This window comes from Lygodium microphyllum, chromosome 6, assembly GCF_053477565.2.
Source record: "Lygodium microphyllum isolate KBCC chromosome 6, Lygodium_microphyllum_v1.1.10, whole genome shotgun sequence".
NCBI lineage: Eukaryota > Viridiplantae > Streptophyta > Polypodiopsida > Schizaeales > Lygodiaceae > Lygodium > Lygodium microphyllum.
The window spans coordinates 113,772,022-113,844,110 of NC_141140.1; positions in this window are offsets into that span (position 1 = coordinate 113,772,022).

Consider the following 72,089-nt stretch of genomic DNA (forward strand, 5'->3'; position numbering starts at 1 on the left):
CCTAGTCTAACAACTGAGTTATTCCTTTTATTTGATGGCTTTGAGAATTGACATTTGATAAGGTTGCTTTACCATAGGTCCATCTTCTCGAACAAGGTTAATATCATGGCCAACTTCCCTTTTAGGAGGAAGCTCTATCGATTCAACTAGGAAGGCATTTGAATATTCCTTCATCCAAGAAGGTTTTTGCTCCACTTCTTTATTCTAATTAATCTTGTTAAGCTTGATCAAGTATACTAGTAAATATTTTCTTAATCCTTGGACAATGTGCAAGGCTATTGCTAATTGGATTTTAGGTATTCCAACTTTGCCTTATGAACACTTTGAAGAAATGAAAGAATGAGTACTTCCACAATCTATCTAGACTTAGCAAGGTTTACCTTGGTAGCTCACCAATATCTGAGTCACCACGAAGTGATGATTGTGTGCCTTCTTGTCAATAGTGGCATGAATCATCCCTCTTTCCATTTTGGTTTCCATTGATGGCTCTTCCTCTTCCTCTCATACGATAGTTACCATGGTATTTATTTCTCTTCCTCTTGCCCCTTTTTTTTGCCATGAAGTTGCCCTTTTTGAGGTGGCTAGTTTAGTTTAGGGCACTCTCTTTTGTAGTGGACCACTTTGTTTCAATGGAAATACATTTGGATACCATTGTTTTCATTTATGGGAACAAAACTTTGAGTTGTATTGACTTCTTATTTACATCAAACAATTGTTTCCCTTGTTCTCTCTGAATGCATGAGGTCCTCTCTATTGGGTGATCCTCGACCCCAATATATGGTGTTCCTTGATTGCGCTTGAAGACTAAGCGACTTTTCTCTCTTATCATGGCATCTTGTAGATATATGGATTCATGGTTTTGATTTAAGTATCAAAAGAGGTTCTGTGGTGGGGCAGTTTGAGTTGAGTATCCAAAGGAGGATTGAGGCCTAGTCAAAATACACTTTTGAAGGGTTAAAAATCAAGCTCCAACCATAGCTAGCAAAGCGTGAAGAACCCATTCATATTTGAGGTGTGATGATAGGAAGGCCAAAGATACCTTCCGTTCACATTTTTTGTTATGATTTCCCATGTGATAGTAGCTTTCGAGACTCTAGTGTCCTTGCACCACTACTTTTTCTAAATATATACTTTCCTTGTAAGTTTTAGCTTGGCCAACATGGACTAATTAGGAGTACTCACCCCTACAACTCAAAAATAGTATTACGTGGACTCTATCTAAACTTCCACATCAGCTTCCACATCTTTTCCTTTCTATGTTAAAATGCTAGGCTAACTTAAACCTCTTTATATCCCTCAAATTAAGTGAAAATTCATTATTATGGATTTTGTAGTAAGTAGGGTTGCCTTCAATTCAAGGAGGATACAACTTTATCATGGTGATTATATATATGCTTTAAAGGTTACTCATCTTATTTTAGTCAAGACAAACTATAAGGGTTCTTGCAAGGTTGTTTAGTAAGGAAATGTTTAGACCTCATGGTTTACTAAAAAGAATCTTCAGTAATGGAGATTCTCTCTTTACTTCTTGATTTTGGAAGAGCTTATTTGCAACTATTGGCATATATCTATGCTTCAATACCCATATCACCCACAATTTGATGGCCAAATAGAGTGAGTCAATCATATAATAGAAGATATCCCAATGGCATATTGTTGTAGAAAAGCTAAGTGTTGGATGCAATATCTACCATTAGTGGAATTTGACTACAATGCCACTTACCACCAAAGCATTAAGATGACTCTATTCCAGACCTCTTACTCTTCTCAACTTCTTGGATTTGACATTTTGGATAAAAGCCTCCAAGAAGATGATGGAGGAAATGGATGAGCAAGTTAAAGCCATAAGATAATAAATCCAATTTACCAAGGATTGTCAAAAAGCCTATGCTAACCTTGGAAGACAAGAACACATCTTCAAAGAAGGAGACATGGTGTTTCTTCATGTCTGAGCTCACGATCATTAGGAAAAATCAAGAAGCTAAGCCTAAAATATTGTGGATCCTACGAGATCCTCATGTGCCTAGGTATCAATGCCTGCAAGTTACAACTTTTTGAGTACTTAAAGATCCACAATGTTTTCCATGTTAGTTTGCTAAAAGCTTATTTACCCAATCATCATATACTAGATGATCAAAAAATTGTAATGCCAAGCTAAGGAGTCCTTGAGCTTCAACCTTGAATATCGACATGCAAAGCCAACATGCTGATCAAGTCTAAGTCGCAAAACATGAACACAATCTTGAAAATCATAATCCGATTGCATCTCATAGCTTGTACCATACATCTCACCATTGCTTCCCTCTTAGATATATCAAAGTGATGTTCCAAGGAGCTCATGCTTGGAGCAAGAATCATGACAAATGAAGCTTCATTATAAAGATCAAGGATTCAAATTTCTTTTGTGACATTTTTGCCTACTACTGATATCTTGATAGAGATACTATTCTCATTAACTAAGCTCTACAACTCAGACAAGCAAGTACTTTAGATTGAGGAGTCATTGAGGCTCATTTTGGGGGCTAGAATAGCCTAATTTGGTTGCATCTAGACTATCATTAGTGGCTCAAATTGAAAAATAATAGGTTATTTTTGGATGCTTTGAAAGAGAGGATTTCAAATATTAATCTTAGAAAGAGAGGATTTCATATAAGCTTTTGATGAATGCAAGCACACGGTTTCCTGATTAAGTAGGAGGAGAGTAAGAGGTAGCTTACCATTTGGGACAAGGAGTCCTAATTGCCACAAGCATAGGGTTTAAGTAGGGGGTTTATTTAGGGCCTTTAAGTAGGGTGCCTACTATAATTTGTATAACAAAGAAAGGAGAGAGAGAGAGAGAGAGAGAGAGAGAGAGAGATTGTTTACTAAGATAGTGATATCTATGGACTGTGCTACTTATTCAGATACTTCAAGGGGATATTTATGGTGAGAGTGACCTATTTTGATGGATTTTGAAATGCTAGGCTATTCTCCCATTCATGTCATGTTTTTTGAATAGGAGCTACATGACATCTATTTTATCAAAAAATCCATCTCTATAGCCTTTTGAATGAAGGTTAATTGAGCTAAAATTGATTTCACACTACATTTCTCAATCGGACTTCATTAGACAACCCATTTAAAGAGACACAACTTTAGTGTTATAAAACATATAGCTAGTCTAGAAGCCAAAAATAGTGTCAAAGAGGCCAAGTTAGTAAAAATGATGCCAGGAGTGTGGTTGTGCTTTCAGATCTCAAGTACGAGTTTGTTTGGGCATCCAATTTTAGTGAGCCACTTTTTAGCAGTGTGAATGCATGAGGGTTGAACCATTTATTTGTTTAATAAGCTTAAGGTGCTTAAACGCAAAATTCATTACGATTTGGGGGGCAAGGGGATGCATTGTTTGGTGCACCCCTTCATTTCTTAAAAGAATGCCATTTTGGAACTATCTGATTCATTTGGAATGCTCTTCACCATGAGATCTTGCAATTCTTTACTCTTCATCACCACAAAATTTGCTAAAAAATGATGCATTCTATCAAAATATAATTTTTATTGTTTCTCTCTCCTATTTCTCTCTTGCTATAATGGCTATTCATACGGGCTGAGAGAGGAGAAATGGGTGCTAGAATGTGATATGATGTGAACAATGTAGCAAAGAAGCATGAAGATTACTATTAGTAACTATGTGGAGCATCAACGCGCTACCTAAGTGATCCCAAATACTCAAAAATAAAGTGTTTTTATAGAATATTTTACAATAAGTCTCATTTTATTTAAAAATGATAAGAAATTGATAGTGTATGTGCATATAAAAATTTGTTTTTAGTAAAAATAAAAAACATGTCTTTAAACACCTAATCAACATGCTTTTTATAATAATCATTGCATTTTAGAAGGCATTCATATGCATAAATTGAGTAAAACTATGAAAAATGGGGTTTTGAAGGAAATTAAATTATTAAAAGGATCCCAATGTTATGGAATAATAATTATATATTTGTGCAATATTCATATGGGTTCCATGATATGGACTTTGCTTTAGCATGGCATCATATTATGTGTCAAGGTGTATTCCTATGCGGTTTTTCCCATTTTACCATATATCTAAAAATGTGACAATGCTTGCAAAATCTATCGATATAGGGGGTGGTGGTGAGAAGAGGTAAATGCTATTAAATGTATTGGTTTTCTTATCCTTCTCATATGCATATAGGCCAACTTTTTAGTATAAGGAAGATAGTAGCACAGGTTTTCTATATGTTATTTTCTACATTGCCACAATACATATGGTGAAAAGCATGAAAATATATTCAAGAAGTCAAACACAATTCTAAATACTTATTATGTTTCTCTTTTGACTTATAAACATAAGAATATCATTAAAAAATATAATGGCAAGACCTTCATAATTCAAGACCATTTTATTTGTCATGTGTGCAAATGTAGCTAGTGAATTATATGACAAACGGCATGATTGTAAATTCATATTGACTATTGTGTCCTATATGTTGCCTTAAACACATCTATTGAATCCATAAAAATTTGATAATATCCCAATTTAAAATCTATTTCACTAAAACTTTTGGTCCCCTTAAGTCTATCTAATAGACCATCTAATCTTAAAATAGGGTACCAGTTCTTGAAAATTGCTTTATTTAGTGCCCTACACTCAATGTACATCCTATAAGTTTTTTCTCATCCAAAAGGCCAGATGCACCAAATGGAAAAAAACTAGAATGGATCAAACCTCTATTAAGTAAGTCAATTACTTACCTTGAAATTTCTTTCTAATACAAAGGACTGTGCCTATAGAGAGTATTGTAAGGTGGAGTAATCCTAGTAAAAAGTTCTATTTTTTTATGCATGTCTCCATGGGATAGTGATAACTCAAGTGGATGGTCATCAACAAAGTAGTGTTTATATGACAAAGAAATTTTTGTGTGAATTGGTCAATGCAAAAGATTCAAGGAATTGAACTTTAACCATAAAAATGATGCATACTTTTTGATATTTTTTGAGTACTCAATTTAGCTTGGGTGTGCATGATGAGTAGAAACAATTCAATTTCGGGGTCACTAATCAATGAGATGGATTAGTTGTGGTGTGCCCACTTTGGGACATTTTCAGTGGTATGATTTAGTGGTCCATCGAGATGATTTTCTAGGAGGCACCACTCATGATCAATACTCCTTTGAATAACACAAGGTTTATTGCCTAGACTCTCTCAAGTCCACTCCACAAGGGAAGGTCTTGGCCATTCCCACCACGGGAATCAACCTAAATTTTGAGTTTTAAATCAAATAAGGTCACCTATTCCATATTGCACTTGGTTTAAGGAGAGTGACAAATGAGGGGAAGTATGGGCATGTTGACCTCTCTTCCTATAAGGCAAAGTCTCATTGTGTTCCCTTAAAACAATACAGAGTCCAGGTGCTAAGTTATTCTATATGGTCAATGTTCCCTATACTATATGCATCAAAATATAAAGAAGCTCCCCACTTACTGAGGCCACCCTACATTAGGATAGATTCCTCAAGAATCTTGCCCTCTTGCTTTCCTCAATGCTGCAATTGTCTTTCTCTCGATTCATAGTGGTGCCAAAACTATTGACATTTCAAAATAGTCTAAAAAAGTCAAAATTTTCAATGTATGTAGAATTCTATGGATTTTAGAAATTCTAACCAACATGATACTAGCACTTCTAGATTTTAGAAATATTATTTTTTTGGTGTTATGCACTCTTCACATTCATACTAACATTTTTTACTTCTATGCACATTCTTTATGGACCAAAAGTATCGATGAGAATGCAACTTTTAGGCCCATAAAATATGGCTAGAATAATCTATGCAATTGGAATCTCAAAGATATGTAAACATAGATCAATACCTCACTAATACAATAAAGAACAATCTTTTTTTCCCTTCATATTTCAAATTGAAAATGTGTTGAACTTGGGCTATCATGCATGAACTTAACCATACTTGATTCTACAAACTTGGGCTATGTCACAAACTTGCTCAAATTCTATAAGAGTAGCTATCAGCTTATATGTATTAAGCCACAAAAATTTTAAAAAATTTGAATGTACTTCAATGGCATCATTTCAATTGTGTATATTGAAGACTCAATCAATAGTGCCACAACACCAACTTTGACTTGTCAAAAGTATAGTGTAATTCACCTTCAAAGGCTCAAATTGCAACCTCATCCATATCTGTACTAACAAATCATTGAGAGATAAATTGATGCAATAAAGAAAGATTTAGTGTTTTCTCACATAAATTGTACTCTCAAATAAACCATTGCAAAATAATCATAGCTAGCAAATATGCATTTTTATTCTCATACTAAGCTCAAGATGTCAACTTGTGACCATAAAGTGCCTTTCTCAACATGCATACACTTGCCTCATGTCTGTTAAGCAAGTGACTATGAATCATATACCTCCTCATGTAAGTCACTATTCAAATATGCAACTAACATTTTTCTTTGAAAGGGTATCATACTCATTGTCCGAGGGCAATCCAGTCATGCCACAAATAAAAGGGCAATTGCATCATGCCACGAGTTTGCAAAGGACACAAAAAGAAGCAAGACAAAGGAAGGCTTGCAATGCTAAGCTTCCAATGGAAATCCTTAGGAATTTAAAAGCAAAGTAGAACTTTAAGCATTAGTCACATAAGCCAATGTTTGACCAAACAAGCACCATGAGAAAACAAACCCACTTGCTTGTAGCCTTGCCCTCTCTCTAATCTTGATTTGATATCTCATTAGAAAGGGTTTTTCCTTCCCTTTTTTTCTGAGATTGATTGGAGCCCCAAGAGGAACACCAAGGAAAAGGGAATTCTCTTGCAAGAAAATCTATCTTGTAACATCAACAAGCTTGTTTATCATGTTTCATATGATCACAATGAAGAAAAGAACACCAGGCACAACAAATCTTCATGCAGCATTATGTAGACCTCCCACGGTTTTTAATAGAATCAACCATATTCTTCAATATCTTCATAAAATCCATCAATAGAACAAATAAAGCAAAGGAATACACCATCTTTGAATGGAAATACATCACATAGTATTCATCTTCAATATCTTCATAGTCTTCTCTCTCAATCTCTCATATACAATCACTCTGTTTGAGTAGAATTGGCTATCTCAGACTCTCTCTCTCTCTCTCTCAATAATACATCATATCCTCACTACAATCTCCCAAAATCACTCTTCATAATCCTTCTTAGGTCGTGGATATCCCTCCCAAGAGGTATGTCTGATATGAAGAGTCACCAGAGCCACTACAGTGTCCTTTCATAGCTCACTACTGTCACTTCACTCTAGTCTTCACTTGAGTCTTCAGCAGCTACTTCTTCCACTTCCTCCAGCTCTTTTGCACTTGTATTCACCTCTTTCCAAGGCTAGAAAACTTTCTCAAAGTCACACATACATTCCACAGAACACTTACAGAAGCATACAGAACAGTCTACAGAACAGTACCAGAACAGCTACAGTACAGAACAGAACAGAAGCAGAAGCTCTACAAAAGACCTACAGAAGGTTACAGAAGGTCATCAAAACCTCATAACTCATTCTCAAATCATTCCAAACTCTCACAAACCATTCAATAAACTTTCACAAGATCTCAATCTTCATTAATCAATACTCCATCCCTCCTTACAGAAGACAATCAAAACAAAACAGACCAAAACAGAACAAAACAGAAGGTATACAGAACCAATCAGAACCTATCAGAACATCACAGAACCACCAACAAACATCATGAACTTCCAAAACACAATCATTATCATCCAAAACACTCTCAAACCACTTCCAAATCAATCAATCATCTCATAAAATCAATCATTCAGCTCTCAAAAACAACAAAAATCAGCCAAAAAACAAGTCATTTCAACACTCAACATATCCCCACACTTAATAAGGAAGCGTCCTCGCGACCCAGGAAAAAGGGAATACAAGTTCATTGAAAAGCTCAACTTTGATCTTCAATATCTCCTCAAAAAGAATCCATCCACCACGACCCCAACTTATAACATGTTTCTGATATAAAAATACAAAGAAAGGAAAACCGTTTATTCATTAACACCTCTTATCAAACTAAAAATCACAACAAATTTGTAAAGGATATAAAAGTTTTCTTCTTCTTCATCTGCATCAGCTTCAACTCTGCATCCACGACCCCAACACCACAATTCTCCAAAACGTAGCTCGTACACGAAATCCAATAGGAAACCACCACGTTCGTTTGACATAAATGAACTCACAACACAAACACTAATACACAACACAACCATCTGAATGACTCCTTCAAAAAGAAAGATTTTCATTAGAAAGCTTCCACCATACATTGGAAAGGTATCAATGAAGATGATCCCTCTTAAAAGATTGATGTTGTCAGAAACGATCCATAGATAAGGATTCATCTACGAAGTTTTTAGGAGGATTTTGAAAAAATTGGAGACAGCACATCCTTTCCAACATGACCAAGTATCTACTAGGCAAACAGAGGGCATGAAAATACAATATATCCAGCTGCTGGGAATCAATGCTTACATTGACATTCATGCACAACTTTGGAATAGGCTTGGAATCATTATGAGAGTGCCTATGCATATACGCCAGGTACCAAGCAAAGTGAGCAGTTAATCTCACTGAGGGATCTGCAGACTGTGAATACTGCTGAGCAAAATGAACATAGTTCTGATAAGCTTGACTGGAAGCTGTCCATTCTCCTGGAATTACTGGCCAGTTGATCTAAGGTCCTGTAAGGCAATCATCCGAACTCCATCCCCTTCTTCTGGAAATTTGATTATCAAACCCGTCACAGTCACTAACCAACTGAGGTGGATGAGATATGGAAGTGTTGGGAGAGGGTAGTGGAGTAAGGGAAAGTGGATGAAGGGAAGGATAGGAAAAATCATAAAAGGAAGAAAAGGTTAAAGAAGGAGTGGCAAAAATTTGAAGGGAATCACTAAGGAACGGTGTTAACTGATAAATAGGAAATGTGGAGGGTACATTAATGGATGGAGAAGGACAGGGTGGAGAAGGGGAAAATACCCTATCCTCAATAAAGGAGCAGTATGTAAAAATGGAAATTTGAGGGAAAGATGAAGGTTGGAAAAGAAGGGGTAAAATAGTTGTGGAATTAGATTGACAAAGGGAAAGATATATAGCATAGCGGTGAGCCAATTGTTGGTAATAGAGGAGGGTAGGAACAGAAGGTCCTAAGAGAGATCGTCGATGATAGGCATCAAACAAGGGAGCATCAAATGGATTATGTTTTGAAAGATAGGCTAAGAGATCCATCCTCAGTTGATTAGTACTCTGGGCAAAGGTAGGAGCTGTGTTTTGTCTTTGATTTAGGACCACCGAATCAATCATGGGATGCCACGAATTATCATGACAATCAGCCACTTTGGAGGAATAACTCTGGAACATGTCAGCGATGCGCAACTCCAAATGATTGACATACAAAACAGCCTGTAAGACCACATCTCCCACATACCATGCCATATCCACCTCATCTGGAATTAACAAATCTCCTCGTAGATACATGTATGACATCAACATGGTGTCTGGCGTGACAGAATCTTCAAACACCATTCTGACTACCTCTGTCAACAACTCAGCAGACCAAGCCCCACTCCAGCCATCCTCTGGAAAAGGTAAATTCATCGTGGAAAGCTTCATGTAAAAGACCAACTTCTGTAAGTGGTAGTGGACAAAGAAAGAATGGTCTGGTAAGACATATTCCTGAAACTGCTCAAAGGTAGACCATAATAAGTCCATTCTGGACTGCAATCTTTCCACTTTATCTTGGAATAGAGGGCACAAAGTAGCCTGTCTCTGAAGAGCAGCCAAGTCCTGCTGGGAAAGAGAAGGAATCAATGGAATATTAGGGCTTGGAGGAATAGAGCGGGACTTGGCAAGTTGATCTTGCAACTGCTGGAGTTGGGAGGCTTGGGATGCCACTGTGTCATTAGCAGTCTGTAAAGCTGAAAGCTTGTAATCTAAGATAGCTTGGAATTCCTTCGCTTCTCTGGACATCCTCTCCTTCTCGTTTGAAAGGCTAGTAACTTGTGATTGAGCCTCTAATAACTGGGTCTTCAATGAAGAAATCTCATCGCTTTGGGTGGCAACCAGTTGGGTTTGTTGTTCCATTTGCTTAAATAAATCTGCTAGGGTATCCTTAGCAGAAGCTAACTCAGATGTTGCCTTATGCAACTGGTCCTTAGACTGCATGAGCTCTTCATAAAAGGACGCGTACAGCTGTTGAACACAGACTGTCACTGACAACTCAATGGAACTTTGAATATCCTTGCAGAGGAAAGGAATGGCATCTCCGGAGACTAGATTGTTCAGGGAGGGAACTGAGATGTCCAATGATCCTTCACGATGTGCTCTGAACAGGTTAGTACAAGTGAGATACCCAGGGAGTTCACTGCCAGAAGTAGCAGGGATAGGTACTGAAGGAAGTACGCAAGGAGCTTTATCCGCTACCCTCTTCAAGCGTTTGCGCTGTATGACCAGGGGAGGCGGAGAATCATCATCCTCTATGTCAATGGGTTCTGACTCTTCTGAAGGTGGAGGAGGAGGTACTGGATCTGATGGAGGAGGTGGAGGCACAGGCTTCTGTAAACCTGAATAGGTCAAGAAGGCAGAAAAATATGAGCCGTATGTAACATTGGTAACATTACCCCTGGTGACTTTAACAAAATGCTGATCCATTTTAGTGAGGAGGTAAGTGCTCCAATCAATAGCAACTCCTTTCAACACCATCCTGGAAGCTGTGAAAAGCTCTTTGGACAAATAGTGGGATGGCTTTTTGGCAGGCATAAACCTGTCCTAAAGGAACTGACAGATCGTCTTCCATACGGGATCAGTGATCATAGAAAAGGAAACTCCGGAAGAGTTTATCACCTTCTTAACATCGAGGATGTCCCTTATCTGCTTTTGCAACAGCTTTAGAATCTCTTCATTAGAGAAAAGCTGACGAGTGGTAACAAAAGGTTCACCTTTGAAGGGAAGAGACAGAGCCTTCCCTAAGCCGCGAGGTGTCAAAGTCATAGAAATGCCCTGGACTACGCCTGTTTTCTTGCTGTAAGAGGCCAGAAACTCATCACGTAACGACGGATCCTCTGGAAGCAGTGGAAAAGGAGTAGCCACAAAAGCAGCGAGTCCCGCCTTCGTGAGGGGCTCAAAAGTAAGTAGGGAAGAGTAATCCCTACTAACTAGTGGGACGTACTGGATAGGGGGAGGAGCATGAGAAGGCGCCATTCAGATGGTTACACACACACCACAAACACAGACAATCAAGAAGAATGCCTGCAAAGCAACGGACAAAAAAACCAAGGATAAGAGAACAACCAATAAAACGTGACTCGACCAACTAACCCCAAGCAAACCACATCCTAGAAAAAATTTGACATAACCTTGAGACAAATGCGACCGAAAGCTTCATGCGATGCATCAGACAAATACCCAGAACCCCTTATCAGGCAATCAAAGAAAAAAAACTGCATACCGTACCCTTAACCGTAACAAAGACAGTAAACCAAAATAATACCATATCCGATACATATCAATACGACATCGATGATAAACCAAGACTGGACCATGGAAAATAACGCTAATGACTGCGCATACCCATCCCACGAAACCGATTCATTAAAAAAGGGGAAATAAGTGCAGTGAGGGGGAATTAATTTAATGAAGGGTTGATTCTAATAAATTATTAAGAATGGGTGAATTTTTATTAGGTGATAAACCTTAGCAAGAAAACGGCGGTTCCTTATTATAAATTAAATTACCAATTATTAGGTTAAAACGGTGCTTTTATTCGAATCCCGGACGTCGATACCCGACTGGGTCTCTAAATGCAAGTTCATTAATTACAATTTAAGGTGATGTGGAGCGCTTTTTTGCCAGCGCGTGCTCTTGTGACGGCTGGTTCATTTTAATTAAAAATTAAAGTGCCTCTGTAGCGCACGTAACGCGTGCTAAGTGAACGGCGGGTTTATTTTAATTAAAAAGTATGTGTGTGTTTAGCGCGAATGCGCGTGGAAACTGTGAGTGAATAAAGAGTTCATTTTAACAATTAATTTGTGATTTAAGGGGGAAATGAAAATAAATAAAACACATAAAATAAATACTTGGAAGGGGTGTGTATGTAATGCAGAAATGCGCACGGAAGAGTCTCCCAAAAGAAGTGAATCCAGTAAAGGAAAAGTAAAGATCACTGATGAAACAACAACGACAACACCTTAGTAGATGTGTGGATTTGGTTTGTGTTGGTTTTTTAGTTTTATTTATTTATTTTATTTTTTTGGGTGTTAAGTTGTGATTATTTATGGTTGAATAAATGGAAAATGAGCAAGGGAGGTGAGGGGAATTTTAAAAAAAAATTTAAGAATTTTTTTACTATTTTTAAATGACTTTTCTACATTTATTGGCAATTTGGGGGATTAATTAGGAAATATTTAATTTTCAGAAATTGTAGGGTAGGTAATTTCCAGCGGACAAACTCCCAAAAATTGGCAAAAAGCAAAGGGAATTTTTAGAAATTTTGCTGAATTTTTTTATGGAAAAATTAATTTTGAAATTAAGTAAATCATATAAATCATGTTAATCAGATAAGTCAGTTAGAAAGAAGTCAGTTAAGTCTGGTTAGTCTGGGTAAGTCATGTTAGTCACAGTAAGTCAAGTCAGGTTAGGTTAGTCAGGTTAGGGTTAGGGGTAGTGAGAACTAACCTAACTAAGGTTAAACCAACTAACCTAACTAAGGTTAAACCAACTAACCTAACTAAGGTTAATAAGAACTAACTAGGGTTAGGGTTAGTAGGTTAGGTTAGTCAGGTTAGGGTTAGTTGACACTAATTAGGTTAGTTAACACTAACCTGATGGAGGAGGTGGAAGAGGAAGAGGAGCAGGAAGGTGGGAGGAGGAAGGTGGCGGCGTCCGGCGGCAGGGCGGCGCGTTCGGCGGCTACATCGGCGAACGGCGACTGGACGGCGACGGCGACTCTGGGCAAGCGGCAGCGGGCGCTTCCGGCGGCGTGTCCAGGCAGCAGCGGGCGCTCCAGCGGGCGGCAGCGACGGCTCTAGACGACTCCGTGGAGGGCGAGGCGGCGGAGGCAACTACTGTCCACACGGCGGCAGGCGCGGGCGGCGACGGCTGCTGGAGGGGAGGACAGTGGCGGCGTCAGCGGTCCAGAGGCGGCGACAGGGGAGGAAGAGGAAGAAGGAGGAGGCGTGGCAGGTGGAAGAAGGGGAAGAAAGGGAAAAAGGGGTCGGAGGCGTAGGAGGAGGGGAGGAGGAGGAGGGAGGAGGAAGGGAGGGAGAAATGGAGAGGAGGAGGAGGGGAAAGGGGAAATGGAGAAGGAGGGGAGATGGAGGAGGAGAAATGGAGGAAGAAGAGGGAAGGGAGGGTACGCAGAGGGATGGGAGATGGGGAGGGAGGTGGTTGGAGGGAAGGGTCGGGTGGTTGGGGGGAAGGGGTGGGCAGGGTAGGTGGGCAGGGGAATAGGGGAGGGCCCAAGGGGGGATGGGGGTGGGCAGGGGCAAGGGCGCGTACCCCCGTCCCGCGCTCATGCGCGGGGCGGGGTAAAAAAATTTACCGGGACGGGATTGAAATGACGCTGGGATGACGGTACGGGTTATGCGGACACGATCGGGACACGTGGAGACGCGTAAAATCGAAAAAGGGTGCGTTCACGCGCAAAACGGGCACGCGAATACACGTAAAAATAAAGAAAATTTAATAACACCAAATCCTGACATCAAAACGAAATAGCGTAAAAACAAAAAGTGGGCAGAACGACAGGGAGAAAACAAGAAAAATATATGACGGAGATTCCGGGAGGGGGAAAGGGCAGTCACGTGCAAAAAACACAAAAAACGAACCAAAAACGCAATTACAAATTAATATCAAAAAATCCCTGCATCGGAATGAGGTGCAGAAAAAAGGAAAACTGTGCAAAAAGCTGTGCCCGGAAATCCTATCTCATCAAAACATAATTCCGACAGAGATAAGACGTGTTCACATGGGAAAAACCCAAAAAAAAACCCGAAAATGGGATCGGAAAATAATATCGGACAAACCGTTCACCGGAATGTCATGCAGTAGAAGGAAAAATGTCCGCAGGAAGGAGTGGCACAGGGTTATCATGTTAAAGCGCAGTTCCGGTGGAAGTAGGAAGGGTTCACATGCGAAAAACACCAAAAATACTCCCGAAAACACATTTAAAAATTAATAATAATGAATCCAGAAGTTGAAAGAGGGGGGAGGAAAAAGGAAAAAGGTAGGGAAAGACACAGGGGACACGACTGGCAGATCAAATTGGAATTCCGATGCAAACAGGGCATGTTCACATGGAAAAATGTCAAAAATACACACGAAAAAGGTCGTAAAAAACCCAGAAACTTAATAACGGACAAACCATGTATCGGAATGATGCGGAATAAAAAGGAAAAATGTCAGGGGAAAAGTGGTGGTCAGGGCTATGACGTCAGAGCATGGTTCCGAAGCAAGAAAAGCGCGTTCACATGGGAAACCGGCTAATTTGCGCAAAATGCTTCAAAAATTAATAACTCGAAAACCGTGCACCGGAACAAAGGTATGTAAAAAGGAAAAATGGTCAATTCAAAGGAAGGAACAGGGCTATTAGGTGGGATTGGGACTTTGGTGAACGTAGGGTGCATTCACATGGAAGGACCTCAAAATCAGGGAATGAAGGAAAACTGCAAGGGAACAGCCCCAAGGGTGGGTGGAACATAACCGGGTGGGTGGGAAGGAACCCCATGAGGGTAAAAGCAAGTCATGGCATACATGCATGAGCAGGTTGAGGCATATGCAGAGGGATATGCAATATAGACGCGCAGGGACGCGTCCCCACACTTAAGACCTTAACGGATAGGGTTAACCGAGCAACAAGGACCTAGGACCACGCCATAGACCATCCACTAACTTCCCCACACTTAAAACATGAACATCACTAAGAAACAGAAGTTGTAGGGTTAGAAAAACTTGGCCCGTTTCGTCAAAAAGCAAGGTTGAGTGTCGATGGCATGTCCAGTGTGGTTGTCGGCGCTGGAGGGACCAAGGCATCTTCTCGGCACACGTTCGTCATGGCAGGGGCCACGCAGCAGCACCCAGGGAGGTAGCTGATTGAAGGAATCACAGGAAATTCGTCGATGATGATGAGGGATACTACACTCAACTCGCAGTCACGCAAATGAAATAAAAGAACAGTCACTCGCCCCATGACTAATATCACTCGAGGAATAATGATGGAAACCCATATCTCATACCCGGTTGAGGAATCAACAAGGGGGAAATGTTGCAGAAAGAGTATGCCAGGGTGCACAGTTGATGGTGCATTAGTGCGTCCAACCCGTCTGGCATAAGTGCAAGGAGGAAGGCAAGGGAGCCTTATGGTGCAGTGTACAGAACAGGGTGGCGTGTCTTATGATGATGGCAAAGACCCATCCCGTGGGTGCATAGGGAAACAGGAACATACCTGACTCCAAGTGTCGTAACGTCCCTCAATCTCACCTCTCGGTAATTGATTGAAGAAACTCCAGTCACACTCATCCCACCCTTTGTCTCACGCTCGGTTGATAGATACAAGAGGGCAGTCTTTTCCTGAAACCCGTTGATGTAATCCTCACGGTCACTTGTGCAAAGATTGTATGCCTTGTGCACATTTGAAGGTGCAACTGTACATCCTGCCCTGTGCCGGCATACGGTGCAAGAAGGAAGGCCAGGGAGCCTTATAGTGCAGTGCACATAAACAAATTGGTCTCTTGACCCACCCTCTGTCTCACTCTTTGTTGATAATTACAGAGGGCAACCCATACTCACTTCCCCATCCGGTTAGGATGAAAGCTCACATCACTCGATTGTTTGGCGATGAAGATCGTGTCATCAGTTGTTGAAGAGGCGTACCCAGGGAGGTAGCCATCAAATTGAACGTTGTGTTGGACAGGAACATGTCATCTCCTAGAGGACAGGTAGTCACTTTGCAGAGAGACCCAGGACACAGCGTACCAAGGGAGGCAGCTTCGGAATTGGATCCTGGGAATATCAATTAATGAATCCCCTTTCTGGACTGCTGGGTGTTACCACCTTTTCCACAGCCAGCTTCTCGCCCAAGGGTGTTTACCACCTTTTCTTGGAACGAGGCCTGCTATGACAGGGAATTGCTTCCTTTTCTCTCATAACAGATTTGTATTTTTTTTTTCTCTTTTTTTTTCTCTTTTTCCTTGTTTTCCCCTATTCCCGAGGGTGTTTCCACCTTTTCTTGAAGAATAGGTCGGCATGACAGGGACCTAAGTCCTTTTCTCCCATGACTGATATGTATATTTTTTTTCTTTTTTTTTTCGAATTGAGCAAGGGAATGGTAGAACTACCATTTGTCAGAACCCACCTCGCCACTGTCGCTGGTGGAAAATAGAGGATAAGAGATCAAGGCTGGAAGGGGGGTTTGAGGGGACAGAGGGTTGCGTCCACTTCATCAGGAGTGACTGAAGAACGGCTATCAGAAGTAGCATCATAACAAGTACAGTGCCGCGCCAATGAGGGAAAGGATCAAGTGTCCGTAATTGTCAAGATCCCCAAGGAGGGAAGTACTTCTTCAGGCGATACCCATTGATCAGAAAGGGATCATCAGAGGCATCAACGGTCTGTACTTGGACAGAGCCATTAGGGTTGACTGCAAGTACCTTATAGGGGCCCATCCACCGCTTTTGGAGCTTGCCAGGAAACTTACCAAAGCGTGAATCATAAGCTAGGACCAAATCACTTTCTTTGAACTCCTTGTGCTTGATGAAGCTGTCATGATAAGCCTTACGTCGAGCTTGCATGGCTTCCATGCACTGTAGAGCCATCCTACGAATTTCGTCCAAACATTCCAGGTGCAGGAGACGGTGTTGCAGTGAATCATCGTCCCCCAAACGCTCTTTGATAGCCACTCTCAAAGAGGGTAGTTCCAGTTCAACAGGAAAAACAGCTTCTGTACCATACACCAGCTGGAAGGGTGTCTGTCCTGTTGCTGCTTTATGGGAGGTTCTGTATGCCCAGAGGGCCTCTGTAAGTCGATCATCCCAATCACGACGATGTGCGGCAATTATTCTTGTCAGAATCGAGCAGAGGATGCGATTCGTGACTTCGACTTGGCCGTTGGCTCTAGGGTAATAGGGAGTGGACTTTCGATGGCGGATCTTATACAACTCTGTCAACTCCTCCATGACTTTGTTAAGGAAATGAGTGCCTCTGTCACTTACCAGCTCTAAGGGACTGCCAAAACGGGTGATGATGTTCTCGTACATGAACAGGGCCACGCTGTTACCATCGTCCCGCTTTAGGGCTTTAGCTTCACACCACTTTGTGACATAATCCGTACATACAAGGATGTATCGGTTCTGTTTCCTTCTGGTGGGAGGATCGATCGGACCTACGAAGTCAATGCCCCACTTCTCCAATGGCTTCAAAGGAAGGATAGGTTGCAGTGGCATGGCACTTGTCTTAGTGGGTTTCCCCATTCTTTGACAAGCATCACATCTTTTACAGTAATCATAGGCATCCTTGTGAATGGTAGGCCACCAATATCTTGCTAGCAGAGCCTTCCTGGCTGTAGCTTCTCCTACAAAGTGACCTCCACATGGCTCGTCATGGCAAGCCTTCAGAACAATCCCAATCTCATCTCCTGCAACACATCTTCGGAGCACTTCATCTTTGCCTTTCTTGTACAATGCACCGCCTAACAAGGTATAGGGGGCTGATTCTAGCATGAGCTTCTTCCTTTCCCGACTAGAGATACCAGGAGGGTATTGTTGAGTTGCCAGCAGATTGGCAATGTCTGCATACCAGGGAGTTACAGTTTCTACCAAGAATAGGGAAGCATCAGGGAGGTCTGGATCATCCTGCTCCTCGTCTGCAGTTTGTGGGATACGCGACAGATGATCAGCCAGAACATGGGAATGACCAGGCTTAGTAATCACCTCAAAGTCGAACTCCTGGAATAAAAGGAGCCATCTCATCATTCGTCCTTTCACATCTGCTTTGTTCATCAAGAAGGACAGGGCCTCATGATCCACATAAAATTTAAAGTGGGTGGATAGGAGGTAATGGCGAACTTCTCCAGGGCAAACACCATTGCCAAGCACTCCAGCTCTGTCACTGTGTAGTTCCGTTCCCTATCAGTGACTTTTCGGCTTGCATAATAGATTGGTTGATCCAACTTCGAGGAGCCCTTTTGGCAGAGGACAGCACCTAAACCTTCAATTGATGCATCAGTGTGTACATGGAACTCTTTCGTCCAATCAGGAGGTTGCAGAATGGGTGCCTCAATCAGACACTGCTTCAGAGTGTGGAAGGCTTTGTCACATTCTTCCGTCCAAGTAAACTCTGCATCTTTCCTCAGGAGCTTATGCAAGGAAGTTGCCTTTGTCGCAAAATGGGCTATAAACCTTCTGTAGTAACCCACATGGCCTAGGAATCCCCTCAACTGTTTGAGGTTGGTGGGTGCTGTCAGAGCTGCGATCTTTTCAATCTTTGCAGGGTCTGTTGATATCCCTTGTGCAGAGACAATGTGGCCCAACAGAACTCCAGAAGAGACCCCAAAGATGCATTTGTCGGGGTTGAGGGAAATACCATACTCCTGGCATCGGTCAAAATATTGCTCCAGGTGTTCCCAGTGTTCACGGATCAAACTATAGACACAGAAGTCATCTAAATATACCTCAATAAAGTCCTGTAGATGATTTTGAAATGCGGCCATCATGACTCGCTGGAAAGTAATAGGGGCATTGCATAGTCCAAATGGCATCACTCGGTAAGCGTAGGTCCCCCATTTTGTGGTGAAGGTTGTTTTGGATTGGTCTTCTTCTGCGATTTGGACTTGGTTGTATCCACTGAATCCATCCAGAAGGGAATAAAGCTCATGTCCTGCCACTGTGTCCAACAGTTGGTCTATGAAAGGGATAGGAAAGTGATTCTTCTTCGTCTTGGAATTAAGCTTTCGGAAATCCACACATATTCGCAATTTGCCATTCTTCTTGGGTACAACCACGATGGGTGAAACCCATTCACTATTTGCCACTGGATAGATGAACTCGGCTTCCAGAAGCTTCAGCAGCTCCGCTTTCACCAGTGTGGAATAATTCGGGTTCATTCGCCTCTGTCGTTGCCGTACTGGCTTGGCATCAGGCTCCAAGTCAATATGATGTTGACATATTGTGGGATCAATCCCCTTTAGGTCTTTGTAAGACCATGCAAACACGTCCAAATTTCCTTTCAACAAGTTGTACAAGGTTGACAACTCCTCTTCTGGGAGACTGCTACCCACCTTCAAGTGGCGTTCAGTGCCTTCTGCATCTACAAAGGTTAACTGCCTTTCACCTTCCACTTCACGGATGAAGGTCCCACGAACTGCTTCTGGGTACAGATCCGACTCCTTCAAGGGAGTGGTATCCTCTTCTGATGTCCCACTAGAACTCACTTCTTCTTTTGGTGGAGACTTAGGTTGCTCCTTAAGATGTTGAAATGGGATTAGAGCCGTTTCGGGTTTGGTTTCAAGATTAATTACCTCTTGGCTTGAAGACTCATCTTCTGAAGACACATCTAGGAACGTCACATAACAGGGACCCTCTGATGCTTGTTGGGTTTGTAGGACTGGTGCTTGTTGGCATGGTGCATCATCATCATCTTTCTTTGGCAAAGATGAGTTAAGGCGGCATGAGCCACTGCTGAAAGATGGCTTGTTCTTCTTAATCCATTTCTTATAAAGGTTTTGCATATGAGAAGATCCATTTACCAGACCAAATGGTACCATCACCATTCTGTCCCATAGCATGAGCTCGTCTGCTTCTGAAGCTTCTGGAACTTCTTCTTCATATATATCCTCTTCAGGTGGGATAGATTCTTCTAGCTCACTTTCATCACCTTCTTCGTCCATATCATATCCATCCTCTTCTGTCTCTGTCTCTGTCTCTGCTTCTGCTTCTGTTTCTGTCTCTGCTTCTGCTTCTGCTTCTGTAGGAGCTCTGTAACAGAAGAACAGATTCTCTGTTTCCTCTCCTGCCTCTGTCTCTGGCTCTGCTATGGCCATGTAACAGGGAGAGCAATACATCCATGCTTCTATCTCACTGTCAGAAGTGATTTCAGAAGTCATTCCTGGTTTAGGCAGGAAGTATTCACCCATTGATAATGGCTTTGCATCTTTTGGAAGTCGGCTTACAGTATCCACTGTTAAGGAATGTGCCACTATTTTCTTAGGAAGGATCTGTTTGACAGCATCTTCGTCTGCTGATGTTCCATCTGTAGCCTCATTAGGGGAGTCAGAAGATAATTCCAAGGAGGTGGATCCATGTCCTTTTTGAGAACCATACAGTTTCAGCACCACTTTGTTGGGTCCTCTACCCAAAGTCAAGGTTCCTTTGAACCAATCCGTCCTTGCTCGAGCTTCAAAAAGCCATGGTCTGCCAAGTAACAGAGGATAGGATGTACCATAAGAGTTTGGCTTCACCACCAGATAGGTTAGCCAATAATCTTTTCCAGCCACTGTAGTCTTCACATATGGAAGAATGCCCAAAGGCTTGATTCTACTCTGATCCGCCAGTCTGATGAGCCATTGGGTGGGTTGCACACCTTGTAGGCCTAGATCCTTCATTGTAACATCCGTCATAATGTTTACTGATGAACCACCATCAATCAGTGCATTTGAAATAAAGCAACCTTCTATCCATACGCCAGTCTCTGGAGTACCCGGATCTAGGAAAGCATTAGCCACATCCACTTCTTTTACAGGCTCTGGAGCCTTGTTGGACTTTGTTGCTATTGAGGGAGCAATCCTTAAACCACGTCTTCTTGTCAGTATACTTTTGAACCTTTTCCGGAAACTGGGAGACAACATCAATAATTGTCGGAATGTAAGATTTGGTCTAAAGGTATCTAGATCTCTAACTAGATCGTATTCCTTAATAGGATCCACTGGCTTCTCTAACCGAGTAGGGAATGGGGCAACACCCATTTTCATTTTCCCTCTTTCTTCCAACAGAGGAATTACAGGGACTTCTTCTGCCACTTGTGGCACTTCCTCCTCTTCTGTATCCTGGACCTCTGGTCCTGTCTCTGTAACTGTCTCTGTAACTCTCTGTGGCACTGTAGGGCTCTGTACGGCACTGTTAGGCTCTGTTCTGTTCTGTTCTTCTGGTGGAAGATTGAACTTCACTGTTCTGACAGGAGGGTTATTTTCTTTCTGGATAGGTGGTTCCTTCTTCTTTGCACGCGTGATAGCAGCAACTTCCAATTCCACCAAATTGGAGGTAGGCTCTTGGGCCTTGGACAGACTATCAGTAGCACTGTTTTTCACTGGGGCTGGGCTTGGACAGTCTTTTGCAGTGTGGCCTTCTCCTTTGCATCGACTGCATAAGGGCTTATAATCCACTGACCTTCTAGGATTTGGACAATTTGGTGAGATGTGTCCCTTTTCTCCACATCTATAACACTCCACTTCTGATCTCTGACCACCGCCAGACTGTCTTCCTCTGTAACTTTGAGAGGGAAATCTTCTGGGTCCAAAATTAGGACCAAACTCTCTAGGCTTGGGTCCAATATCCTGTGTTGTCATTTTGGATTCCAGCAAGTTGAATCTTGCGTCTTCTTCCTTCCTTCTCCTATCATGCATCTCCTTCAGAGAGCAAATGTCCTCTGTATGGTTCTTCCTCAAACAGTAGGAACAGAAGGTTCCAGGGATGGTTGGTTTTCGTGTACATTCAGTGGCTAAATGGCCTGCTTGATGACACTTACCACACCAAGTATTTGACCGCATCACATCTCTTCCTGCTCCTGCAACGTTGGATATGCTCGCTGTGTTCACTTTCAACGTCTGTAGCTGCTCTGTAATCACATCCATCAACTCCTTTTTTATGTTGGCAACTGAGTTGGATAAGTAGTCCTTCAAGCTTTCTCCTCCGGACGTACTGGCAGGAGGGTTTTGAGGAGTCTCTGTAATCACTGCATAAACGGGTTGGGCTGGTACAGAGGGATCTCTGTTCTAGTTCTGATTCAGTGCTTCTGTTTGAACTGTTGGCTATTGGCTCCAGTTGGTAGGATTCCACTGTTGCTGCTGATTTGGTAGTGAGGAAATTGGTCGGGACCATTGTTGTTGTGGCTGAACCATCATTTGAGGCATGGATTGTGGCCACTATGGATTTGGTGCACTGTACTGTGATACCGAGGGCATCTGTTGGTAGGGATAGGGAACAGTTCCCTGGAACTGCATTTGGTGGATACATCATTCCTGGCATCAGAGGAGGTAGGACTCCTCTTACTGTATTCATCGCTAATCTAGCTTCCACTTCATCGTACAGTCTTGCACCTTCTGTTGCAGCTTGCAGGGTGGCTGGTCTTTGTAGCTCCACAAACTTACGGACTTCTGGTTGTAATCCCCTGAGAAACACTCCTTTTTGAATGCCATCATCTAGATTATGGTTAGTCCATCTCTTCAGGATGGATTCCATTCGTGAGACATAAGCTTCCACTCTTTCGCCAGAGGACTGACTTAGGTTCATAAATTCCTCTCGCATCCGCTCTTCAAAACCTTCACGCCTGAATTTAGTGAGGAAGGCCAACTTCAGGTCGTCCCATGTGCCAAAAGTTCCTGCTGCTTGTCTCTCATACCACTGAAACGCCGCGCCCTTGAAAGTGGCGGGGAATATTGCTAACCAATGCTCAGGGGTTCTGGCATTGTTAGCCACACATGCTACCATAAACTCTGCTACATGAAGATCGGGGTCTTCATTGTACTCTCCCTTAAAAAACTGGCAATGGGACTACATTCGCTGGCCTGTCATCAATATTTCCAGGACGGATCTGGCTTAGAAGTGGACCTCCAGCAGGAGGAAGGGCTTGATGTGCCATTGGGACTTCTGTAAAGAGTTCCGCAAGGGCGTCAAAGGCGGCTTCTGCTGCGAGCTCGTTCTCAGCCTTGATTTTTGCTTTCTCTCTTCTCACGTACCTCTGGACCCGTTCTAACGCTTGCCTTTTTATTGAGTCATTCATCAAGGGTGTGGCTCCACTATGTTGTTAGTGCTCCACAGAGGGTTAACAGAAGACTTCAGTCTCTGGAGGACTCTCTTGCCAACATTTCTTCTACTTCTTTCCTTTCAACGTCCCTGAATTCTGCTTTCATGCCACTGCACAAGGGAAGGTATTCGGTTCTGAAGGTGTCAAAATGCATACGTCTGAGCATTGTGGCAGTGCCATCATCATAGTAATGCCAGCTTCTGATGGTTTCAACAGTGTATGTTGTGAAAAACACTCTGTCTACCAACTTCCAATGGGTTGCTAATTGAACAAACAAAAGATTATCAGTACACCAAGCATCCCATGTATCTTGCTGTTGAGCGTCCACGAACAAATTCCAAGTCTTTTCCTTCTTGTCCCTGTGAACCTCTACAGACCAAGACTCCTGAAGCCTCTTCACAATCTCCCACTTGATGTTGTCTGGAAACTTTTCAATAAATGCCAAATCTTCCATGGATGGTCATTCTCTCTGTTTCTACTCTTCAGTTTGTTCCCAAACAGTTTGCCACCAAGATGCAAGTTTCTGCTACTTCAATAGGAAGAGGAAACTGTCCACCACATAGAGCATGCATCATGATGGTGGTGTGTTTCCGCCATTGTGGGATGAACTTCTTGTGGAAAGTGGCTTTGATTATGAGAAATTCCAACTCTTCAGTGGAAGAAGGAACTTTACAAACATCCATTGAATTCTTCTCTTCTTGGCAATGCCATTTCCTTCATTTTCAGCCTCTTCTGGTGCTTGTTGATGGCAAGTTTCCCCGGCTGCGCACCAAAAACCTGGAGCCCCAAGAGGAACACCAAGGAAAAGGGAATTCTCTTACAAGAAAATCTATCTTGTAACATCAACAAGCTTGTTTATCATGTTTCATATGATCACAATGAAGAAAAGAACACCAGGCACAACAAATCTTCATGCAGCATTATGTAGACCTCCCACGGTTTTTAATAGAATCAACCATATTCTTCAATATCTTCATAAAATCCATCAATAGAACAAATAAAGCAAAGGAATACACCATCTTTGAATGGAAATACATCACATAGTATTCATCTTCAATATCTTCATAGTCTTCTCTCTCAATCTCTCATATACAATCACTCTGTTTGAGTAGAATTGGCTATCTCAGACTCTCTCTCTCTCTCTCTCTCAATAATACATCATATCCTCACTACAATTTCCCAAAATCACTCTTCATAATCCTTCTTAGGTCGTGGATACCCCTCCCAAGAGGTATGTCTGATATGAAGAGTCACCAGAGCCACTACAGTGTCCTTTCATAGCTCACTACTGTCACTTCACTCTAGTCTTCACTTGAGTCTTCAGTAGCTACTTCTTCCACTTCCTCCAGCTCTTTTGCACTTGTATTCACCTCTTTCCAAGGCTATAAAACTTTCCCAAAGTCACACATACATTCCACAGAACACTTACAGAAGCATACAGAACAGTCTACAGAACAGTACCAGAACAGCTACAGTACAGAACAGAACAGAAGCATAAGCTCTACAGAAGACCTACAGAAGGTCATCAAAACCTCATAACTCATTCTCAAATCATTCCAAACTCTCACAAACCATTCAATAAACTTTCACAAGATCTCAATCTTCATTAATCAATACTCCATCCCTCCTTACAGAAGACAATCAGAACAAAACAGACCAAAACAGAACAAAACAGAAGGTATACAGAACTAATCAGAACCTATCAGAACATCACAGAACCACCAACAAACATCATGAACTTCCAAAACACAATCATTATCATCCAAAACACTCTCAAACAACTTCCAAATCAATCAATCATCTCATAAAATCAATCATTCAGCTCTCAAAAACAACAAAAATCAGCCAAAAAACAAGTCATTTCAACACTCAACATTGATAGTGTCATAGGATTGGGGAAAGGAAGACAAGAAAAAATTCATGTTCAAGAAAGACAATAAAGTGAGGAAAAGAGAAAAGACTTCATGCTTGTTTGTACACCAATGAGAGGGAAGGAGTTTTGCAAGTCTTAGGAGTAAGGATTCATGGATTCAATTTTGAGATAACAAAAGGAGAGAAATATGAGGAGATATTTTCATCATCTTATCATGGCTTCAATTTCTCATGTGTCCTATTAAACTTCTTCTCCTTTTGAACAACAATGTTAGTGTGAACACTTGCATGAGAGTTGCTAATACAATTATACTACACCAACTCGATAATTGTTTTTTTGTTGTTGGCATTCATGCGTTCAATATGTAACATTCACGAATCTAAACCACGCATTCTGCATGCGAATCTCCTCTTAGGAGGCTAAAAGGTTAGGATAATGACAAATTTTTTTATTGATTATCCCTCTCTCCTCCAGCTGACTATTGTGCTGGAGGAGAAGGGAATAGTAATGGCCACCAAGCTGCTTGCTGGATGCCATGAGACGAATGAAGCATGCCCGATGCCACATGGGGGAGGGAGCTACCTCTCCCTCTCCCTATAAAAATCATGGCTATGGGAGCTTTGGAAGGGGGGAAAAAAGGAAAGAGTCGAGAACTCTGACGCTGCCGTTGGTCGCTGTCGTGGAGTATGAGGGTTGATGCTGGCCATCGAGAGGGAGGGGACAAGGTGCTTGAGCTGCCGTGAGTTGGGGAAGGCCCACATCGACACCAGCTGAGAAGGGGAGTGTTGAAGAGGAGAGAGGAGAGCGGTCAGACTGCTGAGGTTGGCCGTGGAGCAAGAGAAGACGCTGCTGCTACCGTGAGAGGGAGAGGATGAGTGGAGACGCTAGGCAATCGTGAAGGAGGAAGCAGAGAGCTCCCAGCTGCGTGGAGTGAGAAAGGAGGAAGCAGTTGACGTTGTGCTAAGGGCGTGGAGAGAGAGAGAAAAGGCTGCGAGGCAGAGAGGCTGCTATGCCATTGCCAAAGGGGGAGGCTGCTGCGAGTCGGAGGATCACCACTACTGCCTACGAATCCGCCGCCACTTCACGGGTTGAAGCCACCATCGTTGTCATCAGATTGCCCCCCCCCAATCATTTCGCTGATCCGCGTTCTCCTGGGGAAGTAGAAGCTTCCTAAAGCTTGGGAAGCTTATAAAAAAAAACAAAAAACAAAAACAAAGGCCTAAGACCTTGTGCACACGGGGTCTATTCCGGGGGTTAAAAGGCCTCCCTTAAAGCCCATTTTCCATAGGCTTATTTCTCGCAGCTTCATTCGCAACAGCCCTTTTCCGCAAATCCCCTTGCAAAGCTCCAAATCCCATACACCCAAATCCCATAGGCCCAAGTCTCACAAGCCCGGCCTTTTAAAGATCCGAAGTTCCGTGGAGGTATCTCCTGCGTACGAGGGAGAAGGGCAAGATCTTGAGGCTGCGTACCAAGGCGAGCAAATTCACCAATCGCGTAAGGGCAAAGGCAACCCGGAAGTCCATAATTATGTCATGATGGCCCCCAAGAAGTTGCAATGTAATGTAGGAATTTTAAGGCTTGCTAGGGTTAGATTAGGGTTACCTATAAATAGGGGAGCATCCACTAAATTTGGCATCATGCTATTTTGGAACAAGAAGTTTGATTTGTTTCTTCCCTTGTAACCATTTCATTTCATAGATAATGACAGTTCTAGCTATGGTTTCTTGCCAATTTCTTGTCCATTTCTTTTCAATTTCATGTTCATAGGCTACAATTAGGCTAAATCAGTTTAGGTTAAGAATCCTTCAATACAATGGTATCAGAGCCTTGCTTTGATCCAAGGAAGGCTTTAATTCCATCATTTTCATGATTATGATCTTGCTGGGGAGGTCATTTTCATGGAAGATCTAGTTACAGGCATCATTTTTGTGTAACTGGACTTGAAGACATAGTTACATGGTTTGGTTTCTCCTTGACAGTGACTAGACTGGTTGTACTACTTCAAACTGTGGTTATTTTAGTGTTTCTTCACAGAGATATGGGGGCAAGATGGAGGTTCATAACTACTTTGACAGGTCGTCATCAAATTTTACCTCATTTTGAAAACATATGGATCAAAAGAGGGTCAGACATGGCTGAAGGACACTTAAACCAAGGTTACTTTTGAGAGGGAAGGGTTTGCTTCTAGACTCAGTCTTTCTCTCTCCTCTTCTCAAGCTTTTCTCCATGGCTTCTACTGCTTCTGTCTTCTCTCAATGGTTTCTACTACCTAATGAGACACCACAGCTTGATTCTTCATGTATTAAGCTTCCTAAAGAGTAGACATATGCCTTGATCAAGGAAACTTTCGTCTTGAGGAAGCATTTGCGGACGGAAGCCATGGAACCAACATCATTCGTCGCCGTCGTCGTCTTCTTCGTTGCTAACCTTCTGGTTCGCTCTCAGGATCGGCCACCGGCTTGCTCCACAGCAAGCTGCAAACAATGACAGAGCACGCACCAGCAGATTCTCAAAGGATTCTGAAACATCTGTTGGAGAAAATGCAGTATTACCAGAATTCCAAACAGTTTACCCATATGAAGGGACCTCATGATAAAATCACATCTGTTGTCATTTCTTTAGCTCTTGCAGGAACAGCTATAGTCATGATGGCACGTGGATTCTGGAACATGGCTTATGGAATTGGGAAGAAAGAATAAGTTGGATTCCATGTGCATCTGATTAACCATTCTCATGAATTTTCATCAGAAAGACCAGCGCAATCGGCCCAGGCCAGACAGTTTCTGGCATTTGAGCAAGCAATCCCTCTTCTGAGAACTCACACCATCGCTGTCAAAGAAAGAAGAACAGCGAGAAGAAAAGGTAAGTTGCAGCAATAGTTTTTGAGCTCGGGAAAACCAGAAAATACCTTCCATTCATTGTAGTGCCTAATTCCTCGCATCTCATTTACCTATGTTGAAAGAGAAGGCAAGCAGGAAACATATGTGTTGAAAGAGCAAGCCAAAGAATGGAAGCCTCAGATTGCATTGATGGAAGCACAATGGGAGGAGAAATCTGGCAGCTATGGCGATTGGACTCCCTGATCGTGCTGATGCAGGACGGAAGCCTTCTCACTAGTATGTAAAAGTGATCATGGCCTTCGTCATCGTCCTAGTCAGAACTTAACGGCCCCGCCGAGATCTCAATCTTGTGCACACCTGCAGGCGCTTCTTTTCCTCGTCCTGATCCTGCTGGCGCAGCGACGGCTACTGCTTCTTTTTCTTGTTTTGCAGCTGCGGTCTTCTTCGACAGGTTGTAGCACATTTGATCCTTCTTGGTGGAAGGCTGTATCTCCTGTCCAGTAATATCCTGCGGCTGAGATGTTCCTCCCCTTGGTCTTGTATCTCCTGTCTAGTAAGGAGCCGCGGGATGAGGATTCTTGGAGGAAGCCTTGGCGCTCATCTTGAGCATTGCTGAATTCAAACACAACATTGAGAGTGCATTTATGCCAGGGCCTGAAACCCCAACAATGGCAAAGCCATGCTGTGCTATTTCTGCGAGATCACAGTATCATCGAACTCAGGGTGCTTCTTGATGAGACGTTTGAATTTGCGTAGTGGAACAGTCTGCTTTCTATGTGACTGAGCTACCTTGTACAGGTCTTTATATGTTGGTTCTTCTGTCCCACTACTGCTACTTTCATCCATACCCTTAACATCAATAACAGAGCTAGGCGAAGTAGCATTGGAAACTTACGAACAAGAATTGTGCTGTGGTTGCATAACTCCAGGAGCACTTGTATTACCACTATGCATAGATATCGCACAGTGTACAGCCCCTCAGCTACAACATAACAACGGAGACTTTCTACAGGAGGAAGCACAATAGCCTGGTTTGGATCACATATATGCAAATTTTATGGGCCGCATACAAGAAGATAGAGGACTCAGGTCTTCTTGGCCTCTCTAGCTTCTTGGATATTGCAGCTATTGCAGGCCTCTGCTTGTTGTGATTGATGTATGAGACCATCGCAACTACACTTGCTTATGGAATCTATTTCATCTACCTTTCAAAAGCATCAATCTCCTACCAGTGCCTTTGCTCCAACTTGGATGCATACCAAGCCTTCTCCATCTCCATCCAATCTCACAACCGTGGATTCTTAGATGTGCTTCTGGGATTGAGCTTCATGTATATGACTACCTTGAAAATCATTCTGGTCTTATGTCCCATAGTCGAAACATTCATCTCCTTCAGATTCCTCTGGATGACACTCCCAACCTTCAAGTTTATGACTTAAAGAAATAACCTTCTTCTCCAGTTTTTCCTCTGGCGTGTTACTAGTCTTTGGATGGTCTGACTATTATTGCTGGTACTGTAGCTGACAAATGAACAAATGCAGTTATTGCTGGTGCTATAACTGACAAATGAACAAATGCAGCACCACCCCCAATTTTGGATCGTAGATTCGACATTATGTAGTTGTGAAATATGTCTACCTGTGGATACAATTGTGTGATCCGATACAGCAAAGATGTATTTCTTATACTTTGTGCACCTGGAGCAGTTGATGTTATAAGGACAGTTATACTGAGTTTTTCAAGCATTACAAATCATTTACCCCAGATGTTGGAAGCAACTTGGATATTTCAGAAAAGCTAAGTGGACTCACTGATATCTACTTTCAAATTTGAAAAAAACATTGAGTCTTGGCTGTTGCTACAGCTGTTGCAGGGACAATGGCTCCTGAGATCCAGTAACTTCGTCAGTTACATACACTACACATGCTACCCTTGCATTGTGAGTCCAAACCTCAGCAACAACAACATTGCACTTGAGGCTTGTGAGATCAGCAGAGATATCTGACAACAGTCCTGGTCGATCAGTGCCAGTCAACTTTATGGATGTGTGTTCAGCAATTGATTGAACGCCCACAGTATGCCAGAAGTACTCAAAACACTTGGAACAGGGCCAAAAGAGGGTGCAGTCCAAACAGGGACAGATTTGGAAAAGTTGCTACAGAAATTAGTAGCATCATTCTAACAACAAAGAGACAAGTGGAAGTGATACTAGTTATCATAAGCTTCGAGTGGAGCCATTAAACACCTCATTTGGATCAGTATTCTTCAAGATATGGCCAAAATAGTGCATAGGGATAATCACAACAACATGGTTACAGTGAACAGTTTGGTCAGAGATGTAAGGGAAATGAAGTTGAAAGTTAAAGAGCTCGTATCCATCATTGATAGGAGCATTGCAGAAGTGTCAAATGTTCAACATGATGCTTATACATATGGTATATCTCATGAAAGAGAGAATGGCACTAATGCTTATGGATGTGTTTCCCATGATGCTCCAGTTCATGGATATAGTGACTATGGATCTTATGTTTTTTTTTCTTCAAATGGGCAAAGTCTTAGAAGTTCTTTTGGGCAATATGGATGCCATACCTCATGCCAAGATGATCAAGGTGATCCTTATCCAAATGGTTTTGGCCAACAACAAGGTGGTTTTGTCTATGGCAGATTTGATCATGAGAGTAATCATACAAATGCTCATGGGCAGCAGCTTGATGCATTTGGGTAGCAGCAAGGATATTTTGGAGGGACGTATGCATATGAAGATCATTCTTCATCTTTGGAACCTACTCCAAAATACTTTGGACAGCATGCTGATGATCATACCTATGGGGATGCCTATGTTTATGGGCAGCATTGCAGTGTTAAATGTAGTTGTCCTGAATGCTTCCAAGAGCAATCTTATAGGAATGAATATCATGTATCTTGTTTCCAACAACATCTAGTTGATGATGGGCAGCATGAACCATGTAATGCAGGAATTCATTATGGTCAGCCTATGGATACTAATGCAAGAATGTATACAATGCAAACCGAAGAGGTTAACATCATAGAGAAAAATGAAGAAGCTGATGAAGAAGACAACACTCAAGATGATGATGACAATGAAGAAGATATACAAGAGAATGATCAAATAGAAGACCAAGAGCAGGAATTTCAGAATGAAGATAGTGAAGAAGATGAAGATCAAAATGAAGAAGAGAGTTTAATCGATAATGAAGAACATGAGGATGCAAAGATATGTGATGATGGTTCACAAGGAGAGTTAGTTGTAGAAATGGATGAGAATGCATATCCATATGATGATGAGCTACCTTGGGATAATCATGTTGATGAGATACATAAACCCATCCTTGGTCATGATTCTTATGATTCCATGGTTGATCTACATCAGCCCATAGTTGATCAAGGACTGCAACTACCTAATGGCGTTTCTTCGGATTTTCATGTATATGATTTTGAATATGGTGCTGATATGTCATATGATTTGAATGCATCATTTCCCTATGATCCAGGCATTCATGATGGCAATCATGAGTTCTTGGGTGGTTTCCCATTTGACCCGGGAGGTATAGATGATATGCATAATTCTTGGACAGGTACCCATGATTATGACTATTATTTTGAGGGATTTCCTTTTGATCCCAGGGGTACTTGATATCTTTATTTGGAGTATTGCCTACAAGGTAGTAACTCATAAATGCATGCTACAATTTTAATGATTTTCCTATGGTTACTACATATGGAAAAGTGCATTCCAAAGACAAGGTGGCTTACAGTCCAAAATTTCTGTCATAAAATAAATTGACTTATCTCAGTCAATTTGCAAGATTTATGACTGGGGAAGGTACTATATGATGTCTACTTCATTATGACATCTCATATGCTAAAAACCGACATGTACTTCAAAAGTTATGGCCATTCTCCTACAACAGCCCTGTTTGGATAGTTTTTAGTAGTTTACAGCCATCACCTTCATTGTAATTCTTTCTATATTCCCAAGCTTTGAGGACAAAGTTTTTTTTCGAGAAGGGATGGTTTGTAATGTAGGAATTTTAAGGCTTGCTAGGGTTAGATTAGGGTTACCTATACATAGGGGAGCATCCACTAAATTTGGCATCATGCTATTTTGGAACAAGAAGTTTGATTTGTTTCTTCCCTTGTAACCATTTCATTTCATAGATAATGACAGTTCTAGCTATGGTTTCTTGCCAATTTCTTGTCCATTTCTTTTCAATTTCATGTTCATAGGCTACAATTAGGCTAAATCAGTTTAGGTTAAGAATCCTTCAATACAAGCAAGCCGCGCCTGCGGGAGGTTCTTCTCCTAATATTCACGTGGATATCTCCCCAAGCCCACAAGTCCAGGTTTTTACTAATTTTTATTCCATGCAAAAGCATTGCATTAATCACGATAACTTCATGGATTAGGAAGCACCTATGCATGCTCAAAATCACCTAGTCAAGTTAAATGCAACTGGAAATAAATCGACTATTCGAACAATGATTAGAATTAGTTCATGACATGAAATTGGGTCATTGGTATTTTCCATATAAAGAAATTGTCTATCCATTTAACGTCCTTAATAGTATGTTGCCTTGTCATGCATGTCAAAGTGACGGCCTAGAACACCTATTGCCTATCATTATAAGGTTGAGATTATTAAAGTGCACCTTTGACTAGGCATGGAAAGATTAATTGCACGTCGCATTTTTAGACAAATCTTCATTGAATGATTCATTAGGGAAAGTCCTTAACCCTGTAGGAAATAGAAGAGCGCGGAAATGATTCTAGGAATTTGCGTGTGGCATGTGATTGTAAATTGGAATAGGTCAACTCTAGTTTTTTTGGCATGAATTTCACTACGTTTTAGTCAGGAAAGGAGTGCATGTTGCACATTTGTCATATGAAAAATTTCATTCATCAAGAGTTGTATTTAGGGAAAGGCTGCATGGTTTATTGAAGCATGAAATCTTAAAAGCTTAGGAAAAGAATTGTGGGCATGACTCTTGAATGCAAGTCCTAGTAGGATCAATGGAAGTTATGCCACAATTTAACATGCGTTTTGATCTTAACAAGAAAAGTTAGGGTTATTGCAAATTTAGGGGTACGTAGAAGCAATGAATCACGCGTTTAGGTGAATTGTGAGATGTTACAACTAGCTTTCTCCTTTAAGATCAAGTTAACATCTCTAGGGATGGTTCGTCCTTGTCGCAAGACAAGTAGATCGAATTATCTAAATCGCCTAACTCACAAGGGATTCGCATAGGATGGCTCAACCGATACGATAAATAACCCAAGTGCTAACTAGGGTTTAGCATGTTAAGGACTTGACCTAGTTTCACCAAGACGAACCCTTGAACCAAAGGTCCTACCCACATTCACGGAATGTAGGGACAATTGGATGCTCATGCATAAAACAATCTAAGGTTTCTACCCTACGAATCACTCGTTCAAATGTTGAAACTCGGATTGAGTTGGAATTCCTAGGACCGAACGTTGTCGGCCTAGTGTAATTAGGAATGGGTTGGGTAAGAAGACACCCTAAACCCTGCTTCTCGTGTGGAGATAATTTTGTGACCAGAAAACGCCGTTCAATGGATGAAATGATCCCATGGAATATATGCGACACTTATGCAATAAGTTGCAACGTCGCATAGACTTGAGGTTTGCTCACAAGAGAGTTTTGCCATTTCTTAGAATGAGGTTGGCAAGTTCTTGCGCAAGTTTAACTTGCAAGAGGATGAGTAGTCATCCTGTTACATCACCTTTCTTGGGGAAAATTTGCCAAGTAAAGGGAAGTTAGGTATTTGCTTGGAAGCAAATGATCAATCAATAAATTGAAGCGACATGGTCGCCAGGATTTACTGTTAATAAAACCTAAGGTATTGGTTAAGTTGGGTTAACAGGGTATGGCCCTAACCCAAGGACAAAAGGGTGAACAAACAAACCCTTGGGGATCTTGCCAAGTCGCAATTGATCCCGGATCGAATGGTGGATGCATTCGGAGAGAAGGATTCACTCCTTAACAGTTGGCCAAATAAACGACCACTGGAATTGATTGTGCTTGTAACAGTTTAGAAAGCACTGTTTGCATTGTTTGCTCAAAGAACTAAAGGATGAAATGATATCTAATGCTTCAAGTTGAAGGCCTGAAGGGAGAGGCAGCTTCAGTTACCCCCGACTGCCTGCCTGACCCTAACCAAGGGGGTTGTTGACCGCGCCAGGAACGTGGACCGAACCCACCGCGAGAGGTCTTTCCGTTGAGCTCTACTTGGAGCAGGAGGATGCTTGGGTGCCAGGGGGCTCTGGCCGTAAATCCCTCGCCTTCGGGGTCCTGCACAAGAGGCTAACGTGACTCGAGATTGGATCTCGAAGCCCGCATACTAGTTTAGGGCGGAAGCTTGGTATAGTTATCCCTGGGAATCACTGGATAGCCTTCGGGCAGATTATGGACAAGCCTATGGGCGGAACTCCTTGTATTTCAAAGATAAAATGATGAAATGTTAAAAGAACTTGCTTGATATTGTTTTTCTATGTCACGTGATAAGATTACGTGAAGGAACCAGTGCTTAACAGGGTTAATTAATGAAGCTGATTGTTATATGTCAAATTAATGTGTTAGATAATTACATAACTAAAACAAACTGAGGAAAGTGCGGAGGATGGGCCATGGGTCCGTCCTACGGTTGGGTGGTCCCGGTTAGCCGGGAACGTTTCTCAAAAATCTCGAAGAACAGCGGGATGATCGTCATCATCAAAATGAATAACAAGAGCGATGACCTAGAGTTACGTCTTATCCGATTTACGCTGTTTTAGGGGAACGGAATGGGACTATGCCTTATGGTAGAGAGGTTTAGCCTTGCATCCCTCTCGTTTCCCATTCTCCTTGAACCAAGTGCAGCGTGAATCCGCTTCAGACCTCGCGTTCTGCGTAAAGTAGTTCGCTCGGGTCTGACGCTAGTTGCTGTTAGCTAATGACCAAATCAGGAAAACCCTAATTCAGGTCGATCCTAAGTGGGAACGGCCAGGATACTTCCGCTACGTGGCAGATGCGGGAAGACCTAGATCGCAAATCCCGTAACATTCCATGGGAATGCCGGGCGGAGCTTTCTAGACATCCTTTCCGATGGACTGCTAAGACGTGTCCTGGATGATTCTAGTGGACATGTTACACAATATTTCATGTAGGAGTAAGATCATTTAGACTATAGGAAATCATGTTGATTGCTTGGCCTAATAACAACATCTTGTGCAATCATGTAACGTGTCCACTAGGATCATCCAGGACACGTCTTAGCAGTCCATCGGAAAGGATGTCTAGAAAACTCCGCCCGGCACTCCCATGGAATGTTACGGGTTTTGCAATCTAGGTCTTCCCGTGTCTGCCCCGTAGCGGAAGTATCCTGGCCGTTCCCACTTAGGATCGACCTGAATTTGGGTTTTCTTGTTTGGTCATTAGCTAGCAGCAACTAGCGTCAGACCCGAGCGAATTACTTTACGCAGAAACGCCAAGTCCGAAGCGGATTCACGCTACACTTGGTTCAAGGAGAATGGGAAACGAGAGGGATGCAAGGCTCAACCTCTCTGCCATAAGGCATAGTCCCATTCCGTTCCCCTAAAACAGCGTAAATCGGGTAAGACGTAACTCTAGGTTATTGCTCTCATTATTCGCTTTGGTAATGATGATCATCCCGCTGTTCTTCGAGATTTTTGAGAAAAGTTCCCGGCTAACCGGGACCACCCATCCGTGGGACGGACCCATGGTCCATCCTCCGCACTTTCCTCGGTTTGTTTTAGTTATGTAATTATCTAACACATTAATTTGACATATAACAATCAGCTTCTTTAATTAACCCTGTTAGGCACTGGTTCCTTCACGTAATTTTATCACGTGACATAGAAAAACAATATCAAACAACTTCTTTATTAGCATTTCATCATTTTATCTTTGAAATACAAGGAGTTCCGCCCGTAGGCTTGTCCATAAACTGCCCGAAGGCTATCCAGTAATCCGCTAGGGATCACTATTCCAAGCTTCTGCCCGTAGACTAGTATGCGGGCCTCGAGATCCAATCCCGAGTCACGCTAGCCTCTTGTGCAGGACCCGGAAGGCGAGGGATTTACGGCCAGAGCCCCCCCTGGCACCCAAGCGTCCTCCTGCTCCAAGTAGAGCTCAACGGAGAGACCTCTCGCGGCGGGTTCGGTCCACGTTCCCGGCGCGGTCAACAACCCCCTTGGTTAGGATCAGGCAGGCAGTCAGGGGTAACTGAAGCTGCCTCTCCCTTCAGGCCCTCAACCTGAAGCATTTAGATATCTTTTCATCCTTTAGTTCCTTGAGCAAACAATGCAAACAGTGCTTTCTAAACTATTACAAGCACAATCAATTTCAGTGGTCGTTTATTTGGCCAACTGTTAAAAAGCGAATCTTTCTCTCCGAATGCATCCAGCATTCGATCTGGGATCAAATTGCGACTTGGCAAGATCCCCAAGGGTTTGTTTGTTCACCCTTTTATCCTTGGGTTAGGGCCATACCCTGTTAACCCAACTTAACCAATACCTTAGGTAATAGTAAATCCTGGCGACCATGTCGCTTCAATTTATTGATTGGTCATTTGCTTCCAGGCAAATACCTAACTCTCCTTTTTCTTGGCAATTATTCCCCAAGAAAGGTGATGTAACAGGATGATTACTCATCCTCTTGTAAGTTAAATTTGCGCAATAACTTGCCAACCTCATTTCAAGAAATGACAAAACTCTCTTGTGGACAAATCGCAAGTCTATGCGATGTTGCAACTTTTTGCACATGTGTTGCATCTATTCCACGGGATCATTTCACCCATTGAATGGCGTTTTCTGGTCACGGAATTACCTTCAGCCGAGTAGCAGGGTTTAGGGTGTCTTCTTACCCAACCCATTCCTAATTATATTGGGCCACGGTCCTAGGAATTTCCAACTCAGTCGGAGTTTCATCATTTGAACGAGTGATCCTTAGGATAGAAACCTTAGATCATTTTACCCAACCCATTCCTAATTATATTGGGCCACGGTCCTAGGAATTTCCAACTCAGTCGGAGTTTCATCATTTGAACGAGTGATCCCTAGGATAGAAACCTTAGATCATTTTACCCAACCCATTCCTAATTATATTGGGCCACGGTCCTAGGAATTTCCAACTCAGTCGGAGTTTCATCATTTGAACGAGTGATCCTTAGGATAGAAACCTTAGATCATTTTATGCATGAGCATCCAATTGACTCAACATTTCGTGAATGTGGGTATGATCTTTGGGTTTGAGGGTTTTGACTTGGCAACAAGTGTAAAACTAGGTCGAATCCTTATCGCGCTAAACCCTAGTTAGCACTTGGGATATTTGTCATATCGACTGATCAACCATGCCCATATGAATCCCTTGTGGGTTAGGTGATTTAGACAACTCAATATACTTGTCTTGCGACAAGGATGAACCTTTCCTAGAGATAATAAACTAGATCTAAAGGAGGAAAAATAGTTACAACTACACCAATACATGTAAACATGCGATTCATTGCTTCTACGCATCACATGGTTCACAATAACCCTATCTTTCCTTGGTAAAGTAAAAATGCCTGATAATCTGGACACTAACTTTCCTAGGTCTTACTAGGACTTACATCAAATAATCATGCCTACAACCTTGTTGTCTACACTTTAGAATCTTATGCTTTGATAAACCATGCAACCTTTCCTAAATGCGGCTCCTGATGAATGACATTTTTGCATGACGACTATGCAATACGCAACTTTCTCCTAGCTACAATGTAGTCAATGAAGCTCATACAAAACTAAAGCTAGTGTTAACTTATTCCATTTTACATGCCACTTGCAAGTCCATAGATCATTTTCGTGCTCTTCTATTTCTTTTCGAATAACATCTTATGGGTGTTAACTTTTCCTCATGAATCATTACAAGGAAGATTTATCTAAAAATGTGACATGCCATTAATCTTTCCATGCCTAGTAAAAAGGTGTACCTCAATAATTTCAACCTTGTAATGAGGTAACAGTTGTCCTAGGCTCGTCACTTTTGAATGCACAAAAGGAAACTTACTGATAAGGTCCTACAAATGCATAGACACCTTATGCTCTTTTCATTCATTCCATTGAACGTACCAATGATCAATTTTCATATCTTAAGCTATTTCTAATAAATGTTCAAATAGCCAATTCATTTTCCAATTGCATTTAACTTGACTAGTTGAATTTGAACATGCATGAGTGCTTCCTAATCCATGAAGTTATCGTGATTAATTCAATGCTTTTGTGTGGAATCCAAATAAATAAAACCTGGACTTGTGGACTCCGGGAAATATCCACGTAAATACTAGGAGAAGATCCTTCCGCAGGCGCGTCTTGTGACTTTTTAGGGCCCATTGTAGGCGTGATTTTGGCTTCCGGATTGCCTTCGCGGCCTATAAATTTACTCGCCTTGGTATGCAGCCTCAAGATCTTGCCCTTCTCCCTCGTACGCAGGAGATACCTTCATGGAACTTCGGATTTTTAAAAGGCCGGTCTGTGGGACTTGGGCCTATAGGATTTGGGTATATGGGACTTGGAGCTTATGGAAGGCCTTAGGATTCGGAGCTTGGGCCTTCTTTCTTTCGGAAAAAGAGAGGGTTCGTGAAAGGGATCTTGTGATGGACCTTGCAGGAGTGGAGACTTTAAATCTGGCCCTAGAGGCCTTATGGGAGATTTGGTAGGAAGGGCCTTATAGGCTTCCTCTTCAAAACCAGGGGAAAAATGGACTTATGGAGGATCTGTGTGAAAGGGCATTAAGGAACCCTCTTGTTCTCTACAAAGACCTCGGGGTTGATAGGGATGGGGTTATGGGGGAAATGTAGTGGGAAGGGCTTTAAATCCGAGCCTAGGAGGCTTATGGGTGATTGGTGGAAAGGGACTTGTGTTGGGAATCCACGAGAAGGGGTTTATAAAAACGGGGGGGGAGGGTATAAAGGCTTGTGAAAGTGTAATGGAAAAGGGTTTAAAAGGAACCGGGTGGTAAAGTGAACTTAAGGAGGTTTAGTGGAAAGGAATGGGGTTTAAAAACCGGCTAGTGTGAGTCTACGAGAAGGGGGTTTATAAAACCCGAGCTAAGGTGGGCTTTATAGGGGATGCAAGGGGGGAAAGGGGGCTTAAAGAACCCCTTAGAAGCTTCCAAGAAGCTTCTTGGAAGCTTCTGTAATGCTGTACGTGGCGTGGAGGGAAGAGGATTCGAAAACGGCTCTTGGCGACTGGGTGGCGGTATACTCCAGGAAGATGATGGCGATCGACACGCTCCACGAACAATAGTGGTTCTTCCCTCCTCCTTGCGGCACCACGACGGCATCCACAGTCAGGGCGTCGTTCTCCCTCTCTCACCCCTCATGCTCAGAATCTCCCACCCTCTCTCTCCAATCCCTCTTTCCTCCCACTACTTCAGCACGGTGTCCTCCCGGTCCTGCGGCATGGCCGCATGGCATCGACCTCCTCTCACCTCTCAAGCAGTCTGTCGCAGCATTTTTTCCCCCCCCCCTCCTTCAACACCTTAGAAGGTGTTCTTATAGTTTGGGGGGAAGAGAGGACCTCCCCCTACGTGGCCCCTCGCATGGCCTCTTCCCCTCCACCTCTTAAATTTCCATAATAGCCCATCCTCTTCCCTCAGCCACGCATCGGCTGGGGGAAGGAAAATATATAAAAAAAATTTCAACAAATTTGTCCCAACATTATCCTCTTGACCTCCTCCCAAGAGGGAGTTCACCTATGGTTATGCGGGTTATTTAAACCTTGGTCCCGTTTTGCCAGTGGAGAGGTCATGATTCTTCGGTCCCGATTTACCAATGCGGAGTACTCCTTTTCTCGCGTACGATCATAAATCAGCTACCGGAAATGGAGATAACCTTTTCACAAATTTACGATGTGCGGGAGGTTGGTCTAGTAATATTTCAAACGGAAATATTACATTCTCTCCCCCTTGGAGGAATCGAGATGTCCTCATCTCGAGATGAACTGGGGATATTTATGGTTGAGAGTGCTTATCATCCACCCAAGTGGTATCCTTCTCGGGATAATCTTTCCACTGGACGAGGCATTCTTTCAAGGTTCTAGATCTTAGTCGTTTTTCCCCTAGCATCTAAGATCCCGTCAGGCCGTAGCTCAAGGACTCCTTGACTAAATATTACAATTTGTTGGTCATCAAGTACATGGTTAGGGTTAGGTACATACTTCATTTTTCAATAGACTGATAGGGAATACATTATGAACCTTTAGGTTTTCCTAACTGTAATGAGAGTCTTGGCATAGCCAGGATGTCCTGAGAAAGGGGAATCATGAGCTTCCCACAATATCTTCTACTTAAGTGACTGGCTTGCTAGTATACATACTCTCGTCCCATAGTAGACAAGTCCACTATTGATAGAGAATTCATGATACTTAGCCTCTAGCTTTTGTTCCTGGTCCTCGATAGAGATTTTCCTTGGCATCCTTTGATAGGCTAGATCATGGCATCCTTCCTCTCTAGCTAGCTCAAGTATGGGGTTGTTCGGCATTTATACCTTTGTGGCTAGAGATCTAGCTATTGATGGATTTTTAGAGAATTAAGGAATGCCTTGCGACTGAGTGCATTAGCAACTACATACTCCTTTCCAGTTCGGTACTTGATCTTAAGGTCACACCCCTCTAGCACTTCAATCCACCGACATTTCCTCATGTTGAGCTTGTTCTAGGTAAAGTTCCACTTGAGACTTTTTATGATCAGTCACTAGTGTAAACTTGTTACCCAGCAAGTAGTGTCTGCAAAGCTTGACAACTAAAAGTTCAAGATCATGGGTGGCATAATTCTTTTCATGGATCTTCAGTTTCTTGAAGATTTGGCTATAGGATGACTTTTCTATATAAGCATGCTAGTATCAGTTACTTCCTCTACTCCTTACTGTGGTCTTAGAAGTATTAGGATCGGTGCTGATACCAAACTTTGCTTCAACCTATCGAAGCTAGTTTGTTCGGCAGTTGACCATGCAATGGACGTTTGCTTCTTCAATAATTCTGTCAAAGGTGCTGCAATCAAAGCATAGTTTTTGATGAAGACCCCATACCATCTTGTCAATCCAAGAAAGCTGAGTATTTCTTTGACAGTTGTTGGTATTTGGCCATCCTAGAACATTTCTAACTTAGGCTGGCTCCACTGAGATTCCTTCTACCGATATGATGAATCCCAGATAACCAATCTAATGTTTGAGGAATGCATAATTTCGTCATCTTAGCATACAACTTGTGTGACCTCCTTGTCTCAAGGAAAATCCGAAGTTGGGATTGATGATCTCCCTCCTGTTTGGAATAGAGTGTCATCAAAGAAGACGAGCACGAAGTTATCAAGATATGGTCTAAAACAATATCCTGCATTAACCTATTGAATGTGTCAGGCACCTTCGTAAGCCCTAATGACATAACTAGAACTCAAGTGTCCATATCTAGTGTTGAAGGTCGTCTTTGGGATATCTTCTTCCTTGATTCTTATCTGATAGTAACCAGACCTAAGATAATCTTGGAGAAGATTTTGGCACCCTGAAGACTATCAAGAAGCTCATCTATTCTGGGAATATGATATTTGTTCTTGACTATTGATTGATTCAACCCTCTGTAATCAATACATAGCCGAAGTGTTCCATCTTTCTTTTTCTGGATCAGTATTGGTGCTTCCCATGGTGAACTGCTAGGACGGATGTAGCCCTAATCTAGTAGTTGCTTGAGTTGTTCCTTCAACTCAATTGCTTCCGATATAGACATTCTATAGGGTCTCTTCGCAATTGGCGCAGCTCCTATTACTAGCTTGATCTCATGACCTACTTCTCTTTGAAGCGGGAGTTCTGTTAACTCTTCAGAAACTACGTCCACGTATTCCTTCAGCCAAGTGACCAAATCACTTTACTTCTTTATCAATATTCATAGTCAAGACAATCGGAAAAAAAAAGTTTTATTCCATTCATATCAACATAGCCCTTTCGAGGTACAATTATTTCTTGGGGCGATGGAACAAGTTGATACATTAATTCGAAGAGAATAAGATATTGTTGCATTCAGCTACAGGAACTGAGTAGTAGTACGGATTGGGGTCATCGATTTTCAGGAATCGATAGTTCATTGGAAGATTAGGGTATCTTTTCCTTTGATATCCATTCTTCACATGACGTCCCAAAACCTTGATTCGGTCGGCAGGGATTCTTTGAATCACTTCTCCGTACACATACTTATTCTGGTTAACCCTTCGACCTCCAACCTGTAGGGTCGCGTTTGCGTGAGCCTCAACAAAGATGAACAGCTTTACGATCTTCAAATCCTCCATCCACTTGATTCTCTTCAAGTTAATTTGAAGGTACGCAGGTCGATAGGCAGTTATGTAATAGATCCCTGAAACACCCATCCATCTCTGTTCCATGTACACAGACGATGGATTGTAAATGCGGTCTAAGATGTTCATCATCTCAACCCTTTGTCGATAATTCGTGAAATGCATCGCAGTCATAAACATGACTCGGAACACTAAAAACCTGTTCCATGCTTCATAATTCTGCAAGACAGCATTGAAAGTAAGGAAATGTTTGGGACAGTAACATTTGCTTTACTTCTTCTATTTAAAATTTCCTAAAAACAAGTCCTTTCCTGGTTTGCTCTGATACCAACTGTAACGTGTCCACTAGGATCATCCAGGACACGTCTTAGCAGTCCATCGGAAAGGATGTCTAGAAAACTCCGCCCGGCACTCCCATGGAATGTTACGGGTTTTGCAATCTAGGTCTTCCCGTGTCTGCCCCGTAGCGGAAGTATCCTGGCCGTTCCCACTTAGGATCGACCTGAATTTGGGTTTTCTTGTTTGGTCATTAGCTAGCAGCAACTAGCGTCAGACCCGAGCGAATTACTTTATGCAGAAACGCCAAGTCCGAAGCGGATTCACGCTGCACTTGGTTCAAGGAGAATGGGAAACGAGAGGGATGCAAGGCTCAACCTCTCTGCCATAAGGCATAGTCCCATTCCGTTCCCCTAAAACAGCGTAAATCGGGTAAGACGTAACTCTAGGTTATTGCTCTCATTATTCGCTTTGGTAATGATGATCATCCCGCTGTTCTTCGAGATTTTTGAGAAAAGTTCCCGGCTAGCCGGGACCACCCATCCGTGGGACGGACCCATGGTCCATCCTCCGCACTTTCCTCGGTTTGTTTTAGTTATGTAATTATCTAACACATTAATTTGACATATAACAATCAGCTTCTTTAATTAACCCTGTTAGGCACTGGTTCCTTCACGTAATTTTATCACGTGACATAGAAAAACAATATCAAACAACTTCTTTATTAGCATTTCATCATTTTATCTTTGAAATACAAGGAGTTCCGCCCGTAGGCTTGTCCATAAACTGCCCGAAGGCTATCCAGTAATCTGCTAGGGATCACTATTCCAAGCTTCTGCCCGTAGACTAGTATGCGGGCCTCGAGATCCAATCCCGAGTCACGTTAGCCTCTTGTGCAGGACCCGGAAGGCGAGGGATTTACGGCCAGAGCCCCCCCTGGCACCCAAGCGTCCTCCTGCTCCAAGTAGAGCTCAACGGAGAGACCTCTCACGGCGGGTTCGGTCCACGTTCCCGGCGCGGTCAACAACCCCCTTGGTTAGGGTCAGGCAGGCAGTCGGGGGTAACTGAAGCTGCCTCTCCCTTCAGGCCCTCAACCTGAAGCATTTAGATATCTTTTCATCCTTTAGTTCCTTGAGCAAACAATGCAAACAGTGCTTTCTAAACTATTACAAGCACAATCAATTTCAGTGGTCGTTTATTTGGCCAACTGTTAAAAAGCGAATCTTTCTCTCCGAATGCATCCAGCATTCGATCTGGGATCAAATTGCGACTTGGCAAGATCGCCAAGGGTTTGTTTGTTCACCCTTTTATCCTTGGGTTAGGGCCATACCCTGTTAACCCAACTTAACCAATACCTTAGGTAATAGTAAATCCTGGCGACCATGTCGCTTCAATTTATTGATTGGTCATTTGCTTCCAGGCAAATACCTAACTCTCCTTTTTCTTGGCAATTATTCCCCAAGAAAGGTGATGTAACAGGATGATTACTCATCCTCTTGTAAGTTAAATTTGCGCAATAACTTGCCAACCTCATTTCAAGAAATGACAAAACTCTCTTGTGGACAAATCGCAAGTCTATGCGATGTTGCAACTTTTTGCACATGTGTTGCATCTATTCCACGGGATCATTTCACCCATTGAATGGCGTTTTCTGGTCACGGAATTACCTTCAGCCGAGTAGCAGGGTTTAGGGTGTCTTCTTACCCAACCCATTCCTAATTATATTGGGCCACGGTCCTAGGAATTTCCAACTCAGTCGGAGTTTCATCATTTGAACGAGTGATCCTTAGGATAGAAACCTTAGATCATTTTACCCAACCCATTCCTAATTATATTGGGCCACGGTCCTAGGAATTTCCAACTCAGTCGGAGTTTCATCATTTGAACGAGTGATCCCTAGGATAGAAACCTTAGATCATTTTACCCAACCCATTCCTAATTATATTGGGCCACGGTCCTAGGAATTTCCAACTCAGTCGGAGTTTCATCATTTGAACGAGTGATCCTTAGGATAGAAACCTTAGATCATTTTATGCATGAGCATCCAATTGACTCAACATTTCGTGAATGTGGGTATGATCTTTGGGTTTGAGGGTTTTGACTTGGCAACAAGTGTAAAACTAGGTCGAATCCTTATCGCGCTAAACCCTAGTTAGCACTTGGGATATTTGTCATATCGACTGATCAACCATGCCCATATGAATCCCTTGTGGGTTAGGTGATTTAGACAACTCAATATACTTGTCTTGCGACAAGGATGAACCTTTCCTAGAGATAATAAACTAGATCTAAAGGAGGAAAAATAGTTACAACTACACCAATACATGTAAACATGCGATTCATTGCTTCTACGCATCACATGGTTCACAATAACCCTATCTTTCCTTGGTAAAGTAAAAATGCCTGATAATCTGGACACTAACTTTCCTAGGTCTTACTAGGACTTACATCAAATAATCATGCCTACAACCTTGTTGTCTACACTTTAGAATCTTATGCTTTGATAAACCATGCAACCTTTCCTAAATGCGGCTCCTGATGAATGACATTTTTGCATGACGACTATGCAATACGCAACTTTCTCCTAGCTACAATGTAGTCAATGAAGCTCATACAAAACTAAAGCTAGTGTTAACTTATTCCATTTTACATGCCACTTGCAAGTCCATAGATCATTTTCGTGCTCTTCTATTTCTTTTCGAATAACATCTTATGGGTGTTAACTTTTCCTCATGAATCATTACAAGGAAGATTTATCTAAAAATGTGACATGCCATTAATCTTTCCATGCCTAGTAAAAAGGTGTACCTCAATAATTTCAACCTTGTAATGAGGTAACAGTTGTCCTAGGCTCGTCACTTTTGAATGCACAAAAGGAAACTTACTGATAAGGTCCTACAAATGCATAGACACCTTATGCTCTTTTCATTCATTCCATTGAACGTACCAATGATCAATTTTCATATCTTAAGCTATTTCTAATAAATGTTCAAATAGCCAATTCATTTTCCAATTGCATTTAACTTGACTAGTTGAATTTGAACATGCATGAGTGCTTCCTAATCCATGAAGTTATCGTGATTAATTCAATGCTTTTGTGTGGAATCCAAATAAATAAAACCTGGACTTGTGGACTCCGGGAAATATCCACGTAAATACTAGGAGAAGATCCTTCCGCAGGCGCGTCTTGTGACTTTTTAGGGCCCATTGTAGGCGTGATTTTGGCTTCCGGATTGCCTTCGCGGCCTATAAATTTACTCGCCTTGGTATGCAGCCTCAAGATCTTGCCCTTCTCCCTCGTACGCAGGAGATACCTTCATGGAACTTCGGATTTTTAAAAGGCCGGTCTGTGGGACTTGGGCCTATAGGATTTGGGTATATGGGACTTGGAGCTTATGGAAGGCCTTAGGATTCGGAGCTTGGGCCTTCTTTCTTTCGGAAAAAGAGAGGGTTCGTGAAAGGGATCTTGTGATGGACCTTGCAGGAGTGGAGACTTTAAATCTGGCCCTAGAGGCCTTATGGGAGATTTGGTAGGAAGGGCCTTATAGGCTTCCTCTTCAAAACCAGGGGAAAAATGGACTTATGGAGGATCTGTGTGAAAGGGCATTAAGGAACCCTCTTGTTCTCTACAAAGACCTCGGGGTTGATAGGGATGGGGTTATGGGGGAAATGTAGTGGGAAGGGCTTTAAATCCGAGCCTAGGAGGCTTATGGGTGATTGGTGGAAAGGGACTTGTGTTGGGAATCCACGAGAAGGGGTTTATAAAAACGGGGGGGGAGGGTATAAAGGCTTGTGAAAGTGTAATGGAAAAGGGTTTAAAAGGAACCGGGTGGTAAAGTGAACTTAAGGAGGTTTAGTGGAAAGGAATGGGGTTTAAAAACCGGCTAGTGTGAGTCTACGAGAAGGGGGTTTATAAAACCCGAGCTAAGGTGGGCTTTATAGGGGATGCAAGGGGGGAAAGGGGGCTTAAAGAACCCCTTAGAAGCTTCCAAGAAGCTTCTTGGAAGCTTCTGTAATGCTGTACGTGGCGTGGAGGGAAGAGGATTCGAAAACGGCTCTTGGCGACTGGGTGGCGGTATACTCCAGGAAGATGATGGCGATCGACACGCTCCACGAACAATAGTGGTTCTTCCCTCCTCCTTGCGGCACCACGACGGCATCCACAGTCAGGGCGTCGTTCTCCCTCTCTCACCCCTCATGCTCAGAATCTCCCACCCTCTCTCTCCAATCCCTCTTTCCTCCCACTACTTCAGCACGGTGTCCTCCCGGTCCTGCGGCATGGCCGCATGGCATCGACCTCCTCTCACCTCTCAAGCAGTCTGTCGCAGCATTTTTTCCCCCCCCCCTCCTTCAACACCTTAGAAGGTGTTCTTATAGTTTGGGGGGAAGAGAGGACCTCCCCCTACGTGGCCCCTCGCATGGCCTCTTCCCCTCCACCTCTTAAATTTCCATAATAGCCCATCCTCTTCCCTCAGCCACGCATCGGCTGGGGGAAGGAAAATATATAAAAAAAATTTCAACAAATTTGTCCCAACATTATCCTCTTGACCTCCTCCCAAGAGGGAGTTCACCTATGGTTATGCGGGTTATTTAAACCTTGGTCCCGTTTTGCCAGTGGAGAGGTCATGATTCTTCGGTCCCGATTTACCAATGCGGAGTACTCCTTTTCTCGCGTACGATCATAAATCAGCTACCGGAAATGGAGATAACCTTTTCACAAATTTACGATGTGCGGGAGGTTGGTCTAGTAATATTTCAAACGGAAATATTACAAATCAAGTTGGCATTCATAGCATGCAACCATGCCTTCTAGGCTGGATGGCTTGTATCATATTGTAGCTCCATTTACATGCTAAATATTATGAATAAATAAAGAAGTATGGATCTTTAGATTGATTGCACCTCCATTGCTTAAACTCTCTTGAGATTAGTACAACCTTTTATACTGGTTACAGTGCCATAAAAAATGCACCAATCTCACCTTCAATTACCTCCCTTTTCTCTCTAACGAAGAATTTCCATCTTTAAACAATGGAAACCACTCCAACTATAGTATACCTTCTATAATTAAGTACAATTACGGTTTATAAAATGATTCCATCAATATATCAATGCCATATTTCCTATGTGGATTATTGTAGTGAGTAAAGTTGACATAAATCTTCATGCTAGAGATGGTCTTGTAACTTCAGTTGCATGCAACTCTACTTCACTGTTGTTGATGGGACCTGAAATGGGCTGGCACTAGCTATGGCACTAGCCGGACCTCATGCTCATGACAGACAAACACACCCTCACGGCCTCGTGGACCAGGAGCGTCTATCTACTGCTAAAGGACAAACTGCCCTAAAGCCTAATCTATGCGTTTATAGTTTCATTGTTTTGTAGTCCAACATTTCTCTTTCTATAAACTCCACAGAGGGAGAACCCATACATTTTGGCCATGCCACGATAATCACATACATGGGAGGCAACCTCTCGATAGAAACACCACGGCCCCACTACAGCTCTCCTACATCGCAGGGATTGGCCCCTTGATGCGTTGCTCAATGTATAAAACAAACGAACACACTCCACTCTTCATTTCGAAAGTTTCCAGGAGATATACTATGTGTCCTCACCAAACAGTCCCTTAGGAAACCGCCCCTCTATCCTACTGCAAGGGATAATCTTACGCTCTCAATCATGGGTCAAATTCCTAAGAAAACAATTGCTATGCAGTCCAGGAGATTTTCCGTTGATACCATGAACCATGCATAGTGCATAATGTGAACGATTTAGTGCACAAACAAGAGAAAATCAGCATTGTGCATCATGCGAAACCAATCTTTTCATGACTTCCATGCTAGCGTTTATGTAATGAAAAGAGAAAAGACACCGAGCCTTACGCTCATGCTGCCTTTTCCTTTATTTTAAAACGTCTTATAGGCATGATGCAACAAATAAACTAGATTTTAGTTCATATTTTGAAGCTCAAACTCCCCTCTCACCCTACCGTTTAAAGTTTTGCATTCGTTGATAAGGTGAAAGAGTCATTTTATGTGTTTCCTTACAAAGAAAGCAATAAACATGAACGAAAACATAGAAACAAGGGTAAACCGAGGCCAACCTCATGCTTTACCTTCATTATACGCTGCACAAACACACATGTAATTTTTTGGAATTTTCCTTTTACGTTTCTTAATTTTCTCCCATTTAAAACCCTTTTTTCACCATTTTTTGGTATTTTTCCTCTATTTTCTTTAATAAAAAATGACTAAAAATTAAGATTGATTGTGGGCTATGGCCCTTAGGTTCCTTGATAGCAAAATCTCAGGTTTTGTAGGCATTATGCCTCATATTTCCCATTTATTTTGCAAAAACCCCATTTATATCCCTTAAACGGGTGTTTTTCGGGTTCTATAACATTAATTTCAGCCATACCACTTATAATTTTCTGATTTTTAGATTATAAACTGTTAAAAATCATAGAAAAGAACATCATAATGCATATTTAGCCCATGGGAACAATGTTTCATCAATCAAATGACATAAAAACTCATTTTTTCTTCATAAAAATTGAATTACCACTTAGGTTTCATGTTTCGGGATTTCGATTTTGCTACGGGACTGCGGGTCAGCCCACATTCAATGTCTAGCATCTTCACAATCAGCAATCTTCATGTCTACATCGACCCAAAAGTAATCTGGTTCTAACCGAACAAGCTTTCCTTCACCATCCTTCATTTTCCTCTTGCACACAAGAACAACCCCTTAGGGGAGAGAGAGAGGGAGGAGAGAAAAAGACTAGATCTGGTTCTCTTCATTCAGTTCATCATTCCACAAGCAAAGACAAGCGATAAGACCAGCCACCAAGAGAGAGAAGATCAGCCTCATGGTCGATTGTATGGGTTGCTTTCAGCCCCTGCATACTCCATCTCCATCATGAGAGGGCGCAAAAAACGGCCGCCATGTTGCTCCACGTTTTTTTTTCATCTTCCTCATGTTTATTTCATCAAGATTGCATAAATTTTTGGGGAGGGTCCAAGGCTCCCAAAAGGCACACCCAATTTGGCCTTAAACTTATCCACGTCTTCAAATCTTGACCATTTTGCGGTCACTTCCCCGTTCCTAGCTCCGATTTGAGCTCTAAAAAATCCTAGGCGTCCGGCTTGACATCCTGCATTGACTGGCAACTCCTGACATCCCGCACGGTAGTCTAAAAAATTATCAAAAAACCACAAGTGTTGCTCGGGCGCATTTTAAAAGCTGTCTTTCACTTGGTGCTTAAAATCGTCCTAGCTGGAACCGCCGCCTTCGATGTTAAATATTTTTCCCCTAAATTTCAAATTTTTTGGTAAATTTTAGGTACATCTCGGGCTCAAAACTCCGCTCTCATTGGGGACCATGGGATAGGACGACTCAGCCTGTCGAATCCCACAAAAGATCTGCACAAAACAACCAAAGGAAGCATCAAGCTGATACAAAATAGATACATATTAAAACATAGCACAATGCTCACCCTACCCCCTGAAAAACCAAGGTATGAAAACCACAAGGAGTAGGCCTAGCATAATCTGATGGAAGGTCCAAAGCTAGTCACTATAACCGACTGCTCCAACACTGACAAACTAAAAAGAACTATCAAAGAGGTCGCCGTACATGGTGGTCCGAACTACCTACCGAACTAAGGACAACACAACCAAGAGCTCCTACTAGACGAGGACTCCTATAGCCTTATCAAGAAGTATTTTCTTTTAGCACATTTCTTCTTTTAGATTTTTTTTAAATTTTCCATACTCGGGTATGTAAAAAGGAGGGAGCTGAGCATAGTGACCCAAGGAGAATAGGGCATCGGCCTCAGGTCCTGTCTCGGTATCTAAGAACCTACCAATTCCTCGCAAGGCGACACTTAATCCTTTTCTGACGCTCACTTTTATTTTCTCTCCAACCTTCCTTAATTTCTTCTTTTCCAATGAGATGCCACCCCTAGGAAGACAAGGCATCGGCCCCGGGTCTGACTCATCCCCAGGAACCTACCAGGCCTTTGCAAGGCGATGATCAACTGCTTATAAATTTTCCTTTCTTTTCTTTTCTATTTTGATAGGCATTAGAATCCCTTTTTACACACCTTTGTATATATTTATTGTCTTTAAGATATTCAGGGTTTCTTTTCCTCTCTATCATCATTATCATTTTTCTTTCGGCAGGCTTCTCTAACTGCCTCACAACTAACAAGAACTCCTAGAATGGCTGCCTAGCAGGCTAGCAAAACAGGGTCACTAGAACTGCCTTCTAAAACAGGTCTTTCAATGCCTGGCAATGTTTTTACAGGAGGCAACAACTACTCAGACCTCCCTCAGACATACCTAACCTGAACCTAGGACTTCATGTCTTGGACTCCGGTCCCCAACAAGAAAAGAAAATCCCCTACAAGTACACAAACACATATAGCATAAAAACACGGTACTCATAAAGGAGAAATATCACCTGGATAGGGCCACGAGAAGCTTCCACGCAACAAAAGCTCCTTCCAAGCTCTTCTTCGAACCTGTCTAGCACAATACTAAAACAAGAAACCATTAGCCGCACTTATACTAAATAGACAACTAGCCCTCTTGGCCTAATGAAATCTGGACGTAATATCCAAAGCAGCTAGCCTTCCTAGCTTAAAACTAGATAGGTCATTTTAGTCCACGTAATGCTGATGTCCTTGGCATATACATCACACCCTATCAGACTACCCAGGGTGCCAAGGATAGCATATCATAGGTCGACTAGCCCTATGCTACTCATGCAAGTTAACTAAAAGCTTGATCTTGTACTTTTTTTAAAAAAACTTAGGTTTTTGTTTTTGTAGAGCTACAAGTCCAAGCCTTTCCACAAATAACTCATCAATAAGGCCGATCCCTTCTTGGGCACTATGAGCTGAATGAACGGCCTCAGTGGGCTCGCATGTCCCACATTTATTGTCATCCGAATAAACTGGTCGTTCAAGCGGCTGAGTGGCTCCTTTGGCAGAAATAATCATAGCTTTGTACTCATTTGAACCTCCCCTATTTGGGTTTTCACATGAATCAGTGCTGCGACCCAAACTAGGTGGAGCTTCAAGCCTAGGCACATCACATGGGTGTATCCCAAGGCAGTGTATATTGTCGGATGTATATCCAGTCTTATCCTCTTGGGGGTTTGACAAAATATATCCGGATAGGATCCTTGGCCTTGCATCCGACACTCCTACCATACTTTTGGAGATTTTGGGTCTCCAAACCCATCTCACATTTCCCTTAATATTCTTGCATTCCCTCAATTTGCTGCACTGGTCTAACGAACTCAATGCAAACTTATCCCTATGGCCAAATGGCCTCACATCCTTATGACCTTTGTGAAGCACAGGTGGACTTTTAGCATTTTGCATCCTCTTTACAAAAGATGTCTTTACTTGTTTACGTCTCCACTGCAAATTTTTTTCCATAAGAACCATGCTGTCACTGAAGGGAACAACATCCACCGGGAAGCATGATTTCGACACCAAAGGTCTCTCAATAGCCTTAGTAGCCACAAAATTAGAACCATACACAGAATGCTTATCAACACTCATAGGCCCATTGGTTCTATCCATGTTGCCATCACAACTACCTCTCGTGGAAGTGTTGCAAGCCCTAATGGGACTTACATGGCTTGGAACCTTTTTACTGAGAGGCATGTCATTACTGCTCGTAGGATGGCCATTTTCTGCTTTGAGATTTTGGCCACCAAGGTTCCCCTCATAGGCTGCCTTGGTATCAACAAGTGAGCTGTCTTCTTGCAGAAATGGTTGGAAGCTAGGATGCACTTGTACTGAGCGGGGAAAACTCCAAAAGTTTTCCCAACATCTTTGAATATGACCCTCATAATCAATGGCCTGCACTTTTTTTTCCCTTAATGACTTAGGATTCCGCAGTCCCACTTGGATTTGTGTATTAATCTCTAAGCCATTGAGAAAGAGTTTGCATAGCACATCATCTGGTAATGCACTGGCTCTTCTTGGCCAAAGCTTAAGAGTACTATCAGAGGCTCTAGCATACTCTTTAACAGAAAGATAAGATTCCTGTCTAAACTGCATAAACTACCCTAAGACCTGAATCATAGGGAGCTGCTTTTCATACTCATCTAGAAATCTATCACAAGACTCCTCAAATGATTTGATCGACCCTCTTAGGAGGCTCCAGTACCATTTCCTTGCCTCTCCCTTTAGGGTACTTGGGAGTACGAGCATCCGATGTATATCGTCGAACCCACTTGCAATGCAAGTTAGGCCATATTCTCTTAAATGAATCATCGGATCCTCATTTGGAAACACGTAAAACACTGGGAGATCCCTTTAAAGAGGAGGACATTTAGTCCTTCCCTTTGGGATCAACAGCGGGTCATTAAAATCTTCATATTCATCATAAACTGGGTCCAACCTCTTAGGATCTTTAACCTCTTCCATCCCCACCCTTTCCGGTGTAGAGAGGTTAATACCCTCATTGACATCCCTTTCTGCTAACTCACTGAGTGGTCTAGGGAGTCCTATAGATTTCAACATGTCATTTTGATCCCCTCTTAGAGGGTCTCCCATACCTTTCCCTTTAAAAGGAAAGTCCATAATGGGTTTATATAAGAGCTTTTGGTCCTTATCTAAAGCAGATTTATCATTACCACTTCTTAAAACTTGGGAACCGTGCCTTTTAAGCAATGGTTTTCCCTTGACAACTAGGGCTTCTAACATCCTTGTGATGCCTACTATGTCTTCATGGTGGCCCATTACACGGGATGTTTCAACCACAAGCGTATTCCATCATATATCAGCACTTTTCCATGGCATTATGACTTTAGCATGATGACCTGCTAATGCCATAACTACCCTAGTTTCCAACATGCTTGTTTCATGCCCTCTAGGTCGATGGATGGTTAAACATGATTTCTCTTGGGTAAAGACCACACCAAGGTGAACCTCGGCCCATGCCATCGTAGTAGAGGATGGTGTAACCACTGATTGGCTACTCTTTTCATCACATAAATTATCTTCTGTAGAGGACTCATGCTCTACATAACTAACTAAGTCCATTAGTAAGTTTTGTATGGGGAAAGCCATGTTTTTCCATCCTTGAACAAACCCCATTTTATGGATAATTTAGGGTCCCTTGAAACCCTAGATTTGAAAACCGCCACTTATAGGCGCCTCCCGGTAGGCGCACCACTGATGGGACCTAAAATGGGCCAGCACTCGTTATGGCACTAGCCGGACCTCATACTCATGACAGGCAAACACACCCTCACAGCCTTGCGGACCAGGAGCGTCTATCTACTGCTAAAGGACAAACTGCCCTAAAGCCTAATCTTTGCGTTTATAGTTTCATTGTTTTGTAGTCCAACGTTTCTCTTTCTATAAACTCCACAGAGGGAGAACCCATACATTTTGTCCATGCCACGATAATCACATACATGGGAGGCAACCTCTCAGTAGAAACACCGTGGCCCCACTACAGCTCTCCTACATCGCAGGGATTGGCCCCTTGATGCGCTGCTCAACGTAAAAAACAAATGAACACACTCCACTCTTCATTTTGAAAGTTTCCGGGAGATATACCATGTGTCCTTACCAAACAGTCCCTTAGGAAACCGCCCCTCTATCCTACGGCAAGGGATAACCTTATGCTCTCAATCGTGGGTCAAATTCCTAAGAAAACAATTGCTATGCAGTCCAAGAGCTTTTTCGTTGATACCATGAACCATGCATAGTGCATAATGTGAACGGTTTAGTGCACAAATAGGAGAAAATTGGCATTGTGCATCATGTGAAACTAATCTTTTCATGACTTCCATGCTAGTGTTTATGTAATGAAAAGAGAAAAGACACCGAGCCTTACGCTCATGCTGCCTTTCCCTTTATTTTAAAACAACGTCCTATAGGCATGATGCAACACATAAACCATATTTTAGTTTATATTTTGACACTCAAACTCCCCTCTCACCCTATTGTTTAATGTTTTGCATTCGTTGATAGGTGAAAGAGTCATTTTATGTATTTCCTTACAAAGAAAGCGATAAACATGAACGGAAACATAGAAACGAGGGTAAATCGAGGCCAACCTCGTGATTTACCTTCATTATACGTTGCTCAAACACACATGTAATTTTCTGTAATTTTCCTTTTACCATTTCCTAATTTTCTCCCATTTAAAATCCATTTTTAGATTTTTTTGTATTTTTCTCTATTTTCTTTAATAAAAAATGGCTAAAAATTAAGATTGATTGTGGGTTGTGGCCCTTAGGTTCCTTGATAGCAAAATTTCAGGTTTTGTAGGCATTATGCCTCATATTTCCCATTTATTTTGCAAAAACCCCATTTTTACCCCTTAAACGTGTATTTTTCGGGTTCTATTACATTAATTTCAGCCATATCACTTATAATTTTCTGATTTTCAGATTATAAATTGTTGAAACCCATAGAAAACAACATCATAATGCATATTTAGCCCATGGGAACAATGTTTCATCAATCAAATGGCATAAAAACTCATTTTTTCTTCATAAAAATTGAATTACCGCTTAGGTTTCATGTTTCGGGATTTTGGTTTTGTTGCGGGACTGCGGGTCAGGCCACATTCAATGTCTAGCATCTTCACAATGAGCAATCTTCATGTCTATATCGACCCGGAAGCAATCCGGTTCCAACCAGACAAGCTTTCCTTCACCATCCTTCATTTTCCTCTTGCACACAAGAACAACCCCTTAGGGGAGAGAGAGAGAGAGGAGAGAGAAATACTAGATCTTTTTCTCTTCATTCAAGCCATCATTCCATGAGCGAAGACAGGCGATAAGACCAGCCAAGAGAGGGAAGATCAGCCCCATGATCGATTGTATGGGTTGCTTTCAGCCTGCATACTCCATCTCCATCATAAGAGGGCGCAAAAAATGGCCACCATGTTGATCCACGTTTTTTTTCATCTTCCTCACGTTTATTTCATCAAGATTGCGTAAATTTTGGGGGGGGGTCCAAGGCTCCCAAAAGGCACACCCAATTTTGGCCTTAAACTTGTCCACCTCTTCAAATCTTGACCATTTTGCGGTCATTTCCCCGTCCTGGCTCTGATTTGAACTTTGAAAAATCCTAGGTGTCTGGCTTGACATATCGCATTGACTAGCAACTCTTGACATCCCACACGGTAGTCTGAAAAATTATCAAAAATCCACAAGTGTCGCTCGGGTGCCTTTTAAAAGTCGTCTTTCACTTGGTGCTTAAAATCGTCCTAGCTGGAACCGCCGCCTTCGATGTTAAATATTTTTTCCCTAAATTTCAGATTTTTTGGCAAATTTTATGCACATCCCGGGCTCAAAACTCCACTCTCAGTTGTCCTTTCATCAAAATTTTAGGCAACAAATAGTAGAGGGGAAAGATCATTGAGGAGCAAGAAGGAGAAAAAAATTTACCTTAGAATATCAAAGCATAATCTCCCTCCAATTCTCCACACCAGGCCATCCTCACAGAATTTCCTCTATGTCATCTCATATAGCAAAAGATAGCAAAAACTCAAGGTTGCATCCACTTAAAGTATGCTTTTTCTCCTTGTACTCATTGAAGTTTCATATTTTTGGGTTTGGAATATCATCCAAATTCACAAATGGATGTGAGTCTCTAAGTACCCTTAGATGATGTATAATCCTCTCCACAACTATACCCCAACTCTTCCTTCATCTCTTCATAAAAAAGAAACATTTATAGAAGAATTCAGAGATCCCATCACTTGATCTTATTCATATAATAGAAAAAGGAGCAAGCAATGTAGAGTCTGTACAAAATCACACATGAGTCAAGCTAAAACATATGAAAGGAATGTTGTCTTTCTTGCAACTAATCAACCAGAAAACATCCTTCTTCCATTGTTTTTTAGGAGTAAATGTGGAGAATCATGATATGCACCCCTTCTAAACATGCTCATCCCACAAATGGGCCACATCTACCCATCCTCATCTCCTCCAAGCTCTACAAACAACTCGACCTTCTCATCCTTGGCATCCAAAGTGGCATCATCCTCTCTATATCATCCACTATCTCTTCTTCAATCTCTTTATCCATATGATCATCCTCCCCTAGACTTTCCATTGCATATGTGTCATTATCTCTCCTTTTCAAGATTTTGATCCTCTTATCCATAGTAGATATCCTCAATATTGTCCCATCAAGCTCAATCAGTTTAAAAGTAGCATTGTCATATGCATGTTTCTCCATGTAAGACCCAATGCATCTTTTAACCATTTTTCAAGCAATGCTATGCTAATTTTGTAGGATACTATTGTAAACCAATATCCAATCTCCCTATTCTATTTCTTCAGGCCATTGTCTCTATGACCACTCTCAAACCGCGCCCTTGTTTTGCAACCTAGCTTTGTTAAGTTTTTGCACTACACATTATAAAGGAAGCAATGGGTAAGAAGCTCTCCCATTCTTCAACTCTTTCTCTTAAATAGTGCATGTGGAGGCATCCAAAGTAGGGCAGAGCAAAAATCTCATATTGCTACAAGATTTGGAAAAGGCCTTTGCAAGCTTGTTTCAAGTCAAGAAATGGAGCCAAAGTTATGTACCCCTGTGATTGTTGCAGATGAATTAAAGGCATAGAAAGAATGGAATACAAAGGAGAAAAAGGTGATGTGTTGGCTATCTATGGTCATTGAATAATACCATGTTGGGGCATATAAAATGTAGCTTGGATGTTGTTAGTAAATACAAAGGCATGGAAGATTCAACACAAGCAAGAATTGAATACTTTGAAGAAAGGGAAGCTGTCTATAAATGAGTATATTTGGAAAGTGAGAAGCATTGTAGATGCCTAATAGCTATTTATGCAATGCCCAATGATAATGATTTTGTCTCATCTACTTTAAGTGACCTTAATAATGAGAAAACCCAAAAATCATTTTTCACTTCCATGTATGTACAAAAGTCATTTCCAATTTTTGATGAGTTGGTCTCTCTCATGATCATCGAAAAGATCAATATGCAAGGTGAATCATTTATAAGAACTGGTGAACAAGATCCAAGAAATTTACCCAAGTTCAAGAAGGGGACATGGCAAATCCTCTTGGAGAGGATGTGATATAGGTCATGCTAGTGATAACTAACAAAAGAGGTTAAATCAATAGTTCGATGAAATGCATGTTTCAAGAGGTTGTGGAAACTTTAGAGGCAAAGGGAGCTCTACAAAAAGAGGTGGATGGAGGAATAGAGGTTCTAGAAATTATGCTGTTTCTTGTTATTATTATGGAAAAACAGCTTATATTGTAGCCCATTGTTATGCTAAGAAGGATGATATCCATAGTGATGAATTGCAACAAGGAAACTATGCATCGTCTTCATGATAAAATAAAGACAAATATGATCATTTATTTATTATGCAGTATATGATGAATGTTGTTACAAGAAAGGGGACACATGACAATGTATGGTGTATTTATTCAAGTGTATCTAATCATATGACCAGTCACATTGAATGGTTTGGAGAGATGTAGGATTTACAAAATCTAAGTTATGTACAGATGGCTAATGATTCATACTATTCAATTTTCCACATTGGAAAGATTACCTTGTTCTTGGATGATGGCCAGATAAAGAGTTTGTCAGATGTATTACATGTGCCATCAATTACAAAGAGTTTAGTGTCTCTTGGCCAAATTATAGAACAAGGATTGCAAGTTTGATTTAATGTAAAAGATTATTTTGTAGGAGACTTTAATGATAAGTGGAGGTTGGTCACAAAAGGAAGTAGAGTTGGCTACATGCTCACTTTAGATGCTAGAATTCTTGTTATGAATATTGTTATGTATACTAAAGGAAAAGAAGTAGTTGTAGACATTGAAATATGGCACAAATATATTCGACATGAAAATGTGAAAAAGCTTAAAGTGATGTAGTCCAAAGGATTTGTTACTACAGGGTTGCCTACTTTTAGAGTTACAGAATTTCATAAAGATATGAAGCATGTAAATTTTGATAAGCATGCAAGAGAATCCTTTTCACATGATAAAGATATGAGAAGAAATATACTTGATGTTGTGCATATAGATATTTGCAAAAAAATCTCTTAGTGGCAGTAAATATTTTATCATATTTATTGATGATTGTTCAAGAAAGCTATGGGGGTATATTTCATGAAGGAAAAGACTAATGTATTTGAGCACTTTAACTTCAAAGTTACTACTGAAATAGAAACAAGCTTGTCAGTTAGTTTATGCATATACTTAAAAGGCCTAGTTTGGATGTAATTAGACACATATTGAGGTATGTGATGTCCACTTTTCATTATGGGTTTTTTATGAGGCAAGTGAGGATGTACAAGTGTTTGGATACATAGATGCGAATTGGGATGGTATCATGTCTTAGAGAAGATCTACTAGTGGATTCATATTTTCCCTTGGTAGTACATCAGTTATGTAGAGTAGAAAAAAGCAATCTACAATTGCCTTATTGAGTATAAAAGATAAGTATAGAGGTACTATTATGGAAGCATGTGAGGTGGCATAGCTATAGAAGTTATTGGATGATTTGGATGTGTAGAGAGATGGTCCAGTTGTCATTCACCGTGACAACATGAGTAATATACAGTTATCTAGAAACCTAGTGTTCCATTTCTAAGACAAAACACATTAAGATGCATTACCACTTTCTAGAAGAGAACGTACTTGTAGAAGAGATTGACTTGGTATATGTCAGGACACACACAAGATTAGATAGTTGACATTTTCACGAAGGTATTGGATGTAGAGAAGCTTCAAAAATTTTGAGGCTTACTTGGAGTTGTAGAGATACAATTGAACTTGAGGGGAAGTGTGCAGATGGCAATCTCAACATGTAGGGGTATTGGTGGTAGAATGCCCGGTTAGATCAGCCTGCATGTCTATACTTAGCATCTCAGTTGTCATCATGGTCCTCACATGGTTCCATTGACTTATCACTTATTACATTTAGTTTGTTGCATCTATCTATAGCTGGCATAATCAAAGTGCAAGTCAATAAGTATAGTCAATTATGCACTATTTGACATAGTAGGCCACTTTTCTTCAGGTTGTATATTATCTTTGCTTTGTGCACATTTTATTGTGTAAAAAAGTAGAAGAAGAGAAAACCAACAAGAAAACATTTTGATATCCATCTCTCTTCTTGTATTCTTGAGTGAGCTTCCTCTTATGTGCATGGTGTGTGTTTGCCACAACAACTCAGATATGGCCCCCACCATGCAATTCATGACACTTTATTGAGCTCCTCTAAAAATGCCTCAAAAGAAGAAACATGACACATGTGATAAACCATAGCTGAAAGTCTAATTCTCTCCATTGTCTACAAGAAGTGAATCCTCATCCTCAAACCTAGCTCTAGAAAGTTTTCCCTCCCATCAACAACATGCTTGAATTCTAGACTCATAGGCTTAATATATGCAAACCATTAAGACATCATAATATCAAGGGTAGAACAACTAGTGATCATCCTCAATAGAGACAAAAAATCTATTTCCACCACAAGTAAAGAACTAATACCGTATTCCTTATCACATGTAAGAGCAGTCACAATATCCCAAAGCTCTCTTTTCATTTGTGGATACCTATGTTACCTCTCAATTAAAACCTTTTCTCCAAAGCGAATAGCATATCTATGCCCCTCCTCATCATCCTAACCAATAGCCCAATAGGTTGGTGTCAACTATGTTCAGAATAGGCCTCCCTCAAGCATAATATGTTCTAGATTCTGAGAGGGAGAAAGAGACACAGACATACAAATTGCTCAAAGAGCAGAGTACTCTCTTACTTCTTCTAGAGATTTCTATCAAAGTAGAGCACATTTACTCATGAAATGGGATATTCTTCTCGCTTTTTATATAGTAGAAGTGGGAAATCCTTATGCAAAACACCAAAAAATTCTTATAATTATCGATGAATCAGTAACCTGGACCCCGTCCTAAGAATACGGACTTGGATCAAGTCAATTTAGAGAAGTCTATTGAAGAGACATCAATCTTGGTGAATGATTGCATTGGAAATTGGCTTAATCAAAGTGATTCATTTATCAAATATTTCTAGGAATTTGAAGAGTTGGAAATTACTCGTTAAAAAAAATTCTTATTGTTTTGCATTTGGTGTAATAAGATCTTTCACGAAATTGGTTGGAATGCGGTTTTTGCACAAAGAGAAGCTAATAGATCTAGATATCCAAGAAGAACCTATCGTGTGTCTCATTCCATTGATCTCAAGGAATTCTTAAATGATTTCAACGAGTATATGATCTCTTGGATTTGTTGGAGGGATGATATATCAAAGAAATGGAGCTTGTTTTGAGAATTTATACCCTTGTTTAGTGACATAACAAAGGATAGGTCACATTAGGTCTAACTCTTAACCACACTCCCTATCCATAGTTAGGTCGAGACTCACTTATTGAAGTACATATGAATGATAGCTAACCTATAGCTATCAAGAGTTGGTGAGATTGATTCTTCACACACCCCCTTAAGCTCAAGTCACCACCTGTATCCCAAGGAACAATATGAAATGAGTAAACTTATCTCTATTAAGTGATTTGGCAAGGATTCTACTACCTAGTCTTATATCTTCACAAGGATGAGATCAATCCTACCTCTAAGAACCATTTCCCTCATGAATTGGTAATGCACTTCTATGTGCTTCAATATAGCATGATAAATAGAATTACTTGCCTAAAGCACATTGCTCATGTTATCACAATATAGCTTGACTAGTTTATCCACCTGTACCCCTAAGTAATCTAACATCTTAATTAAACAAATAGTCTCACATGCAGCTAAGATTGCACCTCTGTATTTTGCTTCAGTACTCGAGAGACCAATAGTGGATTGGTTTTTACTACTCTAGCTAATCATGCCACTTCCCAAGACCAAATGCATACCCCCTTGTCAAGCTTCTGTCGTATGCACGCCTAGCCCAATCTTCATCGCTATATCATATAAGCTCAACATGCTTACTATACTCATAAACAACCCATAGTGTAGTATATCCTTTACATACCTCATAATCCTTCTCATAGGATCTAAGTGAGGTTTCCTTGGATTTTGCATGAATTGATTAATAAACCCAATTGAGTAATTGAGATTAGGTATAGTGATAGTAAGATAAATCGAACTACCAACCATTTGTCTATACATAATCACATTCTAAATCTCATGTCTTGTATTAATTGTCAACTTGACATTCTACTCTAAATGGAGTATACATGGGCTTGCACTTTAGCATACCGTATCTTTCCATCATATTATGTGCATACTACTTTTGCAACATCTAGATTCCTTGAGGTGTGCATATGACCTCAATACCAAGGAAGAGCTTCAACACTCTCAAATCTTCTATTTGAAACTCTCTATACAACCCATAGATTTGATCTCATCAATCCCTTGTGTATCATCACCTATAATGGCCAAGTCATCTATATAAACCACCAAAATCACATAGCCTTTCTCTATCTATAAGCTATGATTAGCATTGTCCATTTGAAAACCAAGTTTTTATAAGTATGAACTAATCTGTTTCAAACCATACAATGCTTTCTTCAATTTTGAAACATATTATGGATATTAGGGGTGTACATATCCTTTTGGCTCATCCATATAGACTTCTTCCATCAAGTCACCATTCAAAAAAGCATCCTTTGCATCCATCTAATATAGATTCTAACCTTTGGATGTAGCTAATGCAATAATAGTCCAATAGATGTCATCTTTCCAACAAGACTAAAAGTCACTTCATAATCCAACCAATATTGTTGAGTGTAACATTTCACAATCAACCTGTCTTTGCATCTTTCAAGTGAGCCATCTACTTTACATTTGAATTTATAAATCCATTTACATTCAATAGACATCTTGCCTTCAAGCAGCTTTACTAAATTGCAAGTTTTATTATTCAGTAAAGCATCACACTCTTCATCCATTTCTTTGCACCGATTCTCATCCTTAACTGCTTCTACAAATGATGTGGGCTCAATTTGGTATTCATTAATTCCATCATGTATGCATAATGTTTAGGTGAGTATCCATTGTAAGTAACTCTGTCAATAGGTTTTCTTTCTGTTTGCGATCTTCATAGTTATGTTGCACTATGTAGTTCCTCTCTTTCATGAGGGAGCACACATCTTTGCTTAACACCAACTGTAACAACTGCAAGTATGCCAAGCAGCACTATATTAGGGAATTTGGGAATCCTCATATAGTTTGGGAATTTCCAATATAGTTAATATTTGGTCACATGATCAAATCTTGTTCGCTTACTTGAAAGTGGGATTTACCTTAATTACTATATAGGTTGTCTTTCCAAATCCTACTTTGAAGCATGGGTTAAGATTTAGCCACATGGCCAAATCTTTATGCTTCATTTGAAAGCGGGACTAAAGAGATTCCCAAATTCTCTAATATGGTGTTAAGATCTGTAATTTTTCTACAACTAAATATTAACGACTCTAGATCTCGCGCAAAAGCAATTCGGAGAATTCTCCCGCAACAAAAAGAAAAACTTCGGGCCAAGTGCTCCATCTTCGTGCACTAACAAACACCAGCCTGCATTGTGCATAGGGGACCGTGGCTAAAAAATGTAAGCCACTATAGGAACTTCCCTTCAAGGGACAAAAAAAATAATGAATCAATTGCAAATTTTTTAAAAAACTTCCTCCCCTTCAGCCATTGCATGGCAGGGAGAGGGAGTATGTGTGGAGCTTGAGTTGTGGGGGGGGGGGGGGGCATGGGGAGGACGGCATGCACCTTGCCACTTGTGTGGCCACCCCCCCCACCTTCCTCTCATATAAACCCCCCTCCCAAGCTTGGTGGGGGGGGGGATTGATCGTGCTGCCTGCTGTCGTGAGGAGCTGTCCGTTGCCAGTCTGCTGCCACTACTGTTCTGGCCACGCCGCCAGGCTGCCTCCACCCCCATCGTCTTCATCATCATCATCATCATCATCATCATCATCATCATCATCATCATCATCATCATCATCATCATCATCATCATCATCGTTATCTTCACCATCGTCATCCTCACCATCATCACTCCCTCACATGTCATCTCCCTGTTTCCAGAAGCTTGAGAAGATTCTATTGAAGCTTCTCTAGGCCAAGTTCACCTGTGCCTCCTAGTTTTTTTTAAACTGTGTTTTGCATGGCCCGATTCTTGCAAAGGGAAGGAAACCTCCGGCAGTAGTGACTTCGTAATGCGTAAAAGAGCCAAGGGAGTGTTCCATGGTCAAGGGTAGTTGCATTTTTTGAATGTATGATGCATAAGTTAAAAGATGGATTTGTGCAAAGGCGTCCTTGTGGCATCACGCAAAGGACAGGGCATATAATACATAATGCACTTATGTAATAATTTCCTAGTTGTGACTCGTGTATAAGATAATCATAGACGGCCATTAAATGATGTCCGAATAGTTGCAATGCATGGAAAGGATTTATGTACTTTGCAAATCGCATGGGATGATAGTTACATTCTAGGTTGGGCTAAGTGCTAAAGGAAGGATTAAATCAATGATGGATTCATGGCATCTAATCATGAAAGAATGATACACCCATGCATGGAGTTCTTTTATCAAAGTTTGAATTTGGGAAAGGATACATCTTCATTAAAATACTAAATCTCGAATCGATGCATAAAACATAGGGTTTATAAGAATAGTTCTGAATGTCAATCAATATCACATAGGACAAGGAAAAGAAAGATCACTATAGATCCTATAGCTGCATAAAGGAAAAAGGTCCATGGTCTTGAAATTGCATATTCACATGGAATGATACATCTCATACATCTTGCAGTTATTTACATCTTCTACGGAAAGTATTTGCGTCTCTAAGGGAAAGATCACCTTTAATCGTAAGACAAATAGACCAATTAGGTATATCTCATGTAATCGTGTAACTCACATGAGATTCATAAATGCATGAATAGTTAGCATACGATGAACACCTCAATGTGTTGGGTTAGGTTAAGTTATGTTAAAGTTCTACCTAGTATCGCACTTAGGATGCTGATCTAATATTTCCGATCTCAAAGGTCCTAAACACATTCTCGAAATATTAGGATTATCTAATCACCTGTGCGAGAATGATCTAGGGTTCTCATCCTAAGGATCATTTGTCCAAATGCTAGACTCCCACAAGGAATTTAGGGACCCTAGGGCCAAAACGTTCTTCAAGCCTAGTAGGGTTAGGGATTTGGATTGGGTCAATAGGACTCCCAAACCCCATATCTTGATCAAAGGTATTCTTGATCAAGAAATACCATACAAAGAAAGATATAATCCCCACAAGTTAGGTATTGACACCTATCACGTGCAACAAGCTGCAACGTCAAATGCTCTTGTGTCTAAATCACAAAATAGCACTGCTACACCTTAGACCAAGTTTGACGAGTTCTAATTACAAGTCTAATTTTCTAGAAATTGAGTAGTCGTCATGCTTCAACACTCTTCCTTGAAGACTGATTTGTGAAGCTAGGGTAGTAATGAATTGCCAAGAAAGCAATTGACCAACCAAGTTAGGGCGACAAGCTTGTGTTGAGATATCGAGCTCCACTCGTGATACGCCAGGGTGACCGTTGTGTATTTATGTCACCGACTTGTCAGTTGCAGACGCGGTTGGTACACCGCCCATGAATAATAGCTACATGATAGCTATCCTTATCTACTCTAGTTCGTGGCTCAGTTAGTATGCCACCTTAGTTAGTTGAGTTTGGTTTGAGACCCATATATAGGGTTCTTCTATTTCTTTGTATGTGAGTTCTTTTGGCTTACACAACTAAGAAGAGGAAAACTGTTTTCAGCCTCCACCCTTGTGTGTATTCCCCCATTGTGCAAGCAAGAAAGCTACAAGTGAGACTCCTTCCTTCTCTCCCACAATCTTGACATGGTATCAGAGCCTTGTTCGTGGTAAGGAGCTCAAGAAAGCAAGCCAAGCTCGCGGTGTTCTGGTAAGAGGAGCAGTGTTGCTTTCATTTTCTGTTTTGGGAGCAGATCTCTGCAGGTAGCACAGCCGGAAATTGCAGGAGTGCATTGTCTCAGGTTGAGACGCCCTTCGCGTTGAAGCAAGAGGGCAGTATATGCTGCGGGAAAGAGCTTTAGCTCTTGGCGACCTTGTTTTTTTGATTTGAGGCCATTTCGGGGCCTGTTTTGGAGGCGGAAGTTTTCTGCACGCACTCAGGAAAAGGCCCAGTTTTATGCTGTGCAGCCACTGTTCTACAGGTCGGTGAATAGTTACTGTAAAAATTGCATTGTATGCTTGTGCGCAGAGACATTGGGAGTTACAGAATCATCCCTGTTGCCTGTTGATGCAAAATCGTCACTAGGAAGTGACTGTGTGGTCAAATACCACTTTCGCCAGTTTTGCAGATTTTCCCTTGTGAGGGTGAAGCTGTGGTTTTTGCAGTGACAGAATTTTTTGCAGTCTTCTGTAATGGCATCTGATTCTCTTTCACAGATTGTCACTGAAAAGCTTGACAAGAACAACTTCCAAGCATGGAAGTTTAGAATGACGAATTTCCTTATGGGAAAAGGATATTGGGAATTTGTTGCAGGAAATGAAGAAGAACCAGTTCTTCCTGATGTTCCCAATCAACAGCAAATGCAGGCATTTAAAGCATGGCATGAGAGAGCCAGGAAAGTTATGTATTGGCTGTCTATCAGCATTTCAGACTCTATGATTGTGCATATTCAGGATGCAAGTACGCCAAAGGAGGCATGGGATACTCTGTCAAAGATGTATAGCACAAATACGCAAGCCAGGAAAATGCAGCTCAAGCAAGAGTTGCATAATGTGCAGAGAGAAAATATGAGCATCAATGACTACCACATGAAGGTTAAGAAGATTGCAGATGCACTTGCTTCCATTGGGTCGCCAGTGGAAGATGATGATTTAGTTTCTGTGACCTTGAATGGTCTAGGAAAGGATTATGCACAGTTTCGGACATCCATTTCAGTTCGTGAAAGATTCCCTGACTTTGAGGAGTTGATTGCTCTTCTAATTTCTGAGGAGCAGAGAAATGGTGGTGCATCTTCTTCAGGAGGAACTTCAAAAGAAGCTGTCTTCTACTCAAATGCTGGAAGAGGTAGAGGCAGAGGTAGAGGAGGCCGATTTGGAGGCCGTGGTAGAAATCAGAATATGCAGCAAACTCAAGAAAACCAGTCCTATGGAGGAGGACGTGGTAACTCTAGAGGCAGGGGGAGCCAAAGAGGTCGTGGTGGATGGCAAAGAGGCCAAAATGCAAACAGTAATGTTGAATGCTACTACTGTGGTAAAATGGGTCATATGGCTAAAGACTGCTATAAAAAGCAGAATGACATCATGAATGGAAAACTGCAACAAGGGAATTATGCATCTTCTAGTAGACAGGGTGATGACAGAAATGAGCACTTGTTTATGGTGCAGCACATGAACAATTCTGTGACAAGTGCAGAAGAAAGCAATGATGTATGGTATGTTGACTCAGGTGCATCAAACCACATGACAGGTCATGCAGAATGGATGGAGGATGCAAGAAAAATGGAAAAACCAGGATTTGTGGAGACTGGTGATGATACTGCACATCCTATTGTGCAGATTGGAAAAATTCCTTTGTCTATGCAGGATGGGAAAAAGAAATACCTGTCCGATGTATTTCATGTCCCGAATATCACCAAGAATCTAGTTTCTGTTGGTCAAATGGTCGAGCAGGGCTTGCAAGTCAGATTTAATCCTCATGGATGCTTTGTTGAGGATATGAAAAATAAAGGTCGCTTGATAGCAAAAGGAAAGAAGAAGGGCAGAATGTTTACATTGGATGCAGACATGTCTGAATTGAGTGCAGCAATGTTTGCACATGGGACCGGTGTAGTTGCAGATATTGATATCTGGCATAAACGCATTGGTCATGTTAATGTACAGCGACTTAAATCAATGCAGGCCCAAAATATTGTTGCAGGTTTGCCAAAATTCAAGGTTGCAGAAATGCATAAGGTATGTGAAGCCTGTCAGTTTGGAAAACAGGCAAGGAAACCATTTCCTAGACATGTTCAAGAGAGTAAGAAGCCATTGGAATTAATCCACTCTGATGTGTGGACAACTAAAGCTGCATCTCTTGGAGGCTGTCATTATTTTGTCAGTTTTATTGATGACTATAGCAGAAAAGTTTGGGTGTATTTTATGAAAAAGAAAAGTGAAGTTTTTGGGCATTTCAAAACTCTTAAAGCTATGGTTGAAAAAGAAACAGGCCTGCAGATAAAATGCCTAAGGTCAGATGGAGGGGGAGAGTACCTCTCAAATGAATTTGCAAGGTTCTTGCAGGAGCATGGCATAAAGCAGCAATATTCATGCAGTCATACCCCACAGCAAAATGGAATTGCAGAAAGAAAAAACAGACATATTGGAGAGGTGTCTCGTGCCATGCTCAATGAAAAAGACCTGCCAGATTTTTATTGGGCTGAAGCAGTTGCTACAGCAGTCTACATAATGAACAGGACTCCCACAGCAGCAATACATGGAATGACTCCAGAGGAGAGGTATACTGGTAGGAAACCAGATATTTCTCATTTGAAAATTTTTGGTTGCATTGCCTATGTACATGTGCCAGATGAGTTGAGATCCAAGTTGGATCCAAAAGCTGAGAAGTGCATCTTTATTGGTTACTCTCTGCAGCAAAAAGGGTATATATGCTATAATCCTTCTACTCGTAAGTTTACAGTGAGCAGAGATGTTGTTTTTGATGAGATGAGTAGCTGGTATAAACCAGTAAATGTGATTGATGATGTAGATGCACAAAATGGTAATGCTGCACAGAATTCACAGCAGCAGTCACAAAATATTAGTGGACCTGGAGCGTCCTCTAGCAGTGGTTCACATTCTTCGCCATGGACAGGCAGATTGAGATCAAGAGAATCTTCTCAAAGCAATGCAGATAGTGGTATGCAGGTATCACGAAAAGGAAAAGAGAAGGTTGATCAGCCCATGTTTGATGTGAATGCAGGTCACTCTTATGTGGATGGTGAATCCAGTGGCTCAGAACAGAGCATTGATGATGAGTTGGGTATCCCTTCTATTGTTACACCTGGAGTAAGGAAGACCAGGGATGTTTTGAGAGCACCTGGGAGTGAACCTACTTTGCGCAGGTCTACGAGAGCTAGGTATCCTGTGGATAGGCTGAAATATGATGGATTTACAGCCATTCACTATGCATATATGGTCAAAGTGATAGAGGAACCAGAACCCACTTCTTTTGAGCAAGCCATGGGAAAAGAAAAATGGGAGAAAGCCATGGATGAAGAAATGGATGCCTTGGAAGCAAATGCTACATGGGAATTGGTACCTTTGCCTAAAGGTAAGAATGCAATTGGCTGTAAGTGGGTTTATAAGGTGAAGCACAATGCAGATGGTTCTGTGAACAGATACAAGGCAAGATTAGTAGTCAAGGGGTATGCACAAACATATGGCATTGACTATGAAGAAACATTCAGTCCGGTTGCAAGGATGGCAACCGTAAGAGCAGTCATTGCTATGGCTGCATCAAAGGGATGGTCTTTACATCAGATGGATGTAAAGAATGCCTTCTTGCATGGTGATTTGCAAGAAGAGGTATATATGGAGCAGCCACCAGGTTATGTGCATGCTGTTCATCCTGAGTTTGTTTGCAGGTTGAAGAAAGCTTTGTATGGCTTGAAGCAAGCACCTAGAGCATGGTCTGACAAGATAGGACAGTATCTTGTCACTATTGGCTTTCAGATTTCCAAGGCAGATTTCTCACTTTATGTGAGAAAAACAGAGAAAGGTATTATGCTACTTGTCATTTATGTTGATGATTTGATTATGACAGGTGACAGTGATGAAGATATCCTTCATGTGAAAATGCTACTGAAGCAGAAGTTTGAGATGAAGGATTTGGGAGAGCTGCGTTATTTCTTGGGCATTGAGGTGATTAGAACACCAAGTGGGATACAGCTCTTGCAGAGGCAGTATGGATTGGACATGCTGTCCAAATATGGGATGACAGGCTGTAAGCCTATTTCAGTTCCTTTGGAGCAGAATGTGAAGCTGAGCACAGATGCAGGTGAGCCTCTAGAAGACCCTACTATGTACAGACGCATAGTAGGAAGTTTGATTTATATGACTATTACCAGGCCAGATTTGAGCTATGTTGTTGGATTGGTAAGTCAGTTTATGCAGGCTCCAAGAAAACCGCATTTGGATGCGGCTAGACGCATACTCAGGTATGTGAAGTCCACATTGCAGTATGGACTATTTTATGAGACTGGGGTTCAGATACAGTTGCATGGATACACTGATGCTGATTGGGCTGGTAGCATTTTTGATAGACGATCTACCAGTGGATATGTGTTCTCTTTCGGGAGTGCTGCAGTCACTTGGAGCAGCAAGAAACAGCCTACAGTTGCCTTGTCGAGCACAGAGGCCGAGTACAGGGGTGCAACAATGGCTGCATGTGAGGTAGCTTGGTTGCATAAGCTACTTTATGATATGCATCAGTCTACAGATGGGCCAGTTGTCATTTATTGTGACAACATGAGTAGTATACACTTGGCAAATAACCCAGTCTATCATGCTAGAACAAAGCACATTGAGGTGCATTATCACTATGTGCGAGAGAGGGTTTTACTAGGTCTTATTGATCTAGTTTATGTCAGCACAGAGGATCAGGTAGCTGACATATTCACGAAGGCATTGGGCGCAGAGAAGCTGCGCAAGTTCAGAGACCTGCTTGGTGTGCAGGAATTGGGATTGAGCTCGAGGGGGAGTGTTGAGATATCGAGCTCCACTCGTGATACGCCAGGGTGACCGTTGTGTATTTATGTCACCGACTTGTCAGTTGCAGACGCGGTTGGTACACCGCCCATGAATAATAGCTACATGATAGCTATCCTTATCTACTCTAGTTCGTGGCTCAGTTAGTATGCCACCTTAGTTAGTTGAGTTTGGTTTGAGACCCATATATAGGGTTCTTCTATTTCTTTGTATGTGAGTTCTTTTGGCTTACACAACTAAGAAGAGGAAAACTGTTTTCAGCCTCCACCCTTGTGTGTATTCCCCCATTGTGCAAGCAAGAAAGCTACAAGTGAGACTCCTTCCTTCTCTCCCACAATCTTGACAGCTTGCCCAAGATTTATTAACCATAATATAAGGAAACCTAAGGTAGTGGCAATTTGGGTTAACTGGGTATAAACCCTAACCCAAGGAAAAAGGGTAATCAAGCAACTTAGCTTAAGAAACCCTTGGGATATTGCCAAGTCACGATTGATCCAGGATCGAATGCTGGAAGCATTCGGGGAGACGGAATGACACCTTAGGAGTTGGCCGTACAAACGACCACTGGAATGTTCGTGATTGTACACTTAGGTGCACTGTTTGTACTTCTTTTCTCAAGGAACTAATAAAAAAATAAAATTTAATACTTTAGGTTAAAATATTCGAGGGAGAGGCAATACTAGTTACCTTCGACTATTTGCCTGATCCTATCCAAGGGGGTATTTAGCCACACCGGGTACATGGACCGACCCGCTGCAAGAGGTCTCTCTGTGGGTGCTACTTGGGGCAGGAGGACGCTTGGGTGCTAGGGGAGGCTCTGGCCATAAATTCCTTGCCTCTAGATCTTGCACAAGAGGCCAACGTGACTGGAGATGGGATCTCACGGCCCGCATACTAGTCAATGGGAGGAACTTGGATTAGCGATCCCTGAGGATTGCTGGGATAGCCTTCGGGAACGTTTATTTAATGTATTCCAAATACTAATAAATAAAGATTAAATGCTGAAAAATGAACTTGCTTGGCATTGTTTTTCTGTGTCAGTGCATAAGTTACGTGAAGGAACCAATGGATAAATGGTTAATTAAGGAAGTTGTGTTTGCTTGTCAAACAAAATGTGGTAGGTAATTAGATATCTAAAACAACCCGAGGAAAGTGCGGTGGACGTGACCCTAGGTCTGTCCTACAGAAGGGTGGTCCTAGTTGGTCGGGAACTTTTCTCAAAGGGAATTGACAGCGAGGTAACAATGACCTAGAATCTATAGAGCTAGAGTGCCGATTTATGCTGTTTTAGGCGAACGGAATGGGACTATGCCTTACGGGCAGAGTGGTCGAGCTTCACATCCCTCTCATTTCCCATTCTCCTTAAATCAAGTGCAGTATAAATCCACTTCGACCTTGATGTTTCTGCACAAAGTGGTTTGTCTGGGGTTCGATGCTAGCTACCTCCTAGAAACTTGACCATTAGGAAGACCCTGATTCAAGTCCGTCCTAAGTGGGAACTGCCAGATGCTTCCGTTTCGTGGCAGACTCGAAAAGACCTTGATTGCAAACCCCATGACACTCCTTGTGAGTGCCAGGCGACGCTTTCTAGACTCTCTTCTCGATGGGCTGCTAAGATGTGTCCCACAAGTGGACAGGGGGACATGTTATAGTTGGTATCAGAGTGAACCAACGGGATCTAACATTTACAAGGAAACTTAATGAGGGAAAATAGAGCAATTTTGCTAAGAAAACTTTCTTACTTACTTATGGATGCTGGCCTGTAGATCGCGAAGCATGGAACAAATTTTTGGTGTCCCAGGTTATGTTTATAACCGCAATGCATGCTTTGGATTATCGACAGAGGCTAGGCATGATGAATATT